This window comes from Pseudopipra pipra, unplaced genomic scaffold (assembly GCF_036250125.1).
Source record: "Pseudopipra pipra isolate bDixPip1 unplaced genomic scaffold, bDixPip1.hap1 HAP1_SCAFFOLD_99, whole genome shotgun sequence".
Lineage (NCBI taxonomy): Eukaryota > Metazoa > Chordata > Aves > Passeriformes > Pipridae > Pseudopipra > Pseudopipra pipra.
The window spans coordinates 7,569-75,270 of record NW_026991240.1 but is presented as its reverse complement, the minus strand read 5'-3'; the positions used below and the strand labels follow the sequence as shown (position 1 = coordinate 75,270).

The following is a 67,702-nucleotide window of genomic DNA, read 5'->3' as shown; positions in this document are numbered from 1 at the left end:
GGGGACAGCAGCCCTGTTTCCCGGGACAGAAAGCTTGTGAGGTTTGGCTTTCAGGTGCAGTGTGTGGCACAGCCTGGGCACTCTGTGGGCAGGCAGGGCTTTCTGTGCTGGCACCTTTTCCCTGCGAGGAATCCTCCTTTGGATCGGGTTTGGATCGGGTGACCGGCGATGGCGGGGCGGGGGTGATCAAAGGGGGGACAGCAGCCCTGTTTCCCGGTACAGAAAGCTTGTGAGGTTTGGCTTTCAGGTGCAGTGTGTGGCGCAGCCTGGGGTGTCCGTGGGCAGGCAGGGCTTTCTGTGCTGGCACCTTTTCCCTGCGAGGAATCCTCATTTGGATCGGGTTTTGGGGGGGCTGCTAAAATGGCGGGGCGGGTCTGAGCAAAGGGGGGACAGCAGCCCTGTTTCCCGGGACAGAAAGCTTGTGAGGTTTGGCTTTCAGGTGCAGTGTGTGGCGCAGCCTGGGGTGTCCGTGAACAGGCAGGGCTTTCTGTGCTGGCACCTTTTCCCTGCGAGGAATCCTCATTTGGATCGGGTTTGGATCGGATGGCCGGCAGTGGTGGGCGGGGGTGACCAAAGGGGGGACAGCAGCCCTGTTTCCCGGGACAGAAAGCTTGTGAGGTTTGGCTTTCAGGTGCAGTGTATGGCTCAGCCTGGGCACTCTGTGGGCAGGCAGGGCTTTCTGTGTTGGCACCTTTTCCCTGCGAGGAATCCTCATTTGGATCCGGTTTGGATCGGGTGGCCGGCAATGGTGGAGCGGGGCTGAGCAAAGGGGGGACAGCAGCCCTGTTTCCCGGGACAGAAAGCTTGTGAGGTTTGGCTTTCAGGTGCAGTGTGTGGCACAGCCTGGGCACTCTGTGGGCAGGCAGGGCTTTCTGTGCTGGCACCTTTTCCCTGCGAGGAATCCTCATTTGGATCGAGTTTTGGGGGGGCTGCTAAAATGGCGGGGCGGGGGTGACCGAAGGGGGGACAGCAGCCCTGTTTCCCGGGACAGAAAGCTTGTGAGGTTTGGCTTTCAGGTGCAGTGTGTGGCGCAGCCTGGGCACACTGTGGGGAGGCAGGGCTTTCTGTGCTGGCACCTTTTCCCTGCGAGGAATCCTCATTTGGATCGGGTTTGGATCGGATGGCCGGCAGTGGTGGGCGGGGGTGACCAAAGGGGGGACAGCAGCCCTGTTTCCCAGGACAGAAAGCCTGTGAGGTTTGGCTTTCAGGTGCAGTGTGTGGCGCAGCCTGGGGTGTCCGTGGGCAGGCAGGGCTTTCTGTGCTGGCACCTTTTCCCTGCGAGGAATCCTCATTTGGATCGGGTTTGGATCGGGTGGCCGGCAATGGCGGGGCGGGGCTGACCAAGGGGGGGGACAGCAGCCCTGTTTCCCGGGACAGAAAGCTTGTGAGGTTTGGCTTTCAGGTGCAGTGTGTGGCGCAGCCTGGGCACACTGTGGGCAGGCAGGGCTTCCTGTGCTGGCACCTTTTCCCTGCGAGGAATCCTCATTTGGATCGGGTTTGGATCGGGTGGCCGGCAGTCATGGGCGGGGCTGACCAAAGCGGGGACAGCAGCCCTGTTTCCCGGGACAGAAAGCTTGTGAGGTTTGGCTTTCAGGTGCAGTGTGTGGCACAGCCTGGGCACTCTGTGGGCAGGCAGGGCTTTCTGTGCTGGCACCTTTTCCCTGCGAGGAATCCTCCTTTGGATCGGGTTTGGATCGTGTGGCCGGCAGTGGTGGGCGGGGCTGACCAAGGGGGGGTAGCAGCCCTGTTTCCCGGGACAGAAAGCTTGTGAGGTTTGGCTTTCAGGTGCAGTGTGTGGCGCAGCCTGGGCACACTGTGGGCAGGCAGGGCTTTCTGTGCTGGCACCTTTTCCCTGCGAGGAATCCTCATTTGGATCGGGTTTTGGGGGGCTGCTAAAATGGCGGGGCGGGGGTGACCAAAGTGGGGGACAGCAGCCCTGTTTCCCGGGACAGAAAGCTTATGAGTTTTGGCTTTCAGGTGCAGTGTGTGGCACAGCCTGGGCACTCTGTGGGCAGGCAGGGCTTTCTGTGCTGGCACCTTTTCCCTGCGAGGAATCCTCATTTGGATCGAGTTTTGGGGGGGCTGCTAAAATGGCGGGGCGGGGGTGACCGAAGGGGGGACAGCAGCCCTGTTTCCCGGGACAGAAAGCTTGTGAGGTTTGGCTTTCAGGTGCAGTGTGTGGCGCAGCCTGGGCTCACTGTGGGCAGGCAGGGCTTTCTGTGCTGGCACCTTTTCCCTGCGAGGAATCCTAATTTGGATCGGGTTTTGGGGGGGCTGCTAAAATGGCGGGGCGGGGCTGAGCAAAGGGGGGGACAGCAGCCCTGTTTCCCGGGACAGAAAGCTTGTGAGGTTTGGCTTTCAGGTGCAGTGTGTGGCGCAGCCTGGGGTGTCCGTGGGCAGGCAGGGCTTTCTGTGCTGGCACCTTTTCCCTGCGAGGAATCCTCATTTGGATCGAGTTTTGGGGGGGCTGCTAAAATGGCGGGGCGGGGCTGACCAAAGGGGGGACAGCAGCCCTGTTTCCCGGGACAGAAAGCTTGTGAGGTTTGGCTTTCAGGTGCAGTGTGTGGCGTAGCCTAGTGTGTCCGTGAGCAGGCAGGGCTTTCTGTGCTGGCACCTTTTCCCTGCGAGGAATCCTCATTTGGATCCGGTTTGGATCGGGTGGCCGGCAATGGTGGAGCGGGGCTGACCAAAGGGGGGACAGCAGCCCTGTTTCCCGGGACAGAAAGCCTGTGAGGTTTGGCTTTCAGGTGCAGTGTGTGGAGCAGCCTGGGGTGTCCGTGGGCAGGCAGGGCTTTCTGTGCTGGCACCTTTTCCCTGCGAGGAATCCTCATTTGGATCGAGTTTTGGGGGGGCTGCTAAAATGGCGGGGCGGGGCTGACCAAAGGGGGGACAGCAGCCCTGTTTCCCGGGACAGAAAGCTTATGAGGTTTGGCTTTCAGGTGCAGTGTGTGGCACAGCCTGGGCACTCTGTGGGCAGGCAGGGCTTTCTGTGCTGGCACCTTTTCCCTGCGAGGAATCCTCATTTGGATCCGGTTTGGATCGGGTGGCCGGCAATGGTGGAGCGGGGGTGACCAAAGGGGGGACAGCAGCCCTGTTTCCCGGGACAGAAAGCTTGTGAGGTTTGGCTTTCAGGTGCAGTGTGTGGCGCAGCCTGGGCACTCTGTGGGCAGGCAGGGCTTTCTGTGCTGGCACCTTTTCCCTGCGAGGAATCCTCCTTTGGATCGGGTTTGGATCGGGTGACCGGCGATGGCGGGGCGGGGGTGATCAAAGGGGGGACAGCAGCCCTGTTTCCCGGTACAGAAAGCTTGTGAGGTTTGGCTTTCAGGTGCAGTGTGTGGCGCAGCCTGGGGTGTCCGTGGGCAGGCAGGGCTTTCTGTGCTGGCACCTTTTCCCTGCGAGGAATCCTCATTTGGATCGGGTTTTGGGGGGGCTGCTAAAATGGCGGGGCGGGTCTGAGCAAAGGGGGGACAGCAGCCCTGTTTCCCGGGACAGAAAGCTTGTGAGGTTTGGCTTTCAGGTGCAGTGTGTGGCGCAGCCTGGGGTGTCCGTGAACAGGCAGGGCTTTCTGTGCTGGCACCTTTTCCCTGCGAGGAATCCTCATTTGGATCGGGTTTGGATCGGATGGCCGGCAGTGGTGGGCGGGGGTGACCAAAGGGGGGACAGCAGCCCTGTTTCCCGGGACAGAAAGCTTGTGAGGTTTGGCTTTCAGGTGCAGTGTATGGCTCAGCCTGGGCACTCTGTGGGCAGGCAGGGCTTTCTGTGTTGGCACCTTTTCCCTGCGAGGAATCCTCATTTGGATCCGGTTTGGATCGGGTGGCCGGCAATGGTGGAGCGGGGCTGAGCAAAGGGGGGACAGCAGCCCTGTTTCCCGGGACAGAAAGCTTGTGAGGTTTGGCTTTCAGGTGCAGTGTGTGGCACAGCCTGGGCACTCTGTGGGCAGGCAGGGCTTTCTGTGCTGGCACCTTTTCCCTGCGAGGAATCCTCATTTGGATCGAGTTTTGGGGGGGGCTGCTAAAATGGCGGGGCGGGGGTGACCGAAGGGGGGACAGCAGCCCTGTTTCCCGGGACAGAAAGCTTGTGAGGTTTGGCTTTCAGGTGCAGTGTGTGGCGCAGCCTGGGCACACTGTGGGGAGGCAGGGCTTTCTGTTCTGGCACCTTTTCCCTGCGAGGAATCCTCATTTGGATCGGGTTTTGGGGGGGCTGCTAAAATGGCGGGGCGGGGCTGAGCAAAGGGGGGACAGCAGCCCTGTTTCCCGGGACAGAAAGCTTGTGAGGTTTGGCTTTCAGGTGCAGTGTGTGGCGCAGCCTGGGGTGTCCGTGAACAGGCAGGGCTTTCTGTGCTGGCACCTTTTCCCTGCGAGGAATCCTCATTTGGATCGGGTTTGGATCGGATGGCCGGCAGTGGTGGAGCGGGGGTGACCAAAGGGGGGACAGCAGCCCTGTTTCCCGGGACAGAAAGCTTGTGAGGTTTGGCTTTCAGGTGCAGTGTGTGGCACAGCCTGGGCACTCTGTGGGCAGGCAGGGCTTTCTGTGCTGGCACCTTTTCCCTGCGAGGAATCCTCATTTGGATCCGGTTTGGATCGGGTGGCCGGCAATGGTGGAGCGGGGCTGACCAAAGGGGGGACAGCAGCCCTGTTTCCCGGGACAGAAAGCTTGTGAGGTTTGGCTTTCAGGTGCAGTGTGTGGCGTAGCCTGGGCACACTGTGGGCAGGCAGGGCTTTCTGTGCTGGCACCTTTTCCCTGCGAGGAATCCTCATTTGGATCCGGTTTGGATCGGGTGGCCGGCAATGGTGGAGCGGGGGTGACCAAAGGGGGGACAGCAGCCCTGTTTCCCGGGACAGAAAGCTTGTGAGGTTTGGCTTTCAGGTGCAGTGTGTGGCACAGCCTGGGCACTCTGTGGGCAGGCAGGGCTTTCTGTGCTGGCACCTTTTCCCTGCGAGGAATCCTCATTTGGATCCGGTTTGGATCGGGTGGCCGGCAATGGTGGAGCGGGGGTGACCAAAGGGGGGACAGCAGCCCTGTTTCCCGGGACAGAAAGCTTGTGAGGTTTGGCTTTCAGGTGCAGTGTGTGGCACAGCCTGGGCACTCTGTGGGCAGGCAGGGCTTTCTGTGCTGGCACCTTTTCCCTGCGAGGAATCCTCCTTTGGATCGGGTTTGGATCGGGTGACCGGCGATGGCGGGGCGGGGGTGATCAAAGGGGGGACAGCAGCCCTGTTTCCCGGTACAGAAAGCTTGTGAGGTTTGGCTTTCAGGTGCAGTGTGTGGCGCAGCCTGGGGTGTCCGTGGGCAGGCAGGGCTTTCTGTGCTGGCACCTTTTCCCTGCGAGGAATCCTCATTTGGATCGGGTTTTGGGGGGGCTGCTAAAATGGCGGGGCGGGTCTGAGCAAAGGGGGGACAGCAGCCCTGTTTCCCGGGACAGAAAGCTTGTGAGGTTTGGCTTTCAGGTGCAGTGTGTGGCGCAGCCTGGGGTGTCCGTGAACAGGCAGGGCTTTCTGTGCTGGCACCTTTTCCCTGCGAGGAATCCTCATTTGGATCGGGTTTGGATCGGATGGCCGGCAGTGGTGGGCGGGGGTGACCAAAGGGGGGACAGCAGCCCTGTTTCCCGGGACAGAAAGCTTGTGAGGTTTGGCTTTCAGGTGCAGTGTATGGCTCAGCCTGGGCACTCTGTGGGCAGGCAGGGCTTTCTGTGTTGGCACCTTTTCCCTGCGAGGAATCCTCATTTGGATCCGGTTTGGATCGGGTGGCCGGCAATGGTGGAGCGGGGCTGAGCAAAGGGGGGACAGCAGCCCTGTTTCCCGGGACAGAAAGCTTGTGAGGTTTGGCTTTCAGGTGCAGTGTGTGGCACAGCCTGGGCACTCTGTGGGCAGGCAGGGCTTTCTGTGCTGGCACCTTTTCCCTGCGAGGAATCCTCATTTGGATCGAGTTTTGGGGGGGCTGCTAAAATGGCGGGGCGGGGGTGACCGAAGGGGGGACAGCAGCCCTGTTTCCCGGGACAGAAAGCTTGTGAGGTTTGGCTTTCAGGTGCAGTGTGTGGCGCAGCCTGGGCACACTGTGGGGAGGCAGGGCTTTCTGTTCTGGCACCTTTTCCCTGCGAGGAATCCTCATTTGGATCGGGTTTTGGGGGGGCTGCTAAAATGGCGGGGCGGGGCTGAGCAAAGGGGGGACAGCAGCCCTGTTTCCCGGGACAGAAAGCTTGTGAGGTTTGGCTTTCAGGTGCAGTGTGTGGCGCAGCCTGGGGTGTCCGTGAACAGGCAGGGCTTTCTGTGCTGGCACCTTTTCCCTGCGAGGAATCCTCATTTGGATCGGGTTTGGATCGGATGGCCGGCAGTGGTGGGCGGGGGTGACCAAAGGGGGGACAGCAGCCCTGTTTCCCAGGACAGAAAGCCTGTGAGGTTTGGCTTTCAGGTGCAGTGTGTGGCACAGCCTGGGCACTCTGTGGGCAGGCAGGGCTTTCTGTGCTGGCACCTTTTCCCTGCGAGGAATCCTCATTTGGATCCGGTTTGGATCGGGTGGCCGGCAATGGTGGAGCGGGGCTGACCAAAGGGGGGACAGCAGCCCTGTTTCCCGGGACAGAAAGCTTGTGAGGTTTGGCTTTCAGGTGCAGTGTGTGGCGTAGCCTGGGCACACTGTGGGCAGGCAGGGCTTTCTGTGCTGGCACCTTTTCCCTGCGAGGAATCCTCATTTGGATCCGGTTTGGATCGGGTGGCCGGCAATGGTGGAGCGGGGGTGACCAAAGGGGGGACAGCAGCCCTGTTTCCCGGGACAGAAAGCTTGTGAGGTTTGGCTTTCAGGTGCAGTGTGTGGCACAGCCTGGGCACTCTGTGGGCAGGCAGGGCTTTCTGTGCTGGCACCTTTTCCCTGCGAGGAATCCTCATTTGGATCCGGTTTGGATCGGGTGGCCGGCAATGGTGGAGCGGGGGTGACCAAAGGGGGGACAGCAGCCCTGTTTCCCGGGACAGAAAGCTTGTGAGGTTTGGCTTTCAGGTGCAGTGTGTGGCACAGCCTGGGCACTCTGTGGGCAGGCAGGGCTTTCTGTGCTGGCACCTTTTCCCTGCGAGGAATCCTCCTTTGGATCGGGTTTGGATCGGGTGACCGGCGATGGCGGGGCGGGGGTGATCAAAGGGGGGACAGCAGCCCTGTTTCCCGGTACAGAAAGCTTGTGAGGTTTGGCTTTCAGGTGCAGTGTGTGGCGCAGCCTGGGGTGTCCGTGGGCAGGCAGGGCTTTCTGTGCTGGCACCTTTTCCCTGCGAGGAATCCTCATTTGGATCGGGTTTTGGGGGGGCTGCTAAAATGGCGGGGCGGGTCTGAGCAAAGGGGGGACAGCAGCCCTGTTTCCCGGGACAGAAAGCTTGTGAGGTTTGGCTTTCAGGTGCAGTGTGTGGCGCAGCCTGGGGTGTCCGTGAACAGGCAGGGCTTTCTGTGCTGGCACCTTTTCCCTGCGAGGAATCCTCATTTGGATCGGGTTTGGATCGGATGGCCGGCAGTGGTGGGCGGGGGTGACCAAAGGGGGGACAGCAGCCCTGTTTCCCGGGACAGAAAGCTTGTGAGGTTTGGCTTTCAGGTGCAGTGTATGGCTCAGCCTGGGCACTCTGTGGGCAGGCAGGGCTTTCTGTGTTGGCACCTTTTCCCTGCGAGGAATCCTCATTTGGATCCGGTTTGGATCGGGTGGCCGGCAATGGTGGAGCGGGGCTGAGCAAAGGGGGGACAGCAGCCCTGTTTCCCGGGACAGAAAGCTTGTGAGGTTTGGCTTTCAGGTGCAGTGTGTGGCACAGCCTGGGCACTCTGTGGGCAGGCAGGGCTTTCTGTGCTGGCACCTTTTCCCTGCGAGGAATCCTCATTTGGATCGAGTTTTGGGGGGGCTGCTAAAATGGCGGGGCGGGGGTGACCGAAGGGGGGACAGCAGCCCTGTTTCCCGGGACAGAAAGCTTGTGAGGTTTGGCTTTCAGGTGCAGTGTGTGGCGCAGCCTGGGCACACTGTGGGGAGGCAGGGCTTTCTGTGCTGGCACCTTTTCCCTGCGAGGAATCCTCATTTGGATCGGGTTTGGATCGGATGGCCGGCAGTGGTGGGCGGGGGTGACCAAAGGGGGGACAGCAGCCCTGTTTCCCAGGACAGAAAGCCTGTGAGGTTTGGCTTTCAGGTGCAGTGTGTGGCGCAGCCTGGGGTGTCCGTGGGCAGGCAGGGCTTTCTGTGCTGGCACCTTTTCCCTGCGAGGAATCCTCATTTGGATCGGGTTTGGATCGGGTGGCCGGCAATGGCGGGGCGGGGGCTGACCAAGGGGGGGACAGCAGCCCTGTTTCCCGGGACAGAAAGCTTGTGAGGTTTGGCTTTCAGGTGCAGTGTGTGGCGCAGCCTGGGCACACTGTGGGCAGGCAGGGCTTCCTGTGCTGGCACCTTTTCCCTGCGAGGAATCCTCATTTGGATCGGGTTTGGATCGGGTGGCCGGCAGTCATGGGCGGGGCTGACCAAAGCGGGGACAGCAGCCCTGTTTCCCGGGACAGAAAGCTTGTGAGGTTTGGCTTTCAGGTGCAGTGTGTGGTGCAGCCTGGGGTGTCCGTGGGCAGGCAGGGCTTTCTGTGCTGGCACCTTTTCCCTGCGAGGAATCCTCATTTGTATCGGGTTTGGGGGGGCTGCTAAAATGGCGGGGCGGGGCTGACCAAAGGGGGACAGCAGCCCTGTTTCCCGGACAGAAAGCTTGTGAGGTTTGGCTTTCAGGTACATTGTGTGGCACAGCCTGGGCACTCTGTGGGCAGGCAGGGCTTTCTGTGCTGGCACCTTTTCCTTGCGAGGAATCCTCATTTGGATCGGGTTGGGTTCGGGTGGCCGGCAGTGGTGGGCGGGGGTGACCAAAGGGGGGACAGCAGCCCTGTTTCCCGGGACAGAAAGCTTGTGAGGTTTGGCTTTCAGGTGCAGTGTGTGGGACAGCCTGGGCACTCTGTGGGCAGGCAGGGCTTTCTGTGCTGGCACCTTTTCCCTGCGAGGAATCCTCCTTTGCATCGGGTTTGGATCGGGTGGCCGGCAGTGGTGGGCGGGGCTGACCAAGGTGGGGGACAGCAGCCCTGTTTCCCGGACAGAAAGCCTGTGAGGTTTGGCTTTCAGGTGCAGTGTGTGGCACAGCCTGGGGACTCTGTGGGCAGGCAGGGCTTTCTGTGCTGGCACCTTTTCCCTGCGAGGAATCCTCATTTGGATCGGGTTTGGATCGGGTGGCCGGCAATGGCGGGGCGAGGGTGATCAAAGGGGGGACAGCAGCCCTGTTTCCCGGGACAGAAAGCTTGTGAGGTTTGGCTTTCAGGTGCAGTGTGTGGCGCAGCCTGGGGTGTCCGTGGGCAGGCAGGGCTTTCTGTGCTGGCACCTTTTCCCTGCGAGAAATCCTCATTTGGATCGGGTTTGGATCGGCTGGTCGGCAATGGTGGGCGGGGCTGACCAAAGGGGGGACAGCAGCCCTGTTTCCCGGGACAGAAAGCTTGTGAGGTTTGGCTTTCAGGTGCAGTGTGTGGCGCAGCCTGGGGTGTCCGTGGGCAGGCAGGGCTTTCTGTGCTGGCACCTTTTCCCTGCGAGGAATCCTCATTTGGATCGGGTTTTGGGGGGGCTGCTAAAATGGCGGGGCGGGGCTGACCAAAGGGGGGACAGCAGCCCTGTTTCCCGGGACAGAAAGCTTGTGAGGTTTGGCTTTCAGGTGCAGTGTGTGGCGCAACCTGGGGTGTCCGTGGGCAGGCGGGGCTTTCTCTGCTGGCACCTTTTCCCTGCGAGAAATCCTCATTTGCATCGGGTTTGGATCGGGTGGCCGGCAATGGTGGGCGGGGCTGACCAAAGGGTGGACAGCAGCCCTGTTTCCCGGGACAGAAAGCTTGTGAGGTTTGGCTTTCAGGTGCAGTGTGTGGCGCAGCCTGGGGTGTCCGTGGGCAGGCAGGGCTTTCGGTGCTGGCACCTTTTCCCTGCGAGGAATCCTCATTTGGATCGGTTTTGGGGGGGCTGCTAAAATGGCTGGGCGGGGCTGACCAAAGGGGGGACAGCAGCCCTGTTTCCCGGGACAGAAAGCTTGTGAGGTTTGGCTTTCAGGTGCCGTGAGTGGCACAGCCTGGGCACTCCGTGGGCAGGCAGGGCTTCCTGTGCTGGCACCTTTTCCCTGCGAGGAATTCTCATTTGGATCGGGTTTGGATCGGGTGGCCCACAATGGCAGGGCGGGGGTGACCAAAGGGGGGACAGCAGCCCTGTTTCCCGGGACAGAAAGCTTGTGAGGTTTGGCTTTCAGGTGCAGTGTGTGGCACAGCCTGGGCACTCTGTGGGCAGGCAGGGCTTTCTGTGCTGGCACCTTTTCCCTGCGAGGAATCCTCATTTGGATCGGGTTTGGATCGGGTGGCCGGCAATGCCGGGGCGGGGGTGAGCAAAGGGGGGACAGCAGCCCTGTTTCCCGGGACAGAAAGCTTGTGAGGTTTGGCTTTCAGGTGCAGTGTGTGGCGCAGCCTGGGGTGTCCGTGGGCAGGCAGGGCTTTTTGTGCTGGCACCTTTTCCCTGCGAGGAATCCTCATTTGGGTCGGGTTTTGGGGGGGCTGCTCAAATGGCGGGGCGGGGCTGACCAAAGGGGGGACAGCAGCCCTGTTTCCCGGGACAGAAAGCTTGTGAGGTTTGGCTTTCAGGTGCAGTGTGTGGCGCAGCCTGGGCACATTGTGGGCAGGCAGGGCTTCCTGTGCAGGCACCTTTTCCCTGCGAGGAATCCTCATTTGGATCGGGTTTGGATCGGGTGGCCGGCAGTGGCGGGGCGGGGCTGACCAAAGGGGGGACAGCAGCCCTGTTTCCCGGGACAGAAAGCTTGTGAGGTTTGGCTTTCAGGTGCAGTGTGTGGCGCAGCCTGGGGTGTCCGTGGGCAGGCAGGGCTTTCTGTGCTGGCACCTTTTCCCTGCGAGGAATCCTCATTTGGATCGGATTTTGGGGGGGCTGCTAAAATGGCGGGGCGGGGCTGACCGAAGGGGGGACAGCAGCCCTGTTTCCCGGGACAGAAAGCTTGTGAGGTTTGGCTTTCAGGTGCAGTGTGTGGCGCAGACTGGGCACTCTGTGGGCAGGCAGGGCTTTCTGTGCTGGCACCTTTTCCCTGCGAGGAATCCTCATTTGGATCGGGTGGCCGGCAGTGGTGGGCGGGGCTGGCCAAGGGGGGGGCAGCAGCCCTGTTTCCCGGGACAGAAAGCTTGTGAGGTTTGGCTTTCAGGTGCAGTGTGTGGCACAGCCTAGGGACTCTGTGGGCAGGCAGGGCTTTCTGTGCTGGCACCTTTTCCCTGCGAGGAATCCTCATTTGGATCGGGTTTGGATCGGGTGGCCGGCAATGGCAGGGCGGGGCTGACCAAAGGGGGGACAGCAGCCCTGTTTCCCGGGACAGAAAGCTTGTGAGGTTTGGCTTTCAGGTGCAGTGTGTGGCGCAGCCTGGGGTGTCCGTGGGCAGGCAGGGCTTTCTGTGCTGGCACCTTTTCCCTGCGAGAAATCCTCATTTGGATCGGGTTTGGATCGGCTGGTCGGCAATCGTGGGCGGGGGTGACCAAAGGGGGGACAGCAGCCCTGTTTCCCGGGACAGAAAGCTTGTGAGGTTTGGCTTTCAGGTGCAGTGTGTGGCGCAGACTTGGCACTCCGTGAACAGGCAGGGCTTTCTGTGCTGGCACCTTTTCCCTGCGAGGAATCCTCATTTGGATCGGGTTTTGGGGGGGCTGCTAAAATGGCGGGGCGGGGCTGACCAAAGGGGGGACAGCAGCCCTGTTTCCCGGGACAGAAAGCTTGTGAGGTTTGGCTTTCAGGTGCAGTGTGTGGCGCAGCCTGGGGTGTCCGTGGGCAGGCAGGGCTTTCTGTGCTGGCACCTTTTCCCTGCGAGGAATCCTCCTTTGGATCGGGTTTGGATCGGGTGGCCGGCGATGGCGGGGCGGGGCTGACCAAAGGGGGGACAGCAGCCCTGTTTCCCGGGACAGAAAGCTTGTGAGGTTTGGCTTTCAGGTGCAGTGTGTGGCGCAGCCTGGGGTGTCCGTGAACAGGCAGGGCTTTCTGTGCTGGCACCTTTTCCCTGCGAGGAATCCTCATTTGGATCGGGTTTGGATCGGATGGCCGGCAGTGGTGGGCGGGGGTGACCAAAGGGGGGACAGCAGCCCTGTTTCCCGGGACAGAAAGCTTGTGAGGTTTGGCTTTCAGGTGCAGTGTGTGGCACAGCCTGGGCACTCTGTGGGCAGGCAGGGCTTTCTGTGCTGGCACCTTTTCCCTGCGAGGAATCCTCATTTGGATCCGGTTTGGATCGGGTGGCCGGCAATGGTGGAGCGGGGCTGACCAAAGGGGGGACAGCAGCCCTGTTTCCCGGGACAGAAAGCTTGTGAGGTTTGGCTTTCAGGTGCAGTGTGTGGCGCAGCCTGGGGTGTCCGTGAGCAGGCAGGGCTTTCTGTGCTGGCACCTTTTCCCTGCGAGGAATCCTCATTTGGATCGGGTTTGGATCGTGTGGCCGGCAGTGGTGGGCGGGGCTGACCAAGGGGGGGGCAGCAGCCCTGTTTCCCGGGACAGAAAGCTTGTGAGGTTTGGCTTTCAGGTGCAATGTGTGGCACAGCCTGGGCACTCTGTGGGCAGGCAGGGCTTTCTGTGCTGGCACCTTTTCCCTGCGAGGAATCCTCATTTGGATCGGGTTTGGATCGGATGGCCGGCAGTGGTGGGCGGGGGTGACCAAAGGGGGGACAGCAGCCCTGTTTCCCGGGACAGAAAGCTTGTGAGGTTTGGCTTTCAGGTGCAGTGTGTGGCACAGCCTGGGCACTCTGTGGGCAGGCAGGGCTTTCTGTGCTGGCACCTTTTCCCTGCGAGGAATCCTCATTTGGATCGAGTTTTGGGGGGGCTGCTAAAATGGCGGGGCGGGGCTGACCAAAGGGGGGGACAGCAGCCCTGTTTCCCGGGACAGAAAGCTTGTGAGGTTTGGCTTTCAGGTGCAGTGTGTGGCGCAGCCTGGGCACTCTGTGGGCAGGCAGGGCTTTCTGTGCTGGCACCTTTTCCCTGCGAGGAATCCTCATTTGGATCCGGTTTGGATCGGGTGGCCGGCAATGGTGGAGCGGGGCTGACCAAAGGGGGGGATAGCAGCCCTGTTTCCCGGGACAGAAAGCTTGTGAGGTTTGGCTTTCAGGTGCAGTGTGTGGCGCAGCCTGGGGTGTCCGTGGGCAGGCAGGGCTTTCTGTGCTGGCACCTTTTCCCTGCGAGGAATCCTCATTTGGATCGGGTTTTGGGGGGGCTGCTAAAATGGCGGGGCGGGGCTGACCAAAGGGGGGACAGCAGCCCTGTTTCCCGGGACAGAAAGCTTGTGAGGTATGGCTTTCAGGTGCAGTGTGTGGCGTAGCCTGGGGTGTCTGTGAGTAAGCAGGGCTTTCTGTGCTGGCACCTTTTCCCTGCGAGGAATCCTCTTTTGGATCGGGTTTGGATCGTGTGGCCGGCAGTGGTGGGCGGGGCTGACCAAGGGGGGGGCAGCAGCCCTGTTTCCCGGGACAGAAAGCTTGTGAGGTTTGGCTTTCAGGTGCAGTGTGTGACGCAGCCTGGGGTGTCCGTGGGCAGGCAGGGCTTTCTGTGCTGGCACCTTTTCCCTGCGAGGAATCCTCATTTGGATCGGGTTTTGGGGGGGGTGCTAAAATGGCAGGGCGGGGCTGACCAAAGGGGGGACAGCAGCCCTGTTTCCCGGGACAGAAAGCTTATGAGGTTTGGCTTATAGGTGCAGTGTGTGGCACAGCCTGGGCACTCTGTGGGCAGGCAGGGCTTTCTGTGCTGGCACCTTTTCCCTGCGAGGAATCCTCATTTGGATCGGGTTTTGGGGGGGCTGCTCAAATGGCGGGGCGGGGCTGACCAAAGGGGGGACAGCAGCCCTGTTTCCCGGGACAGAAACCTTGTGAGGTTTGGCTTTCAGGTGCAGTGTGTGGCGCAGCCTGGGGTGTCCGTGAGCAGGCAGGGCTGTCTGTGCTGGCACCTTTTCCCTGCGAGGAATTCTCATTTGGATCGGGTTTGGATCGGGTGGCCCACAATGGCGGGGCGGGGCTGACCAAAGGGGGGACAGCAGCCCTGTTTCCCGGGACAGAAAGCTTGTGAGGTTTGGCTTTCAGGTGCAGTGTGTGGCACAGCCTGGGCACTCTGTGGGCAGGCAGGGCTTTCTGTGCAGGCACCTTTTCCCTGCGAGGAATCCTCATTTGGATCCGGTTTGGATCGGGTGGCCGGCAATGGCAGGGCGGGGGTGACCAAAGGGGGGACAGCAGCCCTGTTTCCCGGGACAAAAAGCTTGTGAGGTTTGGCTTTCAGGTGCAGTGTGTGGCACAGCCTGGGCACTCTGTGGGCAGGCAGGGCTTTCTGTGCTGGCACCTTTTCCCTGCGAGGAATCCTCCTTTGGATCGGGTTTGGATCGGGTGGCCGGCAGTGGTGGGCGGGGCTGACCAAGGTGGGGGACAGCAGCCCTGTTTCTCGGGACAGAAAGCCTGTGAGGTTTGGCTTTAAGGTGCAGTGTGTGGCACAGCCTGGGCACTCTGTGGGCAGGCAGGGCTTTCTGTGCTGGCACCTTTTCCCTGCGAGGAATCCTCATTTGGATCGGGTTTTGGGAGGGCTGCTCAAATGGCGGGGCGGGGCTGACCAAAGGGGGGACAGCAGCCCTGTTTCCCGGGACAGAAAGCTTGTGAGGTTTGGCTTTCAGGTGCAGTGTGTGGCGCAGCCTGGGGTGTCCGTGGGCAGGCAGGGCTTTCTGTGCTGGCACCTTTTCCCTGCGAGGAATCCTCATTTGGATCGGGTTTTGGGGGGGCTGCTCAAATGGCGGGGCGGGGCTGACCAAAGGGGGGACAGCAGCCCTGTTTCCCGGGACAGAAAGCTTGTGAGGTATGGCTTTCAGGTGCAGTGTGTGGCGTAGCCTGGGGTGTCTGTGAGCAGGCAGGGCTTTCTGTGCTGGCACCTTTTCCCTGCGAGGAATCCTCATTTGGATCGGGTTTGGATCGGGTGGCCGGCAATGACGGGGCGGGGGTGACCAAAGGGGGGACAGCAGCCCTGTTTCCCGGGACAGAAAGCTTGTGAGGTTTGGCTTTCAGGTGCAGTGTGTGGCACAGCCTGGGCACTCTGTGGGCAGGCAGGGCTTTCTGTGCTGGCACCTTTTCCCTGCGAGGAATCCTCATTTGGATCCGGTTTGGATCGGGTGGCCGGCAATGGTGGAGCGGGGCTGACCAAAGGGGGGACAGCAGCCCTGTTTCCCGGGACAGAAAGCTTGTGAGGTTTGGCTTTCAGGTGCAGTGTGTGGCACAGCCTGGGCACTCTGTGGGCAGGCAGGGCTTTCTGTGCTGGCACCTTTTCCCTGCGAGGAATCCTCATTTGGATCGGGTTTTGGGGGGGCTGCTCAAATGGCGGGGCGGGGCTGACCAAAGGGGGGACAGCAGCCCTGTTTCCCGGGACAGAAAGCTTGTGAGGTTTGGCTTTCAGGTGCAGTGTGTGGCGCAGCCTGGGGTGTCCGTGAGCAGGCAGGGCTTTCTGTGCTGGCACCTTTTCCCTGCAAGGAATCATCATTTGGATCGAGTTTTGGGGGGGCTGCTAAAATGGCGGGGCGGGGCTGACCAAAGGGGGGACAGCAGCCCTGTTTCCCGGGACAGAAAGCTTGTGAGGTTTGGCTTTCAGGTGCAGTGTGTGGCGCAGCCTGGGCACTCTGTGGGCAGGCAGGGCTTTCTGTGCTGGCACCTTTTCCCTGCGAGGAATCCTCATTTGGATCCGGTTTGGATCGGGTGGCCGGCAATGGTGGAGCGGGGCTGACCAAAGGGGGGGATAGCAGCCCTGTTTCCCGGGACAGAAAGCTTGTGAGGTTTGGCTTTCAGGTGCAGTGTGTGGCACAGCCTGGGCACTCTGTGGGCAGGCAGGGCTTTCTGTGCTGGCACCTTTTCCCTGCGAGGAATCCTCATTTGGATCGGGTTTTGGGGGGGCTGCTCAAATGGCGGGGCGGGGCTGACCAAAGGGGGGACAGCAGCCCTGTTTCCCGGGACAGAAAGCTTGTGAGGTTTGGCTTTCAGGTGCAGTGTGTGGCGCAGCTTGGGGTGTCCGTGGGCAGGCAGGGCTGTCTGTGCTGGCACCTTTTCCCTGCGAGGAATTCTCATTTGGATCGGGTTTGGATCGGGTGGCCCACAATGGCGGGGCGGGGCTGACCAAAGGGGGGACAGCAGCCCTGTTTCCCGGGACAGAAAGCTTGTGAGGTATGGCTTTCAGGTGCAGTGTGTGGCGTAGCCTGGGGTGTCTGTGAGCAGGCAGGGCTTTCTGTGCTGGCACCTTTTCCCTGCGAGGAATCCTCATTTGGATCGGGTTTGGATCGGGTGGCCGGCAATGACGGGGCGGGGGTGACCAAAGGGGGGACAGCAGCCCTGTTTCCCGGGACAGAAAGCTTATGAGGTTTGGCTTTCAGGTGCAGTGTGTGGCACAGCCTGGGCACTCTGTGGGCAGGCAGGGCTTTCTGTGCTGGCACCTTTTCCCTGCGAGGAATCCTCCTTTGGATCGGGTTTGGATCGGGTGGCCGGCGATGGCGGGGCGGGGCTGACCAAATGGGGGACAGCAGCCCTGTTTCCCGGGACAGAAAGCTTGTGAGGTTTGGCTTTCAGGTGCAGTGTGTGGCGCAGCCTGGGGTGTCCGTGAACAGGCAGGGCTTTCTGTGCTGGCACCTTTTCCCTGCGAGGAATCCTCATTTGGATCGGGTTTGGATCGGATGGCCGGCAGTGGTGGGCGGGGGTGACCAAAGGGGGGACAGCAGCCCTGTTTCCCGGGACAGAAAGCTTGTGAGGTTTGGCTTTCAGGTGCAGTGTGTGGCACAGCCTGGGCACTCTGTGGGCAGGCAGGGCTTTCTGTGCTGGCACCTTTTCCCTGCGAGGAATCCTCATTTGGATCCGGTTTGGATCGGGTGGCCGGCAATGGTGGAGCGGGGCTGACCAAAGGGGGGACAGCAGCCCTGTTTCCCGGGACAGAAAGCTTGTGAGGTTTGGCTTTCAGGTGCAGTGTGTGGCACAGCCTGGGCACTCTGTGGGCAGGCAGGGCTTTCTGTGCTGGCACCTTTTCCCTGCGAGGAATCCTCATTTGGATCGGGTTTGGATCGTGTGGCCGGCAGTGGTGGGCGGGGCTGACCAAGGTGGGGGACAGCAGCCCTGTTTCCCGGGACAGAAAGCCTGTGAGGTTTGGCTTTCAGGTGCAGTGTGTGGCACAGCCTGGGGACTCTGTGGGCAGGCAGGGCTTTCTGTGCTGGCACCTTTTCCCTGCGAGGAATCCTCATTTGGATCGGGTTTTGGGGGGGCTGCTCAAATGGCGGGGCGGGGCTGACCAAAGGGGGGACAGCAGCCCTGTTTCCCGGGACAGAAAGCTTGTGAGGTTTGGCTTTCAGGTGCAGTGTGTGGCGCAGCCTGGGGTGTCCGTGAGCAGGCAGGGCTTTCTGTGCTGGCACCTTTTCCCTGCGAGGAATCCTCATTTGGATCGGGTTTGGATCGGGTGGCCGGCAATGGCGGGGCGGGGCTGACCAAAGGGGGGACAGCAGCCCTGTTTCCCGGGACAGAAAGCTTGTGAGGTTTGGCTTTCAGGTGCAGTGTGTGGCACAGCCTGGGGACTCTGTGGGCAGGCAGGGCTTTCTGTGCTGGCACCTTTTCCCTGCGAGGAATCCTCATTTGGATCGGGTTTTGGGAGGGCTGCTAAAATGGCGGGGCGGGGCTGACCAAAGGGGGGACAGCAGCCCTGTTTCCCGGGACAGAATGCTTGTGAGGTATGGCTTTCAGGTGCAGTGTGTGGCACAGCCTGGGGTGTCTGTGAGCAGGCAGGGCTTTCTGTGCTGGCACCTTTTCCCTGCGAGGAATCCTCCTTTGGATCGGGTTTGGATCGTGTCGCCGGCAGTGGTGGGCGGGGCTGACCAAGGGGGGGACAGCAGCCCTGTTTCCCGGGACAGAAAGCTTGTGAGGTTTGGCTTTCAGGTGCAGTGTGTGGTGCAGCCTGGGGTGTCCGTGGGCAGGTAGGGCTTTCTGTGCTGGCACCTTTTCCCTGCGAGGAATCCTCATTTGGATCGGGTTTTGGGGGGGCTGCTAAAATGGCGGGGCGGGGCTGACCAAAGGGGGGACAGCAGCCCTGTTTCCCGGGACAGAAGGCTTATGAGGTTTGGCTTTCAGGTGCAGTGTGTGGCACAGCCTGGGCACTCTGTGGGCAGGCAGGGCTTTCTGTGCTGGCACCTTTTCCCTGCGAGGAATCCTCATTTGGATCGGGTTTGGATCGGATGGCCGGCAGTGGTGGGCGGGGGTGACCAAAGGGGGGACAGCAGCCCTGTTTCCCGGGACAGAAAGCTTGTGAGGTTTGGCTTTCAGGTGCAGTGTGTGGCACAGCCTGGGCACTCTGTGGGCAGGCAGGGCTTTCTGTGCTGGCACCTTTTCCCTGCGAGGAATCCTCATTTGGATCCGGTTTGGATCGGGTGGCCGGCAATGGTGGAGCGGGGGTGACCAAAGGGGGGACAGCAGCCCTGTTTCCCGGGACAGAAAGCTTGTGAGGTTTGGCTTTCAGGTGCAGTGTGTGGCACAGCCTGGGCACTCTGTGGGTAGGCAGGGCTTTCTGTGCTGGCACCTTTTCCCTGCGAGGAATCCTCCTTTGGATCGGGTTTGGATCGGGTGACCGGCGATGGCGGGGCGGGGGTGATCAAAGGGGGGACAGCAGCCCTGTTTCCCGGTACAGAAAGCTTGTGAGGTTTGGCTTTCAGGTGCAGTGTGTGGCGCAGCCTGGGGTGTCCGTGGGCAGGCAGGGCTTTCTGTGCTGGCACCTTTTCCCTGCGAGGAATCCTCATTTGGATCGGGTTTTGGGGGGGCTGCTAAAATGGCGGGGCGGGTCTGAGCAAAGGGGGGACAGCAGCCCTGTTTCCCGGGACAGAAAGCTTGTGAGGTTTGGCTTTCAGGTGCAGTGTGTGGCGCAGCCTGGGGTGTCCGTGAACAGGCAGGGCTTTCTGTGCTGGCACCTTTTCCCTGCGAGGAATCCTCATTTGGATCGGGTTTGGATCGGATGGCCGGCAGTGGTGGGCGGGGGTGACCAAAGGGGGGACAGCAGCCCTGTTTCCCGGGACAGAAAGCTTGTGAGGTTTGGCTTTCAGGTGCAGTGTATGGCTCAGCCTGGGCACTCTGTGGGCAGGCAGGGCTTTCTGTGTTGGCACCTTTTCCCTGCGAGGAATCCTCATTTGGATCCGGTTTGGATCGGGTGGCCGGCAATGGTGGAGCGGGGCTGAGCAAAGGGGGGACAGCAGCCCTGTTTCCCGGGACAGAAAGCTTGTGAGGTTTGGCTTTCAGGTGCAGTGTGTGGCGCAGCCTGGGCACACTGTGGGGAGGCAGGGCTTTCTGTTCTGGCACCTTTTCCCTGCGAGGAATCCTCATTTGGATCGGGTTTTGGGGGGGCTGCTAAAATGGCGGGGCGGGGCTGAGCAAAGGGGGGACAGCAGCCCTGTTTCCCGGGACAGAAAGCTTGTGAGGTTTGGCTTTCAGGTGCAGTGTGTGGCGCAGCCTGGGGTGTCCGTGAACAGGCAGGGCTTTCTGTGCTGGCACCTTTTCCCTGCGAGGAATCCTCATTTGGATCGGGTTTGGATCGGATAGCCGCAGTGGTGGGCGGGGGTGACCAAAGGGGGGACAGCAGCCCTGTTTCCCGGGACAGAAAGCTTGTGAGGTTTGGCTTTCAGGTGCAGTGTGTGGCGTAGCCTGGGCACACTGTGGGCAGGCAGGGCTTTCTGTGCTGGCACCTTTTCCCTGCGAGGAATCCTCATTTGGATCGGGTTTTGGGGGGGCTGCTAAAATGGCGGGGCGGGGCTGACCAAGGGGGGGGCAGCAGCCCTGTTTCCCGGGACAGAAAGCTTGTGAGGTTTGGCTTTCAGGTGCAGTGTGTGGCACAGCCTGGGCACTCTGTGGGCAGGCAGGGCTTTCTGTGCTGGCACCTTTTCCCTGCGAGGAATCCTCCTTTGGATCGGGTTTGGATCGGGTGGCCGGCAGTGGTGGGCGGGGCTGACCAAGGTGGGGGACAGCAGCCCTGTTTCCCGGGACAGAAAGCCTGTGAGGTTAGGCTTTCAGGTGCAGTGTGTGGCGCAGCCTGGGGTGTCCGTGGGCAGGCAGGGCTTTCTGTGCTGGCACCTTTTCCCTGCGAGGAATCCTCATTTGGATCGAGTTTTGGGGGGGCTGCTAAAATGGCGGGGCGGGGCTGACCAAAGGGGGGACAGCAGCCCTGTTTCCCGGGACAGAAAGCTTGTGAGGTTTGGCTTTCAGGTGCAGTGTGTGGCGCAGCCTGGGGTGTCCGTGGGCAGGCAGGGCTTTCTGTGCTGGCACCTTTTCCCTGCGAGAAATCCTCATTTGGATCGGGTTTGGATCGGGTGGCCGGCAATGGCAGGGCGGGGCTGACCAAAGGGGGGACAGCAGCCCTGTTTCCCGGGACAGAAAGCTTGTGAGGTTTGGCTTTCAGGTGCAGTGTGTGGCGTAGCCTGGGCACACTGTGGGCAGGCAGGGCTTTCTGTGCTGGCACCTTTTCCCTGCGAGGAATCCTCATTTGGATCGGGTTTGGGGGGGGCTGCTAAAATGGCGGGGCGGGGCTGACCAAAGGGGGGACAGCAGCCCTGTTTCCCGGGACAGAAAGCTTGTGAGGTTTGGCTTTCAGGTACATTGTGTGGCACAGCCTGGGCACTCTGTGGGCAGGCAGGGCTTTCTGTGCTGGCACCTTTTCCTTGCGAGGAATCCTCATTGATTCGGGTTGGGTTCGGGTGGCCGGCAGTGGTGGGCGGGGGTGACCAAAGGGGGGACAGCAGCCCTGTTTCCCGGGACAGAAAGCTTGTGAGGTTTGGCTTTCAGGTGCAGTGTGTGGGACAGCCTGGGCACTCTGTGGGCAGGCAGGGCTTTCTGTGCTGGCACCTTTTCCCTGCGAGGAATCCTCCTTTGCATCGGGTTTGGATCGGGTGGCCGGCAGTGGTGGGCGGGGCTGACCAAGGTGGGGGACAGCAGCCCTGTTTCCCGGGACAGAAAGCCTGTGAGGTTTGGCTTTCAGGTGCAGTGTGTGGCACAGCCTGGGGACTCTGTGGGCAGGCAGGGCTTTCTGTGCTGGCACCTTTTCCCTGCGTGGAATCCTCATTTGGATCGGGTTTGGATCGGGTGGCCGGCAATGGCGGGGCGAGGGTGATCAAAGGGGGGACAGCAGCCCTGTTTCCCGGGACAGAAAGCTTGTGAGGTTTGGCTTTCAGGTGCAGTGTGTGGCGCAGCCTGGGGTGTCCGTGGGCAGGCAGGGCTTTCTGTGCTGGCACCTTTTCCCTGCGAGAAATCCTCATTTGGATCGGGTTTGGATCGGCTGGTCGGCAATGGTGGGCGGGGCTGACCAAAGGGGGGACAGCAGCCCTGTTTCCCGGGACAGAAAGCTTGTGAGGTTTGGCTTTCAGGTGCAGTGTGTGGCGCAACCTGGGGTGTCCGTGGGCAGGCGGGGCTTTCTCTGCTGGCACCTTTTCCCTGCGAGAAATCCTCATTTGCATCGGGTTTGGATCGGGTGGCCGGCAATGGTGGGCGGGGCTGACCAAAGGGTGGACAGCAGCCCTGTTTCCCGGGACAGAAAGCTTGTGAGGTTTGGCTTTCAGGTGCAGTGTGTGGCGCAGCCTGGGGTGTCCGTGGGCAGGCAGGGCTTTCGGTGCTGGCACCTTTTCCCTGCGAGGAATCCTCATTTGGATCGGTTTTGGGGGGGCTGCTAAAATGGCTGGGCGGGGCTGACCAAAGGGGGGACAGCAGCCCTGTTTCCGGGACAGAAAGCTTGTGAGGTTTGGCTTTCAGGTGCCGTGAGTGGCACAGCCTGGGCACTCCGTGGGCAGGCAGGGCTTCCTGTGCTGGCACCTTTTCCCTGCGAGGAATTCTCATTTGGATCGGGTTTGGATCGGGTGGCCCACAATGGCAGGGCGGGGGTGACCAAAGGGGGGACAGCAGCCCTGTTTCCCGGGACAGAAAGCTTGTGAGGTTTGGCTTTCAGGTGCAGTGTGTGGCACAGCCTGGGCACTCTGTGGGCAGGCAGGGCTTTCTGTGCTGGCACCTTTTCCCTGCGAGGAATCCTCCTTTGCATCGGGTTTGGATCGGGTGGCCGGCAGTGGTGGGCGGGCTGACCAAGGTAGGGAACAGCAGCCCTGTTTCCCGGGACAGAAAGCCTGTGAGGTTTGGCTTTCAGGTGCAGTGTGTGGCACAGCCTGGGCACTCTGTGGGCAGGCAGGGCTTTCTGTGCTGGCACCTTTTCCCTGCGAGGAATCCTCATTTGGATCGGGTTTGGATCGGGTTGCCGGCAATGCCGGGGCGGGGGTGACCAAAGGGGGGACAGCAGCCCTGTTTCCCGGGACAGAAAGCTTGTGAGGTTTGGCTTTCAGGTGCAGTGTGTGGCGCAGCCTGGGGTGTCCGTGGGCAGGCAGGGCTTTCTGTGCTGGCACCTTTTCCCTGCGAGGAATCCTCATTTGGATCGGGTTTTGGGGGGGCTGCTAAAATGGCGGGGCGGGGCTGACCGAAGGGGGGACAGCAGCCCTGTTTCCCGGGACAGAAAGCTTGTGAGGTTTGGCTTTCAGGTGCAGTGTGTGGCGCAGACTGGGCACTGTCTGGGCAGGCAGGGCTTTCTGTGCTGGCACCTTTTCCCTGCGAGGAATCCTCATTTGGATCGGGTGGCCGGCAGTGGTGGGCGGGGCTGGCCAAGGGGGGGGCAGCAGCCCTGTTTCCCGGGACAGAAAGCTTGTGAGGTTTGGCTTTCAGGTGCAGTGTGTGGCACAGCCTAGGGACTCTGTGGGCAGGCAGGGCTTTCTGTGCTGGCACCTTTTCCCTGCGAGGAATCCTCATTTGGATCGGGTTTGGATCGGGTGGCCGGCAATGGCGGGGCGAGGGTGATCAAAGGGGGGACAGCAGCCCTGTTTCCCGGGACAGAAAGCTTGTGAGGTTTGGCTTTCAGGTGCAGTGTGTGGCGCAGCCTGGGGTGTCCGTGGGCAGGCAGGGCTTTCTGTCCTGGCACCTTTTCCCTGCGAGAAATCCTCATTTGGATCGGGTTTGGATCGGCTGGTCGGCAATCGTGGGCGGGGTGACCAAAGGGGGACAGCAGCCCTGTTTCCCGGGACAGAAAGCTTGTGAGGTTTGGCTTTCAGGTGCAGTGTGTGGCGCAGCCTGGGGTGTCCGTGGGCAGGCAGGGCTTTCTGTGCTGGCACCTTTTCCCTGCGAGGAATCCTCATTTGGATCGAGTTTTGGGGGGGCTGCTAAAATGGCGGGGCGGGGCTGACCAAAGGGGGGACAGCAGCCCTGTTTCCCGGACAGAAAGCTTGTGAGGTTTGGCTTTCAGGTGCAGTGTGTGGCGCAGCCTGGGGTGTCCGTGGGCAGGCAGGGCTTTCTGTGCTGGCACCTTTTCCCTGCGAGGAATCCTCATTTGGGTCGGGTTTTGGGGGGGCTGCTCAAATGGCGGGGCGGGGCTGACCAAAGGGGGGACAGCAGCCCTGTTTCCCGGGACAGAAAGCTTGTGAGGTTTGGCTTTCAGGTGCAGTGTGTGGCGCAGCCTGGGCACATTGTGGGCAGGCAGGGCTTCCTGTGCTGGCACCTTTTCCCTGCGAGGAATCCTCATTTGGATCGGGTTTGGATCGGGTGGCCGGCAGTGGCGGGGCGGGGCTGACCAAAGGGGGGACAGCAGCCCTGTTTCCCGGGACAGAAAGCCTGTGAGGTATGGCTTTCAGGTGCAGTGTGTGGCGTAGCCTGGGGTGTCTGTGAGCAGGCAGGGCTTTCTGTGCTGGCACCTTTTCCCTGCGAGGAATCCTCATTTGGATCGGGTTTGGATCGTGTCGCCGGCAGTGGTGGGCGGGGCTGACCAAGGGGGGGGCAACAGCCCTGTTTCCCGGGACAGAAAGCTTGTGAGGTTTGGCTTTCAGGTGCAGTGTGTGGCGCAGCCTGGGGTGTCCGTGAACAGGCAGGGCTTTCTGTGCTGGCACCTTTTCCCTGCGAGGAATCCTCATTTGGATCGGGTTTTGGGGGGGCTGCTAAAATGGCGGGGCGGGGCTGACCAAAGGGGGGACAGCAGCCCTGTTTCCCGGGACAGAAAGCTTATGAGGTTTGGCTTTCAGGTGCAGTGTGTGGCACAGCCTGGGCACTCTGTGGGCAGGCAGGGCTTTCTGTGCTGGCACCTTTTCCCTGCGAGGAATCCTCCTTTGGATCGGGTTTGGATCGGGTGGCCGGCGATGGCGGGGCGGGGCTGACCAAAGGGGGGACAGCAGCCCTGTTTCCCGGGACAGAAAGCTTGTGAGGTTTGGCTTTCAGGTGCAGTGTGTGGCGCAGCCTGGGGTGTCCGTGAACAGGCAGGGCTTTCTGTGCTGGCACCTTTTCCCTGCGAGGAATCCTCATTTGGATCGGGTTTGGATCGGATGGCCGGCAGTGGTGGGCGGGGGTGACCAAAGGGGGGACAGCAGCCCTGTTTCCCGGACAGAAAGCTTGTGAGGTTTGGCTTTCAGGTGCAGTGTGTGGCGCAGCCTGGGGTGTCCGTGGGCAGGCAGGGCTTTCTGTGCTGGCACCTTTTCCCTGCGAGGAATCCTCATTTGGATCGAGTTTTGGGGGGGCTGCTAAAATGGCGGGGCGGGGCTGACCAAAGGGGGGGACAGCAGCCCTGTTTCCCGGGACAGAAAGCTTGTGAGGTTTGGCTTTCAGGTGCAGTGTGTGGCGTAGCCTGGGGTGTCCGTGAGCAGGCAGGGCTTTCTGTGCAGGCACCTTTTCCCTGCAAGGAATCATCATTTGGATCGAGTTTTGGGGGGGCTGCTAAAATGGCGGGGCGGGGCTGACCAAAGGGGGGACAGCAGCCCTGTTTCCCGGGACAGAAAGCTTGTGAGGTTTGGCTTTCAGGTGCAGTGTGTGGCGCAGCCTGGGCACTCTGTGGGCAGGCAGGGCTTTCTGTGCTGGCACCTTTTCCCTGCGAGGAATCCTCATTTGGATCCGGTTTGGATCGGGTGGCCGGCAATGGTGGAGCGGGGCTGACCAAAGGGGGGGATAGCAGCCCTGTTTCCCGGGACAGAAAGCTTGTGAGGTTTGGCTTTCAGGTGCAGTGTGTGGCGCAGCCTGGGGTGTCCGTGGGCAGGCAGGGCTTTCTGTGCTGGCACCTTTTCCCTGCGAGGAATCCTCATTTGGATCGGGTTTTGGGGGGGCTGCTAAAATGGCGGGGCGGGGCTGACCAAAGGGGGGACAGCAGCCCTGTTTCCCGGGACAGAAAGCTTGTGAGGTATGGCTTTCAGGTGCAGTGTGTGGCGTAGCCTGGGGTGTCTGTGAGTAAGCAGGGCTTTCTGTGCTGGCACCTTTTCCCTGCGAGGAATCCTCTTTTGGATCGGGTTTTGATCGTGTGGCCGGCAGTGGTGGGCGGGGCTGACCAAGGGGGGGGCAGCAGCCCTGTTTCCGGGACAGAAAGCTTGTGAGGTTTGGCTTTCAGGTGCAGTGTGTGACGCAGCCTGGGGTGTCCGTGGGCAGGCAGGGCTTTCTGTGCTGGCACCTTTTCCCTGCGAGGAATCCTCATTTGGATCGGGTTTTGGGGGGGCTGCTCAAATGGCGGGGCGGGGCTGACCAAAGGGGGGACAGCAGCCCTGTTTCCCGGGACAGAAAGCTTGTGAGGTTTGGCTTTCAGGTGCAGTGTGTGGCACAGCCTGGGCACTCTGTGGGCAGGCAGGGCTTTCTGTGCAGGCACCTTTTCCCTGCGAGGAATCCTCATTTGGGATCCGGTTTGGATCGGGTGGCCGGCAGTGGCAGGGCGGGGGTGACCAAAGGGGGGACAGCAGCCCTGTTTCCCGGGACAAAAAGCTTGTGAGGTTTGGCTTTCAGGTGCAGTGTGTGGCACAGCCTGGGCACTCTGTGGGCAGGCAGGGCTTTCTGTGCTGGCACCTTTTCCCTGCGAGGAATCCTCCTTTGGATCGGGTTTGGATCGGGTGGCCGGCAGTGGTGGGCGGGGCTGACCAAGGTGGGGGACAGCAGCCCTGTTTCCCGGGACAGAAAGCCTGTGAGGTTTGGCTTTAAGGTGCAGTGTGTGGCACAGCCTGGGCACTCTGTGGGCAGGCAGGGCTTTCTGTGCTGGCACCTTTTCCCTGCGAGGAATCCTCATTTGGATCGGGTTTTGGGAGGGCTGCTCAAATGGCGGGGCGGGGCTGACCAAAGGGGGGACAGCAGCCCTGTTTCCCGGGACAGAAAGCTTGTGAGGTTTGGCTTTCAGGTGCAGTGTGTGGCGCAGCCTGGGGTGTCCGTGGGCAGGCCGGGCTTTCTGTGCTGGCACCTTTTCCCTGCGAGGAATCCTCATTTGGATCGGGTTTTGGGGGGGCTGCTCAAATGGCGGGGCGGGGCTGACCAAAGGGGGGACAGCAGCCCTGTTTCCCGGGACAGAAAGCTTGTGAGGTATGGCTTTCAGGTGCAGTGTGTGGCGTAGCCTGGGGTGTCTGTGAGCAGGCAGGGCTTTCTGTGCTGGCACCTTTTCCCTGCGAGGAATCCTCATTTGGATCGGGTTTGGATCGGGTGGCCGGCAATGACGGGGCGGGGGGTGACCAAAGGGGGGACAGCAGCCCTGTTTCCCGGGACAGAAAGCTTATGAGGTTTGGCTTTCAGGTGCAGTGTGTGGCACAGCCTGGGCACTCTGTGGGCAGGCAGGGCTTTCTGTGCTGGCACCTTTTCCCTGCGAGGAATCCTCCTTTGGATCGGGTTTGGATCGGGTGGCCGGCGATGGCGGGGCGGGGCTGACCAAATGGGGGACAGCAGCCCTGTTTCCCGGGACAGAAAGCTTGTGAGGTTTGGCTTTCAGGTGCAGTGTGTGGCGCAGCCTGGGGTGTCCGTGAACAGGCAGGGCTTTCTGTGCTGGCACCTTTTCCCTGCGAGGAATCCTCATTTGGATCGGGTTTGGATCGGATGGCCGGCAGTGGTGGGCGGGGGTGACCAAAGGGGGGACAGCAGCCCTGTTTCCCGGGACAGAAAGCTTGTGAGGTTTGGCTTTCAGGTGCAGTGTGTGGCACAGCCTGGGCACTCTGTGGGCAGGCAGGGCTTTCTGTGCTGGCACCTTTTCCCTGCGAGGAATCCTCATTTGGATCCGGTTTGGATCGGGTGGCCGGCAGTGGTGGGCGGGGCTGACCAAGGTGGGGGACAGCAGCCCTGTTTCCCGGACAGAAAGCCTGTGAGGTTTGGCTTTCAGGTGCAGTGTGTGGCACAGCCTGGGGACTCTGTGGGCAGGCAGGGCTTTCTGTGCTGGCACCCTTTTCCCTGCGAGGAATCCTCATTTGGATCGGGTTTTGGGGGGGCTGCTCAAATGGCGGGGCGGGGCTGACCAAAGGGGGGACAGCAGCCCTGTTTCCCGGGACAGAAAGCTTGTGAGGTTTGGCTTTCAGGTGCAGTGTGTGGCGCAGCCTGGGGTGTCCGTGAGCAGGCAGGGCTTTCTGTGCTGGCACCTTTTCCCTGCGAGGAATCCTCATTTGGATCGGGTTTGTGGATCGGGTGGCCGGCAATGGCGGGGCGGGGTTGACCAAAGGGGGGACAGCCACAGCAGCCCTGTTTCCCGGGACAGAAAGCTTGTGAGGTTTGGCTTTCAGGTGCAGTGTGTGGCGCAGCCTGGGGTGTCCGTGGGCAGGCAGGGCTTTCTGTGCTGGCACCTTTTCCCTGCGAGGAATCCTCATTTGGATCGGGTTTTGGAGGGGCTGCTAAAATGGCGGGGCGGGGCTGACCAAAGGGGGGACAGCAGCCCTGTTTCCCGGGACAGAATGCTTGTGAGGTATGGCTTTCAGGTGCAGTGTGTGGCACAGCCTGGGGTGTCTGTGAGCAGGCAGGGCTTTCTGTGCTGGCACCTTTTCCCTGCGAGGAATCCTCCTTTGGATCGGGTTTGGATCGTGTCGCCGGCAGTGGTGGGCGGGGGTGACCAAAGGGGGGACAGCAGCCCTGTTTCCCGGGACAGAAAGCTTGTGAGGTTTGGCTTTCAGGTGCAGTGTGTGGTGCAGCCTGGGGTGTCCGTGGGCAGGTAGGGCTTTCTGTGCTGGCACCTTTTCCCTGCGAGGAATCCTCATTTGGATCGGGTTTTGGGGGGGCTGCTAAAATGGCGGGGCGGGGCTGACCAAAGGGGGGACAGCAGCCCTGTTTCCCGGGACAGAAGGCTTATGAGGTTTGGCTTTCAGGTGCAGTGTGTGGCACAGCCTGGGCACTCTGTGGGCAGGCAGGGCTTTCTGTGCTGGCACCTTTTCCCTGCGAGGAATCCTCATTTGGATCGGGTTTGGATCGGATGGCCGGCAGTGGTGGGCGGGGGTGACCAAAGGGGGGACAGCAGCCCTGTTTCCCGGGACAGAAAGCTTGTGAGGTTTGGCTTTCAGGTGCAGTGTGTGGCACAGCCTGGGCACTCTGTGGGCAGGCAGGGCTTTCTGTGCTGGCACCTTTTCCCTGCGAGGAATCCTCATTTGGATCGGGTTTTGGGGGGGCTGCTAAAATGGCGGGGCGGTGCTGACCAAAGGGGGGACAGCAGCCCTGTTTCCCGGGACAGAAAGCTTGTGAGGTTTGGCTTTCAGGTGCAGTGTGTGGCGTAGCCTGGGGTGTCTGTGAGCAGGCAGGGCTTTCTGTGCTGGCACCTTTTCCCTGCGAGGAATCCTCATTTGGATCGGGTTTGGATCGGGTGGCCGGCAATGACGGGGCGGGGGTGACCAAAGGGGGGACAGCAGCCCTGTTTCCCGGGACAGAAAGCTTGTGAGGTTTGGCTTTCAGGTGCAGTGTGTGGCGCAGCCTGGGGTGTCCCTGAGCAGCCAGGACTTTCTGTGCTGGCACCTTTTCCCTGCGAGGAATCCTCATTTGGATCGGGTTTTGGGGGGGCTGGTAAAATGGCGAGGCGGGGCTGACCAAAGGGGGGACAGCAGCCCTGTTTCCCGGGACAGAAAGCTTGTGAGGTTTGGCTTTCAGGTGCAGTGTGTGGCGTAGCCTGGGGTGTCCGTCAGCAGGCAGGGCTTTCTGTGCTGGCACCTTTTCCCTGCGAGGAATCCTCATTTGGATCGGGTTTGGATCGGGTGGCCCACAATGGCGGGGCGGGGCTGACCAAAGGGGGGACAGCAGCCCTGTTTCCCGGGACAGAAAGCTTATGAGGTTTGGCTTTCAGGTGCAGTGTGTGGCACAGCCTGGGGACTCTGTGGGCAGGCAGGGCTTTCTGTGCTGGCACCTTTTCCCTGCGAGGAATTCTCATTTGGATCGGGTTTGGATCGGGTGGCCGGCAATGACGGGGCGGGGGTGACCAAAGGGGGGACAGCAGCCCTGTTTCCCGGGACAGAAAGCTTGTGATGTTTGGCTTTCAGGTGCAGTGTGTGGCGCAGCCTGGGCACTCTGTGGGCAGGCAGTGCTTTCTGTGCTGGCACCTTTTCCCTGCAAGGAATCCTCATTTGGATCGGGTTTGGATCGGGTGGCCGGCAGGAGTGGGCGGGGCTGACCAAAGGGGGGACAGCAACCCTGTTTCCCGGGTCAGAAAGCTTGTTAGGTTTGGCTAACAGGTGCAGTGTGTGGCGCAGCCTGGGGTGTCCCTGAGCAGCCAGGACTTTCTGTGCTGGCACCTTTTACCTGCGAGGAATCCTCATTTGGATCGGGTTTGGATTGGGTGGCCGGCAATGGCGGGGCGGGGCTGACCAAAGGCGGGACAGCAGCCCTGTTTCCCGGGACAGAAAGCTTGTGAGTTTTCGCTTTCATGTGCAGTGTGTGGGACAGCCTGGGCACTCTGTGGCCAGCCAGGACATTCTGTGCTGGCACCTTTTCCCTGCGAGGAATCGTCATTTGGATCGGATTTTGGTCGGGTGGCCGGCAGTGGCGGGTCGGGGCTGAGCAAAGGGGGGACAGCAGCCCTGTTTCCCGGGACAGAAAGCTTGTGAGCTTTGGCTCTCAGGTGCAGTGTGTGGCGGAGCCTGGGGTGTCCGTGAGCAGGCAGTGCTTTCTGTGCTGGCACCTTTTCCCTGCGAGGAATCCTCATTTGGATCGGGTTTTGGGGGGGCTGGTAAAATGGCGAGGCGGGGCTGACCAAAGGGGGGACAGCAGCCCTGTTTCCCGGGACAGAAAGCTTGTGAGGTTTGGCTTTCAGGCGCAGTGTGTGGCGCAGCCTGGGGTGTCCTTGCGCAGGCACGGCTTTCTGTGCTGGCACCTTTTCCCTGCGAGGAATCCTCATTTGGATCGGGTTTGGATTGGGTGGCCGGCAATGTCGGGGCGGGGCTGAGCAAAGGGGGGACAGCAGCCCTGTTTCCCGGGACAGAAAGCTTGTGAGGTTTGGCTTTCAGGTGCAGTGTGTGGCGTAGCCTGGGGTGTCCGTGAGCAGGCAGGGCTTTCTGTGCTGGCACCTTTTCCCTGCGAGGAATCCTCATTTGGATCGGGTTTTGGGGGTCTGCTAAAATGGCGGGGCGGGGCTGACCAAAGGGGGGACAGCAGCCCTGTTTCCCGGGACAGAAAGCTTGTGAGGTTTGGCTTTCAGGTGCAGTGTGTGGCGCAGCCTGGGCACTCTGTGGGCAGGCAGTGCTTTCTGTGCTGGCACCTTTTCCCTGCGAGGAATCCTCATTTGGATCGGGTTTGGATCGGGTGGCCGGCAATGTCGGGGCGGCGCTGACCAAAGGGGGGACAGCAGCCCTGTTTCCCGGGACAGAAAGCTTGTGAGGTTTGGCTTTCAGGTGCAGTGTGTGGCGCAGCCTGGGCACTCTGTGGGCAGGCAGGGCTTTCTGTGCTGGCACCTTTTCCCTGCGAGGAATCCTCATTTGGATCGGGTTTTGGGGGGGCTGCTAAAATGGCGGGGCTGGGCTGAGCAAAGGGGGGACAGCAGCCCTGTTTCCCGGGACAGAAAGCTTGTGAGCTTTGGCTTTCAGGTGCAGTGTGTGGCGTAGCCTGGGGTGTCCGTGAGCCGGCAGGGCTTTCTGTGCTGGCACCTTTTCCCTGCGAGGAATCCTCATTTGGATCCGGTTTGGATCGGGTGGCCCGCAATGGCGGGGCGGGGCGGGGCTGACCAAAGGGGGGACAGCAGCCCTGTTTCCCGGGACAGAAAGCTTGTGAGTTTTGGCTTTCAGGTGCAGTGTGTGGGACAGCCTGGGCACTCTGTGGCCAGCCAGGACTTTCTGTGCTGGCACCTTTTCCCTGCAAGGAATCCTCATTTGGATCGGGTTTGGATCGGGTGTCCGGCAATGGCGGGGCGGGGCTGAGCAAAGGGGGGACAGCAGCCCTGTTTCCCGGGACAGAAAGCTTGTGAGGTTTGGCTTTCAGGTGCAGTGTGTGGCGCAGTCATGGGTGTCCGTGAGCAGGCAGGGCTTTCTGTGCTGGCACCTTTTCCCTGCGAGGAATCCTCATTTGGATCGGGTTTTGGGGGGGCTGGTAAAATGGCGGGGCTGACCAAAGGGGGGACAGCAGCCCTGTTTCCCGGGACAGAAAGCTTGTGAGGTTTGGCTTTCAGGTGCAGTGTGTGGCGGAGCCTCGGGTGTCCGTGAGCAGGCAGGGCTTTCAGTGCTGGCACCTTTTCCCTGCGAGGAATCCTCATTTGGATCGGGTTTGGATCGGGTGGCCAGCAATGGCGGGGCGGGGCTGACCAAAGGGGGGACAGCAGCCCTGTTTCCCGGGACAGAAAGCTTGTGAGGTTTGGCTTTCAGGTGCAGTGTGTGGCGCAGCCTGGGCACTCTGTGGGCAGGCAGGGCTTTCTGTGCTGGCACCTTTTCCCTGCGAGGAATCCTCATTTGCATCGGGTTTTGGGGGGCCTGCTAAAATGGCGGGGCGGGGCTGAGCAAAGGGGGGACAGCAGCCCTGTTTCCCGGGACAGAAAGCTTGTGAGGTTTGGCTTTCAGGTGCAGTGTGTTTTTGACAGCCTGGCCACTCTGTGGCCAGCCAGGACTTTCTGTGCTGGCACCTTTTCCCTGCAAGGAATCCTCATTTGGATCGGGTTTGAATCGGGTGGCCGGCAGGAGTGGGCGGGGCTGACCAAAGGGGGGACAGCAGCCCTGTTTCCCGGGACAGAAAGCTTGTGAGGTTTGGCTTTCAGGTGCAGTGTGTGGCGCAGCCTGGGCACTCTGAGGGCAGGCAGGGCTTTCTGTGCTGGCACCTTTTGCCTGCGAGGAATCCTCATTTGTATCGGGTTTTGGGGGGGCTGCTAAAATGTCGGGGCGGGGCTGAGCAAAGGGGGGACAGCAGCCCTGTTTCCCGGGACAGAAAGCTTGTGAGGTTTGGCTTTCAGGTGCAGTGTGTGGCGCAGCCTGGGCACTCTGTGGGCAGGCAGGGCTTTCTGTGCTTGCACCTTTTCCCTGCAAGGAATCCTCATTTGCATCGGGTTTTGGGGGGGCTGCTAAAATGGCGGGGCGGGGCTGACCAAATGGGGGACAGCAGCCCTGTTTCCCGGGACAGGAAGCTTGTGAGGTTTGGCTTTCAGGTGCAGTGTGTGGGACAGCCTGGGGTGTCCGTGAGCAGGCAGGGCTTTCTGTGCTGGCACCTTTTCCCTGCAAGGAATCCTCATTTGGATCGGGTTTTGGGGGTCTGCTAAAATGGCGGGGCGGGGCTGACCAAAGGGGGGACAGCAGCCCTGTTTCCCGGGACAGAAAGCTTGTGAGGTTTGGTTTTCAGGTGCAGTGTGTGGGACAGCCTGGGCACTCTGTGGGCAGGCAGGACTTTCTGTGCTGGCACCTTTTCCCTGCGAGGAATCCTCATTTGGATCGGGTTTTGGGGGGGCTGCTAAAATGGCGGGGCGGGGCTGACCAAAGGGGGGACAGCAGCCCTGTTTCCCGGGACAGAAAGCTTGTGAGTTTTGGCTTTCAGGTGCAGTGTGTGGCGCAGCCTGGGGTGTCCGTGAGCAGGCAGGGCTTTCTGTGCTGGCACCTTTTCCCTGCGAGGAATCCTCATTTGGATCGGGTTTGGATCGGGTGGCCGGCAGGAGTAGGTGGGGCTGACCAAAGGGGGGACAGCAGCCCTGTTTCCCGGGACAGAAAGCTTGTGAGGTTTGGCTTTCAGGTGCAGTGTGTGGCGCAGCCTGGGCACTCTGTGGCCAGCCAGGACTTTCTGTGCTGGCACCTTTTCCCTGCGAGGAATCCTCGTTTGGATCGGGTGGCCGGCAGGGGTGGGCGGGCCTCACCAAAGGGGGGACAGCAGCCCTGTTTCCCGGGACAGAAAGCTTGTGAGGTTTGGCTTTCAGGTGCAGTGTGTGGCGCAGCCTGGGGTGTCCATGAGCGGGCAGGGCTTTCTGTGCTGGCACCTTTTCCCTGCGAGGAATCCTCATTTGGATCGGGTTTTGGGGGGCCTGCTAAAAGGGCGGGGCGGGGCTGACCAAAGGGGGGACAGCAGCCCTGTTTCCCGGGACAGAAAGCTTGTGAGGTTTGGCTTTCAGGTGCAGTGTGTGGCGTAGCCTGGGGTGTCCGTGAGCAGGCAGGGCTTTCTGTGCTGGCACCTTTTCCCTGCGAGGAATCCTCATTTGGATCGGGTTTGGGGGGGGCTGTTAAAATGGCGGGGCGGGGCTGACCAAAGGGGGGACAGCAGCAGTCTTCTTTTCCCGGGACAGAAAGCTTGTGAGGTTTGGCTTTCAGGTGCAGTGTGTGGCGCAGCTTGGGGTGTCCGTGAGCGGGCAGGGCTTTCTGTGCTGGCACCTTTTCTCCGAGAGGAATCCTCATTTGGATCGGGTTTTGGGGGGGCTGCTAAAATGGGTGGCGGGGCTGACCAAAGGGGGGACAGCAGCCCTGCTTCCCCGGACAAAATGCTTCTGAGGTTTGGCTTTCAGGTGCAGTGTGTGGCGCAGCCTGGGCACTCTGTAGGCAGGCAGAGCTTTCTGTGCTGGCACCTTTTCCCTGCGAGGAATCCTCGTTTGGATCGGGTTTGGATCGGGTGGCCGGCAATGGCGCGGCGGGGCTGACCAAAGGGAGGGACAGCAGCAGTCTTCTTTTCCCGGGACAGAAAGCTTGTGAGGTTTGGCTTTCAGGTGCAGTGTGTGGCGCAGCCTGGGGTGTCCGTGAACAGGCAGGGCTTTCTGTGCTGGCACCTTTTCTCTGTGCGGAATCCTCATTTGGATCGGGTTTGGATCGGGTGGCCGGCAGTGGTGGGCGGGGCTGACCAAAGGAGGGGACAGCAGCCCTGTTTCCCGGGACAGAAAGCTTGTGAGGTTTGCTTTCAGGTGCAGTGTGTGACGCAGCCTGGGCACTCCGTGGGCCGGCAGGGCTTTCAGTGCTGGCGCCTTTTCCTTGCGAGGAATCCTTATTTGTGTCGGGTTTGGACCAGGACGCTGGGTACATGAGGGTACGCACTAAAAGCTTCGTTCAAAAATTGAAATAAGAAGAAAGAATCCCCGAGCTGTCCAGGTGAGTTCCCTGATGGAGACAAGCCCTCTGCAGACGAAGGGCACGTGCTGCCGCTTGGTTCTTTTGAAACCAAAGTTCTTGTTGGTTAAGTCGAGAGGATTTTCTGATGGTCCTGAGACCTTAAATGCCAAATTTTAGCATCTGTTCCCACGAAGGAACTGTCACCTCCGTACATCCCCCGCTCACTCTAAAGGGGTCTTCGCTTCCGTTTCCATGAAAGCTGTGTTGTGTGTCACAGGAACGCAGCTGAAACCTGCTCTGAAAAGGCTGGAGAGACATGGGAAAAGGCCCGAAGAGGAGCAGCTCAATCCAAATTGGGTTATTTCGTAGGAAAAGCCTGGGTGGGCGCTTCAGGGAATAGGTGTGGAGGCTGACCCAAAGCCCTCTGAGATCAGAGTCGGCCGTCAACAACGACCTTCCCCTCACAAATCCAAGGTCCCAGCTCCCGGTGGGACCCCTGACGGCCACCAGCCACAGCCAGCTTTGTCCCAGCTCCGGGAACACAGTGGCCACCAGCCTCTGGCCTGCTGATACACCTTTGTATTTGTATTTTTATTTTGAATCAACAGCACTTTCAGCTACTTTTATTATTGTTTTTAATTCTCCTAAGTCTGTATTTGCTTTGGAGGAGAGAATGAAAACTTGGGACGAAATGAAGTGGATCAGGATGGTGGAACAAAAAGGAAAAAAGCAGAAAACGTTTCAAATATTATTCAAGTGATTTTTTTTCCCAGTAATATAAACCATGAAATTCCTTATAACATTATAGTATTTTACAGTTTTATGAAGCTTTCTATTGTGACTTTTATGGAATCAAAAGATGAAATGATGAGATACTTTAGCATTTATATTTTTCAAAATGAAATGTATACTGAAAATAAAGTAGCTTTATGCATTTATGGGAGAGTTCATGTCCGTTTTCGCTCCTTATGTGTCGAGTCTTGTCTGACCGAATTGAGATCTGAGGATCACTGTGGTGGTATGGGGGAGTGGCTGGCAATTTGGAAGCAGGCGTCCTTGGTTCGCCTGGATTGCCAAGGAGCAGCACGGACAGGGCCGAGGACTGCGGGAGGGACAAGTGGTTATGGCCACCCACGACACACTCTCTCATCCCAGCCGTGCTTTGGGGTCCATCCCCCGCTTTTGGGTCGCGCCCCGGGGCTGCAGTCCCGGCCGTGCCCACCGGGGTCACCGCTCTCCCGTGCCAAGGCACAGCCCCGGCTCCCCCGGCCCGAGCGGGACCGTGTCCCGTTCCCTGGGGGGGTTCCAGCCCCAATCCCACCTCGGTCCTCCCGCCGCGGGGCCCCCACTCCGCCTGCCGGGCGAGAGGCGGCACCGGCCAGGACCCGCAGCGGGCACGGGCGGGACCCGGCAACGAGCCCCGGGAACAAACCCCCGAGCACGGACCCCAGGGAACGAGCCCCTGGACTTAAGAGTAAGGGGTTTGAAATCCTCAAAAGCTCAGTGATGACAGAACAGTGTCACTGCCTTTATCAGCTCATCTCTAAATTCAACATGGCACAAGAAGCTGTGCAGAAATACCCATCTCAACAAAGATCTCCCAGAGCAGTTCGAATCCAAGTGTGCTTCACTTCAGCTGTGCACAAGCACCACTCCTGCTCACCTCCGTGCTGTGTTTGACAGAGTCTGACAGAACATTCCTTTGGGGAACCTGCTGGTTCCTGCTCACGAGGAGGCTGATACACCAGACTTACTGCCTGAGGTACAAAACACTCTCCAGAGTAATCACCCCAACAACTGTATCAGATAGAAACACATCCTTAGAAATAACAATTGCGATGCCAAGGTTTCATGTTTTAAACTCTCTGTCTCTCCCTCCAGAGTTCTCCTGGGAATGTAGGGATGGTGTTTAAGAGCATCCTAAGGAGAACTGACAGTCACTGTTCCACACTTTCCAGGATAGCAACACTGCCAAACTGAGCTTGTAACATAGACCCTCTCAGGATAATTTGTAGATCTCATTAAATGCTAATTCTTCATGAGAAGAATCAGGACAGGGAGGCTGATTTAACACCTAGAGGGATTCGTGGGCTACAATGAGGACACTGACCACAAGCCTGGTGCTCCTGAAAAGAGCAGGTATTGACCTGACAAGTGCCTCAGATCGATCTGTGACAAGAAGTGGAAGGTGGAGTTGGTACCAGAGTCGCTGTCCCTTCACACACAGTTAGTCAGTGGCCTGCAGAAAAGAAGGGGGTTCCTGCCTGCTGCTCTGCCCTGTCACTGCCCCGTTCCCTGGGAAAGTGCAGCTCTTGTCACTGCAGTGTAAAGGTGGGGAAAAGGCAGCGAGAGAAAGGCAGCCCAGCTTGGGGGGTGACCCTCCCTTCCTTCAGCTGCTGGGAAACGTGGCCGGGAGTCCCTCAGAGGCACTCCAGCTGAGGAGCTGCACCACTGCCAGAGGGACTTGGCAGTGACGGGGCAAGGGCAGCTCCTAAAATGCCCAGCTGGAGGAACGAGCTGCCCAGGCCTCCGCACCAAGCCCTGTGCAGGGCACTTGGGCTGCTGGGGAATGGCCCAGCAGGGAGGTTCTGCTCCTGCCAGCCCAGCTGTTGCTGCCAACCGCATAGGAGGGGAGGTATTTTGTCAGGACAGTCGCTCATGGAACGGGTTGCCTGGGGAGGTTGTTGTATCCCCATCCGTGGAATGTTTCAAAACATGACTGGATCCCTCCCTGAGCAGCCCGGTGCGATCCCATTGGTGACTGTGGCCTGAGCAGGAGGTCAGACTTAGAGACCTTGAACTGTCTCTTGTGACCCAGATTCCTCTACAGTCCTGCAGCAGTTCTGGCTTCTTACAGTCCATGAGACCTGTTGGTTCCACAGTCTGCAGAGAAGCTCCTTTGCCCAGCAGGCAGTCCTGGAATGCCCAGCCATCCATGGCAGAGATTCCCAGAGCTGCCACGTGCCCCAGCTGTCCCTGAGCCCCAGCTTTGGCCTCAGCACTGAAACGCTGCCAGGACCTGTCCCTGCTGTGCAGGTCCGTGGGGCTGCAGGACACGGTGTCACACAGCACACACGGCCACTGGGTCCTGCCAGCTCCTCCAGCCTGTGCTTCCTGATTGCCAGGGATTTTAGGGGCCACCTGTCTCCAGGGATGGGCAGGGAAACAGAGATTTCCTGTGACTGGGAGCAAGATTTCCTGTGACAGGGCCTTGCCAAGGCAAGCAAATCGCCTGGGCTTCAGGTGCCCGTGTGCAATTCCATCTCCAGGCTGTCTCCCCCAGCAGCAGGTTCCTGTCCCCAGTTCCCGATCTCCCTCAGCTGAGCGGGCGGGGCGGGGCCGCAGGGCCAGGCGGGCTGGGATTGGGCGGCGGCGCTCGAGCGCTGATTGGGCAGCGCTGGCGGCCCGCGGTATAAAGGGCCGGCGGGGCGGGTGCGGTCGGTTGTGTGTGAGGGCTGAGGGCGGTGCCCCGCTGCTGCCCGGGCTGCGGAGGGGAGAGCGCCTTGGCCGCTGGGTTATGGAGCGGGGGAGCCGGGGGGCGTTTAGGGGCGCCTTGTGCTGGGCAGCGGGGGCCGGGTAAGCCCCTTCCCTGCCGGGTGACCCCGGGGGAGCCGTGGCAGGGCTGCGGGGCTGTTGCTCTCTGGGTGTCTCAGGGATTGCCTCGGAATCCCAAAGTCTTTCCCCGTGCAGGGTTACGAGGCAAAGACTGCTTTAACTTGGTTTCTTGGTGCTGCATTAATGCTTTTTGGTTGTTCTGTGTCAGTTTGCAGCCTGGCTCGTGGTTTCCCCTGGTGCTGGGGAGTGGAGGCGAGTTGTGCTTCCTGCTGGGAGAGAGAAGGGCCTTGGGAAGCAGCTCCATGAGCCACAGCTGTGCCGAGCCCGGGAGTCTGTCCAGGTGAGAGCAGGGCTTATACTGCCAGGGAGGAGCTGGGTTTGCTGTTGAAACATGCCCATGCCTTTAAATGCAAGGGCAGGCAGAAGCTGGGAGGGACCCTGAGCACATTTTAAAAAACCTTGACTGTGGGAGGAGTGTCCAGGAGAAATTATTCCTTTTTTTGCAGGGAGGCAGTTTGTGAGGACAGGGGGGTTGCTGTGCTCTCTAGCAAAACTACTCCCCTTGGGATGTGCAGGGTGAGGAAATGTTGGCCCCGTGTGGGCTGGAGCAAAGGTGTGTGGGTGCCTGTGTGTGACACCCGTGGGTGTGCGGGAAGGGGGTTCTGGTGCCATTGGAGCTGCCAGGGAGCCAAAAAGGGCACAGTTGTCTGAAAAAGGTGAAAGCTCTGTTGGCCTCTGTTGACACCTGCACCAAAGGAGATGCAAATTTTCCCCCTCTTGGTTGCAGGCTTCACAAAGCTCCCAGGAAAGGAAGTTTTAGATTCCAACTCCCCTTTATGCTAAAGGTTTCCTTGTTCTCTCAGCAGGATGTCGAGTGCCACCGTGTCCCTGAGGTTCCCCTTTCTGCTGTTGGGAGAGCACGAGGTGGATGGAGAGGATCCCCAGCCATCTGCAGGCAAAAGGGACTCGCACAACTACGATTTTTCTCCAGGTCTCTTAAGGGGGACTTTGAGGGTACCATGGGTAATGTGCCAGCTCTCCTGCTGGAGTTTTTGTCTTCTGCTATATTTGAGCATACAGAGTAAAACTAAAGTCAGGTGTGTTCTGGAGTATGTTACACTCATGCAAAGCTCCTTCCCTCTGTTTATTTTCTGTTCTGGAAAGCACAGTCTGGGGTTCCTGGGCACTTCCTATTAAATGATTCCATGAAAATAATTTTGTACTGAAAGGGAAAAGGAGCTGTCTGTGGGAGGTCAGATGTCACTGATAAAAGCTGTATGTTTTTTCACTCAGTAAGCTTTTAAAATATCTCACAGTGTGTAGGAATGCCTGGCTTCTAAAACTCACCGAGTCTTAGAAGTTTCTTTGAAGAGCTGTTTTCAGGCAGCAAAATTGGCCCTGCAGGAGGGACTCTGTGCCTGCTCTCCCGTGGCTCCAAGGGATCTCTGGCCCTTCACGCCGGCACCGAGATTTTCTCGGGAAGGGCCTCAGATCCCCGGACCAGTCTGGGACACAGGCAAGATCCCCCTGCCTTTAGAAATGAGGCCTTCTTGTGGCTTCCTCCCCATACCCATTGGGGGGTTCCAAAGAAGGCCTCTTGAAATGCCTTTTGGGCTGTCCATTGAAGCCTTGAGACCAAATTGGGCCCCCTGGAGGGACAGTGCTGTTGGTGCCCCCCGGGTTGGGGCACCCCGAGGACTCCAGCGCGCACCGAAAGGATTATTCGGGGAGATCCTCGGGGTGCCCGGCCCTGGGGAGCTCAAAGCAAGGTCCCTGCAATGGATTCAGGCATTGCTGAGAGTATCCCAGGGGTAGCTGTCCCTGCTAGACATGGAGCTCTCTAATGGAGTGTAATTGGGTGATAAAAGTGGTGCTCCAAGTGCCAAAGCAGTGTGGGATTGGGATTAATAAATGAGCAGTGATGGTGCAATTGGCTGTTTTCTCGGGACTGTAATGGTAAGAGCTGCAGGAGTGCCAGGTGTGTGTTCCAGTCCCCAGCATTTGGTTTGCACATGTCCTGGTCAGACACAGGTCCAACTTCCTCAGTCCTTAACCCAGTAGAGGGAGAATGAAGGACTGGCACTGTTAAGGTGATTGGTGTGACAGGGGTGAAACTGGGAAAACATTGGGGAATTCCTGAGTTTCTCTCTTTGCCAAACTCACCCAAACCTCTGCTAGGAAGAGATGGACTGGAAAAGTTGAGGCAGAAATGAAATGGAAAACTGGGGTTGTTGAAACTGTAATTGCTGGAACTAAATGTGTCCAAGCAGCAGCTCTTGTTGTGCAGGGAATAACTCCTGTCAGCAGCAAGGTCCTGACTGAAGTGGCAGCTGCAGTTGTTCCTGTGGTGTGGGCCAGTGGAATTGCAGGAGAGTGGAAGAGGGCAGAACCTGTAGGTATTACCCCTACTGTGGGATCTCTCCTGGTAAGGCAAACCCAGTATCCTTTAAAATCAGAATGCGAGACTGGATTGGTTGCAGTAACAGCTGAATTTGCTCATCCTGGTTTGCTTGTAGGACGTGAATGCAAGAACCTGCCAAGAAACCAATGACCAAGATGATTGATGAGTGCAGGATCTGAGAGAAGCACCTTGAATGACAACCTCGAGCAGTTTCCACTATTGGATTGCAAAGATGGCCTTTGCTGCATCTACTTGAGCAAGGAAAGCCAAGAAACCTTTGCTTTTGAAGGAGAAAACCTGGAAAGCAGGAAGGAAGAAAAGAAACCCCCTGACTCCTCCCTCAGCCCCAGACAGCCCATGAACTGCCTTCCTGGGAATGGTAGGACGGGGTGGACTCTGGATTGCTCCCTCTGGATGTGTGGTAAGACTTTTATACCAACTTTTAAGAACAGCCTGTAAGCATTTGCTGCCTTGGCTAGATGGTGCAAGGGCAGCCTTTAAGCAGCTGAAGCATTCCCTGAGGAGAGCTCTGGGTCTGCCAGATGTCTCAGAAGTGTTGGAAGCATCTTTGGTGGGGAGGGCAAACAAAGGCCAAGGTGTGCAGTGACCCCCCTGAGAAGGGACTTTGAGTTAATGGCATCCCTGCAAGTGAACTGTGTGGGCTGTTCCCCCTGTAGGGCAGGTGACAGTCCCAGCTACAGTGATGGGAGAAATGGTTAAAAGAGAGCCCAAAAAGCTGGAAATCCTCCTGGAGGCTCTTGGCAAACAGAGTTTCCTGCATTCCTCCTGCAAGAAGGACAGTGATAGCTTTTGAGTGCTGGTAGATGCTTTTAATAGATAGCCTTGAGTGTGTCCTTGTTGCACCAGTAGGCCTTGCCAAAGTCCCAGTATTCCAGGAGATATGCCTATTGAAGTTTAAAATGATCTCCATAATCCTTTGTTGTCTTGAGGCTCTCCCCTGCAGGAACTCCAGGAACTCCTGGTGCCGCCTGGGCCGATGGATTGGACGCCCCAGCCCCTCCGTTCCTGCCCAGCCACTGGGTCCGTGTCCAGTGGTGGCACTGCCAGCCCTGCAGGTGAAGTGGGAAGGGCCTTTCCAGGTCTTGTGGATCACATTTATAGCAGTTGACATTGCAGAAAAAGGATGTTGGGTCTCTTCTTGAGTTCAGAAAGCTCCTTTTGGTTGGTGAGCAGGACAAAGTGGATCCTTCAGAGTTCCCATCCGTGTTTGTGTCTCAGCCTGTGTTAGGATTCAGGGCTGTAGCTGTTGTTGTCACTGAGGAGTCAAACTCTGCTTTAAATAATGAGACATTGGCCTGATGGCCAAGTGTCAAGAATAAAGGGGGAATGATATCTGAGTGTTGAGATGTAACAAGGGCTGATCCTTTTTGCAGTGGGATGTAGCCTGGAAAGTGCACAGAGCTGAGCCAAGGGATTGAAAGGGACCAAGCAAGGGAGGTGAAGAAAGAAGGAAGAAGGAAGTGAGGCAGCAGGCAAGCAGCAGCAAGTTGCTGTGTAAGCAGGTGAGTTGTGTTGAGGTTCCTAAGGCAGGCACTGAGGACTTTGAGGGCTCCAGACAGAGCAGACCTGGGAAGGCCCTCGGTGAAGCCCTTTGGAAACCTTGTAAGGGTAGGTGTGTATGGTAATGAGTGTTGGAAAATGTCCTGAGTAGGGATTAGGAATGCAGGGAAGGAAAATGAATCCTCCTGTAATGCTGCCATGTCAGCTGCAGTGGAGATACCTGTGTGTGCCCTTTGGGAGCTTATTGCCAAAGGGACTCCTGGCAGGCTGGAATGATTCAAGAGCATGGGAATAAAAGATTGCCTGGCTTCTAAAACTCATCCATTGAGTCTCAGAGGTTCTTGTATGAAATTTTAGGTAACACCTGAACTTTTGTGTGTACTTCTGAGTTCAGCTGGAAAGAGATTGTCCAGGGAAGAGGAATCTTGCTCAGTGCAAGAAGTTGCCCTTGATGAACTTCCCCTCTGAGCTGATGCCCTTGGCAGGAGAAGTGCTCAGCAAGGAGGCTCTTTGCTCCTAGGCAGGAAGAAAGGTCAGTGCCCTTCCTCCCCAAGGCCCAGCCCAGCAGGGCTGGCAGGAGCTGCTGGTGTGGCTGCTCTTTGGGTTCTCAGCTGTGGCTGTGGGGTGGTGACATCGTGTTCCTGCCTGTGCTCCAGGGCAGCCAAAAGCCCCAGCCCAGCCCCTGGGCCTTTCTGGGAGCCTGAGCTATTGCAGTACTGGGGATGGGGGTTTGGGTTTTTGTTTCCCTAAAAGTAGAACCATTGGGGGGGATCTCTTATCTCACAGTTGTTGTTGTTTTGATATCTTAATTAATTACAACTTGAGAAGAAAACCTTGTGTAACTTAGGAACTGACTTGCACTGGTTACACTGAAAGTGCCAAGGAGTTGTAGTGTCCACTAGATTGTTTGTATTGAAGCAGTTTGGTGTTTACAAAGGGATAATAACTCCTGTCAGCAGCAAGGTCCTGACTGAAGTGGCAGCTGCAGTTGTTCCTGTGGTGTGGGCCAGTGGAATTCCAAGAAAATGGACAAGGACAGAAGCTGTAAGAATTACCCCTAAGCCAGAGTCTCTCCTGGTAAGGCAAACCCAGTATCCTTTAAAATTAGGAAGCCAAGCTGGATTGGTTTTACTAACAGCTAAATTTGCTGATCATGGTTTGATAGTAGAATGTGAATGGAAGGACCTGTAAAGAAAGGAAATGGGAAAGATGATGGATTGCTGGGAGCAGGGGCTGGCAGACAGTGGGATGGATGTTTGGTTGTGTTTGGGAATGAGCAGCTTGACCTGCCCAGGGTTGTCTGTGCTGGGGGTGGGTTTGGGTCCTGTGTGGCCACAGGTCTGTGCAGCAGCTGGAGCCTGGGCAGGTCTGGGGGCTGTGGTGTGCCAGGCTGCTGAGTTTGTTTTGCCTGTTTCCTTGGAGTGTCCCAGTGTCCCTGCTTGGCTGTTTGTTGCCCTGCAGGCAGAAGAGCCCAGGCCTGAGCTGGCTGAGTGTTGGTGTGAGCCAGAGTGGGTGTCCCTGCCCTGGGGCCAGTCCCCAGAGCTGCCTTTGGCATCCCCTGCTGAAGGGTGGGAGCTGCCCAGAGCCAGCAGCATCCAGCTGGAGGATCCAGGAGGATGCAGCTCTGCTTTGCTGGGAGGTAAGAGGTGGGGTGCAGGAGCTGGCAGGGGTGTTTTGCAGGCAGAGGGAGGGCAGGAGCAGGAGAATTGCAGGTGCAGCAGCTGGGTCAGTGCTGGATGGAGTCGGGGCTGGGAAAGGGCCCTGAGTGTCAGGGCAGGGGAGAGCCCAGGGTGGCCCTGGGAGCCCTGGGGCTGTGAACAAGTGCAGTGGGCAAAGGAATGGGCACTGGAGAGCTGGGCAAACAGCTGGAGGAGTTGCAAGGGGAACCAGGAGACTGGAATGCAGGAGCAGCAGCTCCCTGTGTGTGTGTAGAACCAACTGTACTGCAGCCCCAAGGGAGGTGGGAAATGAACCTCAGGAGGCTGGGAACGAGTCCCACACACTGGTTAAAGTGGGATGGAGTCTTGCCAAGTGTCTGAAAAGCTTTTCTTCAGTGTTGCTTTATCAATTGAAAACTGGAGTGATTGTCGAGGTGTTGGCAGTTGTTTTCCTGTGTTTTTGGTGAGGTGTTGACTCAGTACCTTTCTTGGAGCTGCTGTTGGATGAAGAGGTGCCCCCAGTTGACCTGTAAGGTCCTGGTTGTCTTCCCGGCTTCTCCCAGCTTGTCCAGGAGATGGAATTCCAGTGCTACAGTCCAGATGGGTCGTGGTGCTCCCAAAAGGACCCTTTGTGCCTTCAGGGCAGGTTCTGGTGCCACTGGAGCTGCTGGGAGAAGCATAGGGTTGGCAGTGAGAGGCCTGGAATGATGTTGCTGTGGCACAGAAGAAATGAGCAGTGGTGGTACAATTGGCTATTTTGTCTTGAATGTAATGGTAAGAGCTCCAGGAGTGCAAGGTGTGTGTTCCAGTCCCCAGCATTTGGTTTGCACCTGTCCTGGTCAGACACAGGTCCAACTTCCTCAGTCCTTAACCCAGTAGAGGGCGAATTAAGGACTGGCAGTGTTAAGGTGATTGGTGTGACAGGGGTTAAACTGGGAAAACATTGGGGAATTCCTCGGTTGGTCCATTTGCCAAACTCACCCAAACCTCTGCTAGGAAGAGATGGACTGGAAAAGTTGAGGCAGAAATGAAATGGAAAACTGGGGTTGTTGAAACTGTAATTGCTGGAACTAAATGTGTCCAAGCAGCAGCTCTTGTTGTGCAGGGAATAACTCCTGTCAGCAGCAAGGTCCTGACTGAAGTGGCAGCTGCAGTTGTTCCTGTGGTGTGGGCCAGTGGAATTGCAGGAGAGTGGAAGAGGGCAGAACCTGTAGGTATTACCCCTGATGTGGGATCTCTGCTGGTAAGGCAAAGCCAGTACCCTTTAAAATCACAATGCCAGACTGGATGGTTGCAGTAACAGCTAAATTGGCTCATCCTGGTTTGCTTGTAGGATGTGAATGCAAGAACCTGCCAAGAAAACCAATGTCCAAGATGATTGATGAGTGCAGGACCTGAGAGAACCACCTTGAATGACAACCTTAGGTTTAAAAGATGGGTGTTGCTTTTGAAGGAGAAAATCTGGAAAGCAGGAAGGAAGAAAAGAAGCCCCATGACTCCTCCCTGAGCCCCAGACAGCCCATGAACTACCTTCCTGGGAATGGTAGGACGGGGTGGACTCTGGATTGCTCCCTCTGGATGTGTGGTAAGACTTTTATACCAGCTTTTAAGAACAGCCTGTAAGCATTTGCTGCCTTGGCTAGATGGTGCAAGGGCAGCCTTTAAGCAGCTGAAGCATTCCCTGAGGAGAGCTCTGGGTCTGCCAGATGTCTCAGAAGTGTTGGAAGCATCTTTGGTGGGGAGGGCAAACAAAGGCCAAGGTGTGCAGTGACCCCCCTGAGAAGGGACTTTGAGTTAATGGCATCCCTGCAAGTGAACTTTGTGGGATGTTCCCCCTGTAGGGCAGGTGATAGTCCGTGCTATAGTGATGGGAAAAATGGTTAAAAGAGAACCCAAAAACCTGTAAATCGTCCAGGAGGCTCTTGGCAAAGAGATTTTCCTGAGTTCCCCCTGCAAGACGGATAGTGATAGTTTTGAGTGCTGGTAGATCCTTTGAATAGATAGCCTTGAGTGTGTCCTTGTTGCACCAGTAGGCCTTGTCAAAGTCCCCATATTCCAGGAGATATACCTATTAAAGTTAAAAATGATCCTTTTCCTAATCCTTTGTTGTCTTGAGGCTCTCCCCTGCTGGAACTCCAGGAACTCCTGGTGCCGCCTGGGCCGATGGATTGGACGCCCCAGCCCCTCCGTTCCTGCCCAGCCACTGGGTCCGTGTCCAGTGGTGGCACTGCCAGCCCTGCAGGTGAAGTGGGAAGGGCCTTTCCAGGTCTTGTGGATCCATTTATAGTAGCCAAAGTTGCAGAAAAAGGATGTTGGGTCTCTTCTTGAGTTCAGAAAGCTCCTTTGGATTGGTGAGCAGAACAAAGTGGATCCTTCAGAGTTCCCATCCGTGTTTGTGTCTCAGCCTGTGTTAGGATTCAGGGCTGTAGCTGTTGTTGTCACTGAGGAGTCGAACTGTGCTTTAAATAAGGAGACACTGGCCTGATGGCCCAGTGTCAAGAATAAAGGGGGAATGCTGTCTGAGTGTTGAGATGTAACAAGGGCTGATCCTTTTTGCAGTGGGATGTAGCCTGGAAACTGCAGAGAGCTGAGCCAAGGGATTGAAAGGGGCCAAGCAAGGGAGGTGAAGAAAGAAGGGAAGTGAGGCAGCAGGCAAGCAGCAGCAAGTTGCAGTGTAAGCAGGTGAGTTGTGTTGAGGTTCCTAAGGCAGGCACTGAGGACTTTGAGGGCTCCAGACAGAGCAGACCTGGGAAGACCCTCGGTGAAGCCCCTTGGAAACCTTCTAAGAGTAGGTGTGTATGGTAATGAGTGTTGGAAAATGTCCTGTATGTGGAACAGGAATGCAGGGAAGGAAAATGAATCCTCCTGTATTGCTGCCATGTCAGCTGCAGTGGAGATACCTGTGTGTGCAATTTGGGAGCTGATTGACAGGGCACCCGTGGGGCTGGGATGATGGCAGGGTGTTGTAAGCAAGGAATGCCTGGCTTCTAAAACTCACCAGCTGAGTCTTAGAGGCTTTTTTGAAGAGTTGATTTCAGGCAGGAAAATTGGCCGCCAGGAGGGACTCTGTGCCTGCTCTCCCGTGGCTCCAAGGGATCTCTGGCCCTTCACGCCGGCACCGAGATTTTCTCGGGAAGGGCCTCAGATCCCCGGACCAGTCTGGGACACAGGCAAGATCCCCCTGCCTTTAGAAATGAGGCCTTCTTGTGGCTTCCTGCCCATACCCGTTGGTGGGTTCCAAAGAAGGCCTCTTGAAATGCCTTTTGGGCTGTCCATTGAAGCCTTGGGACCAAATTGGCCCCCTGGAGGGACAGTGCTGTTGGTGCCCCCGGGTTGGGGCACCCCGAGGACTCCAGCGCGCACCGAAAGGATTATTCGGGGAGATCCTCGGGGTGCCCGGCCCTGGGGAGCTCAAAGCAAGGTCCCTGCCATGGATTCAGGCATTCCTGAGAGTATCCCAGGGGTACCTGTCCCTGCTGGACTTGGAGCTCTCTAATGGACTGTAATTGTGTTCTAAAAGTGGTGCTCCAAGTGCCAAAGCAGTGTGGGATTGGGATTAAGAAATGAGCAGTGAGGGTCCAATTGGCTGTTTTCTCTGGAATGTAATGGTAAGAGCTGCAGGAGTGCCAGGTGTGTGTTCCAGTCCCCAGCATTTGGTTTGCACATGTCCTGGTCAGACACAGGTCCAACTTCCTCAGTCCTTAACCCAATAGAGGGAGAATTAAGGACTGGCAGTGTTAAGGTGATTGGTGTGACAGGGGTGAAACTGGGAAAACATTGGGGAATTCCTCAGTTTGTCTATTGCCCAAACTCACCCAAACTTGTGCTAGGAAGAGATGGACTGGAAAAGTTGAGGCAGAAATGAAATGGAAAACTGGGGATGTTAAAACTGTAATTGCATCCAAGCAGCAGCTCTTGTTGTGCAGGGAATAACTCCTGTCAGCAGCAAGGTCCTGACTGAAGTGGCAGCTGCAGTTGTTCCTGTGGTGTGGGCCAGTGGAACTGCAGGAGAGTGGAAGAGGGCAGAACCTGTAGGTATTACCCCTGATGTGGGATCTCTCCTGGTAAGGCAAACCCAGTACCCTTTAAAATCAGAATGCCAGCTTGGATTGGTTGCAGTAACAGCTAAATTTGCTCATCCTGGTTTGCTTGTAGGATGTGAATGCAAGAACCTGCCAAGAAAACCAATGTCCAAGATGATTGATGAGTGCAGGACCTGAGAGAACCCCCTTCAATGACAACCTGAAGCAGTTTCCAGTGTTGGATTTAAAAGATGGCCTTTGCTGCATCTACTTGAGCAAGGAAAGCCAAGAAACCTTTGCTTTGGCAGGAGAAAATCTGGAAAGCAGGAAGGAAGAAAAGAAGCCCCCTGACTCCTCCTGAGCCCCAGACAGCCCATGAACTGCCTTGCTGGGAATGGTAGGACAGGATGGACTCTGGATTGCTCCCTCTGGATGTGTGGTAAGACTGTTCTGCCAACTTTTCCAACAGCCTGTAAGCATTTGCTGCCTTGGCTAGATGGTGCAAGGGCAGCCTTTAAGCAGCTGAAGCATTCCCTGAGGAGAGCTCTGGGTCTGCCAGATGTCTCAGAACTGTTGGAAGCATCTTTGGTGGGGAGGGCAAACAAAGGCCAAGGTGTGCAGTGACCCCCCTGAGAAGGGACTTTGAGTTAATGGCATCCCTGCAAGTGAACTGTGTGGGCTGTTCCCCCTGTAGGGCAGGTGACAGTCCCAGCTACAGTGATGGGAGAAATGGTTAAAAGAGAGCCCAAAAAGCTGGAAATCCTCCTGGAGTCTTGGCAAACAGAGTTTCCTGCATTCCTCCTGCAAGAAGGACAGTGATAGCTTTTGAGTGCTGGTAGATGCTTTTAATAGATAGCCTTGAGTGTGTCCTTGTTGCACCAGTAGGCCTTGCCAAAGTCCCAGTATTCCAGGAGATATGCCTATTGAAGTTTAAAATGATCTCCATAATCCTTTGTTGTCTTGAGGCTCTCCCCTGCAGGAACTCCAGGAACTCCTGGTGCCACCTGGGCCGATGGATTGGACGCCCCAGCCCCTCCGTTCCTGCCCAGCCACTGGGTCCGTGTCCAGTGGTGGCACTGCCAGCCCTGCAGGTGAAGTGGGAAGGGCCTTTCCAGGTCTTGTGGGTCACATTTATAGCAGCTGAAGTTGCAGAAAAAGGACCTGGGGTCTCTTCTTCTTGAGTTCAGAAAGCTCCTTTTGATTGGTGAGCAGGACAAAGTGGATCCTTCAGAGTTCCCATCCGTGTTTGTGTCTCAGCCTGTGTTAGGATTCAGGGCTGTAGCTGTTGTTGTCACTGAGGAGTCAAACTCTGCTTTAAATCATGAGACACTGGCCTAATGGCCAAGTGTCAGGAAAAAAGGGGGAATGCTCTCTGAGTGTTGAGATGTAACAAGAGCTGATCCTTTTTGCAGTGGGATGTAGCCTGGAAAGTGCACAGAGCTGAGCTAAGGGATTGAAAGGGACCAAGCAAGGGAGGTGAAGAAGGAAGGAAGAAGGGAAGTGAGGCAGCAGGCAAGCAGCAGCAAGTTGCAGTGTAAGCAGGTGAGTTGTGTTGAGGTTCCTAAGGCAGGCACTGAGGACTTTGAGGGCTCCAGACAGAGCAGACCTGGGAAGGCCCTCGTTGAAGCCCCTTGGAAACCTTCTAAGGGTAGGTGTGTATGGTAATAAGTGTTGGAGAATGTCCTGAATGTGGAACAGGAATGCAGGGAAGGAAAATGAACCCTCCTGTAATGCTGCCATATCAGCTTCAGTGGAGATACCTCTGTGTGCCCTTTTGGAGCTGATTGCCAGGGCACCTGGTGGGCTGGAATGATTCAAGAGCATGGGAATACAAGATTGCCTGGCTTCTGAAACTCACCAGTTGTGTCTCAGAGGTTCTTGTATGAAATTTTAGGTAACACCTGAACTTCTAGTGTGTACTTCTGAGTTCCGTTGGAAAGAGATTGTCCAGGGAACAAGTATCTTTCTCATTCCAGGAAGTTGCACTTGATGAACTTCCCCTCTGAGCTGATGCCCTTGGCAGGAGAAGTGCTCAGCAAGGAGGCTCTTTGCTCCTAGGCAGGAAGAAAGGCCAGTGCCCTTCCTCCCCAAGGCCCAGCCCAGCAGGGCTGGCAGGAGCTGCTGGTGTGGCTGCTCTTTGGGTTCTCAGCTGTGGCTGTGGGGTGGTGACATCGTGTTCCTGCCTGTGCTCCAGGGCAGCCAAAAGCCCCAGCCCAGCCCCTGGGCCTTTTGGGAGCCTGAGCTATTGCAGCACTGGGGATGGCTTTGGTTTCCTTCTTTCCTCAGAGTAAAAGTGTCTGGGGGAGTCTGTGATCTCCCTCGTTTTTGTATCATAACTGGAACTTGTAAAGAAGTTCACCTTGTGTAATTTACCAACTGACTTGGCAGTGCCAGGCTGTTGTAGCATGCAGGTTATTGTTTGTGTCTGAGTAGTTTGGTGTTTATTTGCCAAGGGAGGCTGTGGAATGTTATGGTATTTTTGTCCCAATATTTGGAGGCAGTTCCCTGGATTAGATGATTTCTGCGTTGCTCCCTGGTGTCTAAGTTGTGAGGTGTACTAAGAACTGGTAGTTTTTGCAGTGGGATGTACCCTAGAAACTCCATGGAGCTGAGCCAAGGGATTTAGAGGGACTAAGCAAGCGAAGTAAAGAAAGAATGAAGAAGGGAACTGAGAGAGCAGCCAAGCAGCACCAAGTTCCTCTACAACCAGGTGAGTTGTCTTGAAGTTGATAAGGTGGTCACTTAGAACATGGGGGGCTCCAGGCACAGGTGACCACCAGACACCTCTGATGGAGCCCCTCAGAGAGCTTATAAGGGTTTGTGTGTATGGAAACAGGTGTTGGGGATGTCCTGAATATGGAACAGGAATGCAGGGAAGGAAAAAGAACCCTCCTGTAATGCTGATCCCTCCCATCAGCTGCAGTGGAGATACCTGTGTGTGCCCTTTGGGAGCTGATGGCCAGGACACCCGGTGGGCTGGGATCATGGCAGGGTGTTGTAAGCAAGCAATGCCTGGCTTCTAAAACTCACCAGTTGACTCCTAGAGGCTTCTTTGAAGAGCTGAGTTGAGGCAGCAGAATTGGCCCCCCAGGAGGGACTCTGCCTGCTCTCCCGTGGCTCCAAGGGATCTCTGGCCCTTCACGCCGGCACCGAGATTTTCTCGGGAAGGGCCTCGGATCCCCGGACCAGTCTGGGATACAGGCAAGATCCCCCTGCATTTTAGGACCAAATTGGCCCCCTGGAGGGACAGTGCTGTTGGTGCCCCCCGGGTTGGGGCACCTCGAGGACTCCAGCGCGCACCGAAAGGATTATTCGGGGAGATCCTCGGGGTGCCCGGCCCTGGGGAGCTCAAAGCAAGGTCCCTGCAATGGATTCAGGCATTGCTGAGAGTATCCCAGGGGTAGCTGTCCCTGCTAGACAGGGAGCTCTCTAATGGACTGTAATTGGGTGATAAAAGTGATACTCCAAGTGCAAAAGAATTGTGGGATTGGGATTAAGAAATGAGCAGTGATGGTCCAATTGGCTGTTTTCTCTGGAATGTAATGGTAAGAGCTGCAGGAGTGCCAGGTGTGTGTTCCAGTCCCCAGCATTTGGTTTGCACATGTCCTGATCAGACACAGGTCCAACTTCCTCAATCCTTAACACAATAGAGGGAGAATGAAGGACTGGCAGTGTTAAGGTGATTGGTGTGACAGGGGTGAAACTGGGAAAACATTGGGGAATTCCTCAGTTGGTCTATTTGCCAAATTCGTCCAAACCTCTGCTAGGAAGAGATTGAGTGGAAAAGTTGAGGCAGAAATGAAATGGAAAAGTGAGGATACTGAAACTGTAATTGCTGAAACTAAATGTGTCAAAGCAGCAGCTCTTGTTGTGCAGGGAATAACTCCTGTCAGCAGCAAGGTCCTGACTGAAGTGGCAGCTGCAGTTGTTCCTGTTGTGTGGGCCAGTGGACTTCCAGGAGGGTGGAAGAGGGCAGAACCTGTAGGTATTAACCCTAATATGCGATCTATATGGGTAAGGCCAAGCCAGTGTCCTTTAAAATCAGAATGCCAGCTTGGATTGGTTGCAGTAACAGCTAAATTGGCTCATCCTGGTTTGCTTGTAGGATGTGAATGCAAGAACCTGCCAAGAAAACCAATAGCAAAGGGGATTGATGAGTGCAGGACCTGAGAGAAGCACCTTGAATGACAACCTCGAGCTGTTTCCAGTATTGGATTGAAAAGATGGCCTTTGCTACATCTCCTTGAGCAAGGAAAGCCAGGATACCTTTGCTTTGGAAGGAGAAAATGGGGAAAGCAGAAAGGAAGAAAAGCAGCCCCCTGACTCCTCCCTGAGCCCCAGACAGCCCATGAACTGCCTTGCTGGGAATGGTAGGACGGGGTGGACTCTGGATTGCTCCCTCTGGATGTGTGGTAAGACTGTTCTGCCAACTTTTCCAACAGCCTGTAAGCATTTGCTGCCTTGGCTAGATGGTGCAAGGGCAGCCTTTAAGCAGCTGAAGCATTCCCTGAGGAGAGCTCTGGGTCTGCCATATGTCTCAGAACTGTTGGAAGCATCTTTGGTGGGGAGGGCAAACAAAGGCCAAGGTGTGCAGTGACCCCCCTGAGAAGGGACTTTGAGTTAATGGCATCCCTGCAAGTGAACTTTGTGGGCTGTTCCCTCTGTAGGGCAGGTGACAGTCCCAGCTACAGTGATGGGGAAAAATGGTTAAAAGGGAGCCCCAAAAGCTGGAAATTGCCCTGGAGGCTCTTGGCCAACAGAGTTTCCTGAGTTCGCCCTGCAAGAAGGACAGTGATAGCTTTTGAGTGCTGGTAGATCCTTTGAATAGATAGCCTTGAGTGTGTCCTTGTTGCCCCAGTAGGCCTTGTCAAAGTCCCCATATTGCAGGGGATATACATGTTAAAGTTTAAAATGATCTTCCTAATCCTTTGTTGTCTTGAGGCTCTCCCCTGCAGGAACTCCAGGAACTCCTGGTGCCGCCTGGGCCGATGGATTGGACGCCCCAGCCCCTCCGTTCCTGCCCAGCCACTGGGTCCGTGTCCAGTGGTGGCACTGCCAGCCCTGCAGGTGAAGTGGGAAGGGCCTTTCCAGGTCTTGTGGATCACATTTATAGCAGTTGACATTGCAGAAAAAGGATGTTGGGTCTCTTCTTCTTGAGTTCAGAAAGCTCCTTTTGATTGGTGAGCAGGACAAAGTGGATCCTTCAGAGTTCCCATCCGTGTTTGTGTCTTAACCTGTGTTAGGATTCAGGGCTGTAGCTGTTGTTGTCACTGAGGAGTCAAACTCTGCTTTAAATCATGAGACACTGGCCTAATGGCCAAGTGTCAGGAAAGAAGGGGGAATGCTCTCTGAGTGTTGAGATGTAACAAGAGCTGATCCTTTTTGCAGTGGGATGTAGCCTGGAAAGTGCACAGAGCTGAGCTAAGGGATTGAAAGGGACCAAGCAAGGGAGGTGAAGAAGGAAGGAAGAAGGGAAGTGAGGCAGCAGGCAAGCAGCAGCAAGTTGCAGTGTAAGCAGGTGAGTTGTGTTGAGGTTCCTAAGGCAGGCACTGAGGACTTTGAGGGCTCCAGACAGAGCAGACCTGGGAAGGCCCTTGGTGAAGCCCCTTGGAAACCTTCTAAGGGTAGGTGTGTATGGTAATGAGTGTTGGAAAATGTCCTGAGTATGGAATAGGAATGCAGGGAAGGAAAATGAATCCTCCTGTAATGCTGCCATATCAGCTGCAATGGAGATAGGTCTGTGTGCCCTTTGGGATCTGATTACCAGGGCACCTGGTGAGCCGGGATGATTCAAGAGCATAGGAATAAAAGATTTCATGGCTTCTAAAACTCACCATCTGAGTCTTAGAGGCTTCTTTGAAGAGCTGATTTCAGACAGGAAAATTGGCCCCCCAGGAGGGACTCTGTGCCTGCTCTCCCGTGGCTCCAAGGGATCTCTGGCCCTTCACGCCGGCACCGAGATTTTCTCGGGAAGGGCCTCAGATCCCCGGACCAGTCTGGGACACAGGCAAGATCCCCCTGCATTTTAGGACCAAATTGGCCCCCTGGAGGGACAGTGCTGTTGGTGCCCCCCGGGTTGGGGCACCCCGAGGACTCCAGCGCGCACCGAAAGGATTATTCGGGGAGATCCTCGGGGTGCCTGGCCCTGGGGAGCTCAAAGCAAGGTCCCTGCCATGGATTCAGGCATTGCTGAGAGTATCCCAGGGGTCCCTGTCCCTGCTAGACATGGAGCTCTCTAATGGACTGTAATTGGGTGATAAAAGTGGTGCTCCAAGTGCAAAAGAAGTGTGGGATTGGGATTAAGAAAGTGAGGATATTGAAACTGTAATTGCTGAAACTAAATGTGTCCAAGCAGCAGCTCTTGTTGTGCAGGGAATAACTCCTGTCAGCAGCAAGGTCCTGACTGAAGTGGCAGCTGCAGTTGTTCCTGTTGTGTGGGCCAGTGGACTTCCAGGAGGGTGGAAGAGGGTAGAACTTGTAGGTATTACCCCTAATGTGGGATCTATATGGGTAGGGCCAAGCCAGTGTCCTTTAAAATCAGAATGCCAGCTTGGATTGGTTGCAGTAACAGCTGAATTTGCTCATCCTGGTTTGCTTGTAGGACGTGAATGCAAGAACCTGCCAAGGAACCAATGACCAAGATGATTGATGAGTGCAGGACCTGAGAGAAGCACCTTGAATGACAACCTCGAGCAGTTTCCAGTATTGGATTGCAAAGATGGCCTTTGCTGCATCTCCTTGAGCAAGGAAAGCCAGGATACCTTTGCTTTGGAAGGAGAAAATGGGGAAAGCAGGAAGGAAGAAAAGAAACCCCCTGACTCCTCCCTCAGCCCCAGACAGCCCATGAACTGCCTTGCTGGGAATGGTAGGACAGGATGGACTCTGGATTGCTCCCTCTGGATGTGTGGTAAGACTGTTTTGCCAACTTTTAAGAATAGCATGTAAAGCATTTTCTGCCTTGGCTAGATGGTGCAAGGGCAGCCTTTAAGCAGATGAAGCATTCCCTGAGGAGAGCTCTGGGTCTGCCATATGTCTCAGAACTGTTGGAAGCATCTTTGGTGGGGAGGGCAAACAAAGGCCAAGGTGTGCAGTGACCCCCCTGAGAAGGGACTTTGAGTTAATGGCATCCCTGCAAAGTGAACTTTGTGGGCTGTTCCCTCTGTAGGGCAGGTGATAGTCCCAGCTACAGTGATGGGAAAAATGGTTAAAAGGGAGCCCCAAAAGCTGGAAATCCTCCAGGAGGCTCTTGGCCAACAGAGTTTCCTGAGTTCGCCCTGCAAGAAGGACAGTGATAGCTTTTGAGTGCTGGTAGATCCTTTGAATAGATAGCCTTGAGTGTGTCCTTGTTGCACCAGTAGGCCGTGTCAAACTCCCTATATTCCAGGAGATATACATATTGAATTTTAAACTGATCTTCATAATCCTTCATAATCCTGAGGCTCTCCCCTGCAGGAACTCCAGGAACTCCTGGTGCCGCCTGGGCCGATGGATTGGACGCCCCAGCCCCTCCGTTCCTGCCCAGCCACTGGGTCCGTGTCCAGTGGTGGCACTGCCAGCCCTGCAGGTGAAGTGGGAAGGGCCTTTCCAGGTCTTGTGGGTCACATTGATAGAAGCTAAATTTGCAGAAAAAGGACCTGGGGTCTGTTATTCTTGAGTTCAGAAAGCTCCTTTTGGTTGGTGAGCAGGACAAAGTGGATCCTTCAGAGTTCCCATCCGTGTTTGTGTCTTAACCTGTGTTAGGATTCAGGGCTGTAGCTGTTGTTGTCACTGAGGAGTCAAACTCTGCTTTAAATCATGAGACACTGGCCTAATGGCCAAGTGTCAGGAAAGAAGGGGGAATGCTCTCTGAGTGTTGAGATGTAACAAGAGCTGATCCTTTTTGCAGTGGGATGTAGCCTGGAAAGTGCACAGAGCTGAGCTAAGGGATTGAAAGGGACCAAGCAAGGGAGGTGAAGAAGGAAGGAAGAAGGGAAGTGAGGCAGCAGGCAAGCAGCAGCAAGTTGCAGTGTAAGCAGGTGAGTTGTGTTGAGGTTCCTAAGGCAGGCACTGAGGACTTTGAGGGCTCCAGACAGAGCAGACCTGGGAAGGCCCTTGGTGAAGCCCCTTGGAAACCTTCTAAGGGTAGGTGTGTATGGTAATGAGTGTTGGAAAATGTCCTGAGTATGGAATAGGAATGCAGGGAAGGAAAATGAATCCTCCTGTAATGCTGCCATATCAGCTGCAATGGAGATAGGTCTGTGTGCCCTTTGGGATCTGATTACCAGGGCACCTGGTGAGCCGGGATGATTCAAGAGCATAGGAATAAAAGATTTCATGGCTTCTAAAACTCACCATCTGAGTCTTAGAGGCTTCTTTGAAGAGCTGATTTCAGACAGGAAAATTGGCCCCCCAGGAGGGACTCTGCCTGCTCTCCCGTGGCTCCAAGGGATCTCTGGCCCTTCACGCCGGCACCGAGATTTTCTCGGGAAGGGCCTCAGATCCCCGGACCAGTCTGGGACACAGGCAAGATCCCCCTGCATTTTAGGACCAAATTGGCCCCCTGGAGGGACAGTGCTGTTGGTGCCCCCCGGGTTGGGGCACCCCGAGGACTCCAGCGCGCACCGAAAGGATTATTCGGGGAGATCCTCGGGGTGCCTGGCCCTGGGGAGCTCAAAGCAAGGTCCCTGCCATGGATTCAGGCATTGCTGAGAGTATCCCAGGGGTCCCTGTCCCTGCTAGACATGGAGCTCTCTAATGGACTGTAATTGGGTGATAAAAGTGGTGCTCCAAGTGCAAAAGAAGTGTGGGATTGGGATTAAGAAAGTGAGGATATTGAAACTGTAATTGCTGAAACTAAATGTGTCCAAGCAGCAGCTCTTGTTGTGCAGGGAATAACTCCTGTCAGCAGCAAGGTCCTGACTGAAGTGGCAGCTGCAGTTGTTCCTGTTGTGTGGGCCAGTGGACTTCCAGGAGGGTGGAAGAGGGTAGAACTTGTAGGTATTACCCCTAATGTGGGATCTATATGGGTAGGGCCAAGCCAGTGTCCTTTAAAATCAGAATGCCAGCTTGGATTGGTTGCAGTAACAGCTGAATTTGCTCATCCTGGTTTGCTTGTAGGACGTGAATGCAAGAACCTGCCAAGGAACCAATGACCAAGATGATTGATGAGTGCAGGACCTGAGAGAAGCACCTTGAATGACAACCTCGAGCAGTTTCCAGTATTGGATTGCAAAGATGGCCTTTGCTGCATCTCCTTGAGCAAGGAAAGCCAGGATACCTTTGCTTTGGAAGGAGAAAATGGGGAAAGCAGGAAGGAAGAAAAGAAACCCCCTGACTCCTCCCTCAGCCCCAGACAGCCCATGAACTGCCTTGCTGGGAATGGTAGGACAGGATGGACTCTGGATTGCTCCCTCTGGATGTGTGGTAAGACTGTTATGCCAACTTTTAAGAATAGCATGTAAAGCATTTTCTGCCTTGGCTAGATGGTGCAAGGGCAGCCTTTAAGCAGATGAAGCATTCCCTGAGGAGAGCTCTGGGTCTGCCATATGTCTCAGAACTGTTGGAAGCATCTTTGGTGGGGAGGGCAAACAAAGGCCAAGGTGTGCAGTGACCCCCCTGAGAAGGGACTTTGAGTTAATGGCATCCCTGCAAAGTGAACTTTGTGGGCTGTTCCCTCTGTAGGGCAGGTGATAGTCCCAGCTACAGTGATGGGAAAAATGGTTAAAAGGGAGCCCCAAAAGCTGGAAATCCTCCAGGAGGCTCTTGGCCAACAGAGTTTCCTGAGTTCGCCCTGCAAGAAGGACAGTGATAGCTTTTGAGTGCTGGTAGATCCTTTGAATAGATAGCCTTGAGTGTGTCCTTGTTGCACCAGTAGGCCGTGTCAAACTCCCTATATTCCAGGAGATATACATATTGAATTTTAAACTGATCTTCATAATCCTTCATAATCCTGAGGCTCTCCCCTGCAGGAACTCCAGGAACTCCTGGTGCCGCCTGGGCCGATGGATTGGACGCCCCAGCCCCTCCGTTCCTGCCCAGCCACTGGGTCCGTGTCCAGTGGTGGCACTGCCAGCCCTGCAGGTGAAGTGGGAAGGGCCTTTCCAGGTCTTGTGGATCACATTTATAGCAGTTGACATTGCAGAAAAAGGATGTTGGGTCTCTTCTTCTTGAGTTCAGAAAGCTCCTTTTGGTTGGTGAGCAGGACAAAGTGGATCCTTCAGAGTTCCATCCATGTTTGTGTCTCAGCCTGTGTTAGGATTCAGGGCTGTAGCTGTTGTTGTCACTGAGGAGTCAAACTCTGCTTTAAATAATGAGACATTGGCCTGATGGCCAAGTGTCAGGAAAAATGGGGGAATGCTGTCTGAGTGTTAAGATGTAACAAGAGCTGATCCTTTTTGCAGTGGGATGTAGCCTGGAAAGTGCACAGAACTGAGCCAAGGGAGTGAAAGGGAGCAACCAAGGGAGGTGAACAAAGAAGGAAGAAGGGAAGTGAGGCAGCAGGCAAGCAGCAGCAAGTTGCTGTGTAAGCAGGTGAGTTGTGTTGAGGTTCCTCAGGCAGGCACTGAGGACTTTGAGGGCTCCAGACAGAGCAGACCTGTGAGGGCCCTGGGTGAAGCCCCTTGGAAACCTTCTAAGGGTAGGTGTGTATGGTAATGAGTGTAGGAGAATGTCCTGAATATTGAACAGGAATGCAGGTAAGGAAAATGAATCCTCCTGTGATGCTGCCATATCAGCTGCAATGGAGATAGGTCTGTGTGCCCTTTGGGATCTGATTACCAGGGCACCTGGTGGGCTGGAATGATTCAAGAGCATAGGAATAAAAGATTTCATGGCTTCTAAAAGTCACGATCTGAATCTTAGAGGCTTCTTTGAAGAGCTGAGTTGAGGCAGCAGAATTGGCCCCCCAGGAGGGACTCTGTGCCTGCTCTCCCGTGGCTCCAAGGGATCTCTGGCCCTTCACGCCGGCACCGAGATTTTCTCGGGAAGGGCCTCAGATCCCCGGACCAGTCTGGGACACAGGCAAGATCCCCCTACATTTTAGGACCAAATTGTGCCCCCTGGAGGGACAGTGCTGTTGGTGCCCCCCGGGTTGGGGCACCCCGAGGACTCCAGCGCGCACCGAAAGGATTATTCGGGGAGATCCTCGGGGTGCCCGGCCCTGGGGAGCTCAAAGCAAGGTCCCTGCAATGGATTCAGGCATTCCTGAGAGTATCCCAGGGGTACCTGTCCCTGCTAGACGTGGAGCTCTCTAATGGACTGTAATTGGGTGATAAAAGTGGTGCTCCAAGTGCAAAAGAAGGGTGGGATTGGGATTAAGAAATGAGCAGTGATGGTCCAATTGGCTGGTTTCTCTGGAATGTAATGGTAAGAGCTGCAGGAGTGCAAGGTGTGTGTTCCAGTCCCCACCATTTTGTTTGCACTTGTCCTGGTCAGACACAGGTCCAACTTCCTCAGTCCTTAACCCAATAGAAGGAGTGTGGCTTTAAAAGGCACAGACTCTGTTTCGGTGATGTAAGAAAGACGAAGACCTTTATTATGACAATGCATCAGCTTTTATATCCCAGGCAGAACAATAGGTAGTTCAAGCAGAACAATTGGTGATCTTCTACTTATGCTTACTTTTTCAAGTCTACATAATACAGCCTGTGTTTTAAGAGATACAAATAACTACATATCTTAGCCACCAAGGTCCTTCTTGCAGTCTTGTAGCTTCTTCTTCTGTGTCCTCTTTGTCCTGCTTTCCGTTCCCATGGCTTTCTGCCAGCTAGTTGAACAATGTCCACTGTCCTGGGCCTGAGGGAGGTGACACTGTTCACCTCCATAATTCCCCCTTCTTTTTTTACAAATAAAACAGCCTTTAATGCTTTGTTTATAGTTGGTTGATTGCATTGCATCAAGCATGGCAAGCATATTGCAATAGACAGAAACATCCTCACACCGGCCCATCCCATCTTTACTATGGATTTAACCCATGCTGATATTCCCCAACTATTCAGCAGGTTTTCCAGGTAATCCCAGCTCTCCTTAACATGCAGCTTTGCAACTCCCTTTTGCAACTGTTGGATGCACTGTGAATAGACTCCCAATGATCAGACAAATTCATACCACACCTTCCTTGAAATTCTTTACATTCATGTCCCTGAGCCAATAGTAAAAAGTCAATTGTAGCTCTATTCTGTAACACAGCAGGTCTGACTGAATTAACATCCAAAGGCAGTTCACTTAGTACCTTGCATGTTGCATTTGTTTGCTTTGCAAGACAGCATCCTAATTTGTTTCTTGTAGCTTTTGCTGTTCCTACAAGGGCAAATAGTGAAGCAAAAATTCAGGGTGCTTTATCCCAATAGGTTCCCCTCTCGTCACAGGCTGCAGCAAAAGCAGGAGTAGAGCATCCCTTTGGTCTCGCCCCAGCAGTGTGTGCAGGAGAACATCAGGAACATTGGGGACCATACAGGTCAGTCTTGCCCCAGCAGTGTGTGCAGGAGAACATCAGGAACACTGAGGACCATACAGGTCAGGTGTCCAATTGTGCAAGGCTCTCTGACTGCACGTGTTGGAATTCCTGGCCATGCCCTGTCTCCACAAAGAAGAAATTCCTTTCGGAAGACTGTGGGGTTTGGTCAGACTGACTGAATGGTTTCCACTCCTGTGTCGTTGCACCACAGTGACTCATTTCTATACGTGTCACCGTAGGCGTTGTTCCCTGCTTCTCATGGCTTGTCCAGGAGATGGAATTCCAGTGCTACACAATAGATGGCTCGTGGTGCTCCCAAAAGGAGCCTTTCTGTCTTCAGGGCAAGTTCTGGTGCCCCTGGAGCTGTTGGGAGAAGCAAAGGGGTGGCAGTGAGAGGCCTGGAATGATGTTGCTGTAGCACAGACATTGTTCCCTGGCAGGTTCCTGGCTTGGATTCCTTGGCTGCCACTTGGCAAGGCCTGGCAGGGCCTCAGTTGTGTAGGGAACCAAACATGGAATGGGAAAGCAAAGGGGGGGAGGTTCTGGTTTCAGAAGGGATCATTGCCTTCTCTTTCGGAAGGTACAGTGAGCTGGTCCAACTGTGGCAAGAAGAGCAAGTGGGCTGTGAAGGTTTGGAGCAGTCTGCAAGGTTCCTCATGCCCAAAGGAAGTGCAGCCCTGGAAGAGTCAGGAATACTGACAAGTGCCCCAGTTCTGGTGAAGCTCAACTGTGTAAAACACTTATGGAGCTAAAATTCCACAGCACTGAGCTGTTGGGTCCCAAATAATAGTGAAGAGAGAGGCAGAAACTCCCCCTGCTGCTGGGGCTGAACTGTCTGCAGTGACTGGGCAGGACTTGGCCCTGATGCCTGAGTGCTCTCCAACCCCCCCAGGCTCGATCCCAGCTGTCAGCCCCTGGCTCCATAACTTGAGAAGAGGGTGTTCCTGCCAGCCCAGCTGCTGTGTTGGTGGTCCTGGGGGCACCTCTTGCCCTGGCCTGCTGTGAATGTGTTTGTGTTGTAGCTCAATAAAGTCCCTTTCAGTGGTGATTGTGTCATTTTTGTGTTAGTTCCTCTCCCCTCTTGCCCTGCCCCGGTGGCTGCATCACTGGCTTGTGCCTAAATGAACTCTTCCCCTGCAGCAGTTCCCTGCTGCTCTCAGAGAGGGTGGAGTTGAGGTCTCTGAGCAAAGGGAAAAAGGATCCATCCAAGGCAGGCCAGTGCTCCCCCCCTGCCTTCCTCCAGCCTCCCGTGTTTCCAGTTCCCATCCCTGCTGGACACACAGCCTGTTCCCAAACAACCCCTGTTCCTGTTCTCTCTCTGTGTCTCCCCTCACACCTCCCCTCCTATAATCTCCAGCCGCCCAGGCCCCTGTTTTTGAGGGGCATTCCTGGGCTGCTGCCCCCCATTCTTTATAAATGAAGTGCCAAGAGCCCCAAGTGCAGAGAGGTCTGCAGGGAATCAGTGCCCAGAGCTGCCTGTGCCTGCCTGTGTTCCTGCAGTTCTCCTTCCTGTTCTCCCTGGGCTGGAGAGACCTGCCTGCCCTGGGTTTATTGGAGCAGAGGGATGGGATTACATTTGTCCAGAAGGTTTGTTCACAGACATGTTTTCTGACAGACAGTGCCATTTCCCTTTTGTCTTTCCCAAGTTTTTCCAAGTGCTGCCCAGCACGGGGATCCATGTGGTGGGACAGTGACTGGCAGGAGGAAGGGGAGCCTTGGCCTCACCTGCCCAGCTCAGGTGGGTGGCACAGAATGGGGGTGGGCTGGCAAGGCATGAACACATTTCTGAGTTCTGGAGTGCCTTGAATCCTTTCCCTGTCAGGTTTCTCTCCCTCATTTCCTGGGCTCCATTGTCCCAGGTGTCTCTTCCTTTACCCAAAGTCCAATGGCAGAGGATTGACTGACTCCCATGGGAGGTTTGGAATGAAAAGGGTTCTGTTCAAATGGGGCAAGGAATGCAGTAAGAAAGATGAGCCTCCTTTTAGTGCCTGAAGTAGAGAGGAATAAAAATGGTGGAAAAGGTCCCATTTTATTTGTTGTCCCCCCTGGATTTTTCATGGCTAAAACTCTCTAGTGAGCAATTGAAGAGAAGGGTGAAGGGCAGGAGCCTTTGACTTGCCCAGTGCCCTTAATTGCCTTGTTCTCCTCTCTTCCAGGCCAGGCCAAAGCCCTGCTCCAGCCCAGCTCTGCCAAGTGCCCTGGGCTGGGAGCAGCCAAAGGCAAGAGGCTGCAGCCCCGCTGGCCGGGCTGGGGGCTCCTGGTGCTGCCCGTGGGGTGGGGTAAGTCAGAGGGACACGTTTCTCTCCTCCTGCTGTTGGCATTTGCTCCCTGGGCACTGGATGTGTAAGGAAGGATGGAGTGGCAGGGAAGGGCAGTGTTTCCAAACTGTCTGAATGTTGCCCCCAGGTTTGGGATGGAGCAGGGATGGGGGTGGTTGGGTTTGGCTTGGGCCGGTCAGGATCAGCCATAAAGGACCCACCAGAGCCCTGAACCCTCACTGGACATGTCCAGCCCCTCAAGTCATTAATTTTCAATAGAGGACAAAGTATTGGTACTTGCTTCTGATCTGTGGAGGATTTCCTTTGGAATGATCAATGCAAAACATCTCTTTGGGTCTTTTGTTTGTTTGTTTGTTTGTTTGTAATTTCCTCTCTGGCTTCAATGAGTTTGGTGTGTTCCTATTAAGGAAGCAGCCTGTTTTTATCTTGAAATTTGGGGTGGTTTGGTTTGTTTAGGTTTTTTTCCCCCCACTGACTCGGGCCATCCGTGCATAGTCCGTGTTGTCCCACAGGACTGTTCTGGTTCTGGGTCAGAGAGAGAGAAGGGAAGTGGCTTTTCCTCATCTGGAATGTTTCCAAGCAGAAGTGGGACATTGTCCTGCCCCTCCCCAAAGCACTGCAGGCACCTGGGAGTAGCTCAGGGCTGGCCCAGTTCTCTGAGACAGAACTATGGGGGAGAGGTTTAAGTATTAATCACATCTCTGGTGTCCCTTGGTTGTAAGGATTGGGTCCTACACTCCCAGAGCGTTAAGGAGAACAAGGAACTTCTGTTCTTCCTGGCAAACCTTCTGCTATTGCTTGTGCAGTGTTTGGGTTCTGTTGTCTGAGTTCCTGTCCAGGATCTTTCTAAGAGAACCTGTTAGAAATGTAGAGGTAGGATTAGAATTTGGGTCTGTTGCCTCCCCAACTGCCTCCAAGTCCTGATGGACTGGAGTGATGAGTGCTTTCAGCCCAGGGTATTTCTTGATATTGTGTGGCTTTCCCTCAGCTGTGGGTGAGGAATTGTGCAGGCAAGGCCTGTGTGCCCGTGGGTGTCTCCCGTGTGTGTCCGTGTGGCAGGGCTGGGACAAGGACTCGTGCAGGGACCCAGCTGGCACTGGAGCTGCTGCCATTCTGAGCCACTGCCAAGGGCTGTGGAGAGACCCTCTGGGAGGCTGTTGCCAGGATTCCATTGGGAGCTGGATCTCCCTCCAGCTGCAGCAGCCAGGGGAGGGTTCTTCCTTGTGCAGCCCAGTGGCTTCTGCTCAGGCTGGCCCAGAGTGGGGCTGGGGCAGGTTCTCCAGGGAACTGGAGCCAGCCCTGAACAGGGCTCTGGAGAGCAGGAGCTGCAGGGACTGAGGTTTGCAAAGCTGGGCTGAAGTTTGTCAAAGCAGCAGAACATTCTCATTCTGGTGGGTTTGTGGAGTCCGTGTTGGTGCCCAGGAGAACTGGGTCAGACTGGGCTTTGTGGTCCGAGAGCTGCCCCCCTAAATTTGGCAGGCTGTGTGTGCTGGCAATGAAGTGCTATCCCAGAGGCTGATGGTTTCTGTCTCCAGGGATGCCCAGGACGCTGCTAATGCCCAGGGATCTGCTCTGGGTCCAGGCTGTCCGTGCTGGAGGGCCCTGGTGGCTGCAGTCCCTGAGCCCGCAGAGACAGAGAGAGCCCCGGCCCGAGTGGCCTTTGGCCCCTGGTCCTGAATTTGGGGTGAGCCTGGGAGCGTGTGGAAGGTGAGAATGAGGGCTGTGTTCCAGCCTGACACCGGGAAGGTCAGTGTTTCCCTGGAGGGGGAAGGTTTGGGCCCGCAGGCTGAGTTGGAACAGGACCAGGGCAACAGACGCTGCTGTCTTTTGTTGCCTCCTGAGGTCTTCTGTCCCCCTTGGAGATTTCCTCCCGGGCTGTGGCCCCACAGGGAGCAGAAGGGAAAGCTACCAATGCCATGGGCATTGCCAGCCTTTGTCTCTCTGCTTTGCCATCCAAGCTGGGAATTTGCTGCTGTTGCTGCCGAGGCTCCCCTACCTGGGAGTTGTGTCCTCCTTGCAGCCCTTCCCAGCCCCAGCCATGAGCTCCAGTTGTGCCTCTGTGTGTCTGGGAGTGTTTGCTGGGACTGTGCTTCCAATGTATCATCCCTGAGAAGATCCTGTTGTTCCAGAGCACTGGGGACAGTTTGGGTTTGGCAGCTTCAGACCTGGATTGGAGCAGTCCCTGAAAAGAATCAGGAGAGTGGAGGTTTGTCCCAGTGGTGCTTTCACACCCCACTGGACAGGCTGGGCTTTGTGTTTGGGGTTGTCCTGTATTTGCTCTGCAGATAATGGGCCCTTCCCAATTCAGCCCAGCAGATCCCAAGGGCTCTGACAGGAATATTTGTTCTTTCCTTCCCTTTGGGATAACTTCATCTCCAAACTGCCATGAGCAATTCCTTAATTTCTCCTGAAGAAAACCAAATGTCAGAGGCAGTTTGCCAAGGAGGCCAGAAGTGTCTTTGGAGCAGAGAGTGCTGCCAGCTGCGTGTGCCTGTCCCCAGCCTGGCACTGCCCACAGGGACACACTGGGCACTGACCATGAGAGGGAACAAAACCACTGCCTGCCAGAGGGTTTGTCCTGGGCCAGTCAGGCCTGGGGCAGGAATTGGACTGGGCAACTCCATCAGCTGCTCTTCCCTCCCCCACAAAGCCCCATCCCCTGGGCATTAATGACGTGCCCTGTGCCCAGCGCTCCCTGTTCACCCAACTGAAACCAGAGCAAGGCTTGCTTTGCTTGGAACAACTTAATGTAACTTTAAACCAAAATAAATCACTTTTTTCTTCTTTTTTTTCTTTTAGATGCTGGAATTGCCTCTCTGGGTGTGTGCTGAGCTCTGGCTGCAGGGGACTGTCAGGCCTTGGTGGCTGTGAGTTCCTGTTCTTCTCCCTGGGAAACTGGAAAGAGTTATTCATTAGATTGCAGAAATGTAATTTTGAGGGGACCCAGCAACTGTTTGTGTAGGAAAAGGTGAGGTGCTGCAGAGGGGAGGGAGGTGGCATTTTGGAGGGGTCCCACTGAGGGGGGAGTGGAGAGCCTGGGGCTGGAGTGTGAGTTATTAAACAGGGAAGAAGGGAAGGATGCTTGGGAGGGAAACACTCAGGGAATGTGTAGGGATGGAATGGAAATTTGGGGTGTCAGGAAGAGATAATTGATGATGTAGAGGAAGGGAAATGTTGGGGGTAAGACTTGATCTCATCTGTAGAGGACAGAAGGACCATTTAGAGATAAAGTGAGGCAGTGAGTGGTGGGCAGGTCGGGAAAATTTGTGTTTGTAAAATTTCAGGTCACCTGTAGCAGAGAGGATGTACCTCCTGATGGACACTGAGACAGTCAGGGGTGGGCAGGATGGGGGGAAACCTTTGGGGTTAAAACTTGAGGGAACGTCCAGGGCAGAGAGTGAATATTTTGAAGGATAAATGAGGTACTCAGTGGTGGACAGCTGGGGAGTGTTTTAGGGTAAACTTGGGGTAGCCCACAGGGTAGAGAATGAACATGTATTTGTACCGAGGAGCTGATTACATGTGGGTAGGTAAGGAGAATTTTGGGAGTAAAATCTGGGCAATCTGTAGCAGAGAGAATGAATATCTTGGTGTGAAGTGAGGCAGTCAGTGTTTGGCAGGTAGGGAAAAATTCTGTTTGTAAAATTTGAGGTCACGTGGAGCAGAGAGAATGTACATCCTGAGGTAAACTGGGGTAATCAGTTGTGGACTCATAGGGAAAATTGGGAGGGAAATATCTGAGGTAATCTGCATGGTAGAGAATGAATATTGAGAGATGAACATGAGGTACTCAGTGGTGGACTTGTAGGGAAAATTGTGGGGGTCAAATCTGTGGCAATGTGCAGCAGAGAGAAGGAACATTTTGGAATAAAGTGAGGCAGTCAGTAGGGGAGAGGCAGAGAAATTTCTGAGGGTGAAACTTGAGCAAAGCTGCAGGGCAGAGAATGAATATTTGGAGGTCCAAAAGAGGCAATCAGGAGTGTGCAGTAGGGAAGACTCTGGGGAGAGAATGACTCTTGTGTTCAAAAAGAGGTAATCAGGAGTGGGCTGGAAGGGGAAAGTTTGGGGGTTAAAAAGGAGGTTCATTCTCTGCAGGGCAGGGAATGAACACACTGAGGTAACCTGAGGTGATGAGTGGTGAGAGACACAGACAATTGTGGGTGTTAAAGTTCAGGTAATCTGCTGGGAAGAGAAGGAACCTGTTGAGGTAAAGATGAGGCACTGGGTGGCAGACAGGTGGGGAGAGGTTTGAGATAAGCCTGAGGTGTGTGTGGGGTGCAGAATGACCCTCTGTAGGTACAAAGGAGCTGGTCAGACGTGGACAGGTAAGGCAGATGTTGGGAGTAAAATGTGGGGCAATCTGTCCCAGAGAGAATGAATCTTTTGGGGTAAGGTGAGGCAGTCAGTAGTGGGCAGGGAGGGAAATCTTTGTTTGTCAAACCTGAGGTAATGTGGAGGAGAGAGAATGCACCTCCTGGGGTAAACTGGGGCAAACAGTAGTGGACAGGTGAGGAGGTTTTGGGGGAAACTTTGAGGTCATCTGTGTGGCAGAGGATGAATGTTTGGAGGTAAAAATGAGGTAATAAGTAGTTTGCAAGCAGGGAAAACTGTGAGGGTAAGTGTGGATGTCACCTAGGGGAGAAAATGAGGCTTTTGAGGTCCAGTGAGGCAGTCAGTGGTGGGCAGGGAGGGAAAATTTGTGTTTGTAAAATCAGAGGTGATGTGGAGAAGAGAGAATGCACCTCCTGGGGTAAACTGGGGTAAACCTTGCGGACCTGCAGGGAAAATGTGGGGGGTAAAACTTGTGGGAATCTGCAGGGCAGAGAGTGAATCTTCTGAGGTGAAAATGAGTTCCTGGGTGGTGGAGAGGTGGGGAAAGTGTTGAGAGTAAACTGGAGGTGGTGTGCTGGGTAGAGAATGAACATCTTGATGTAGAAGTGAGTTGCTGAGATGTGGAGAGGTCGGGAAAATGCAGTGGGTCCAGAGTGAGGTCACCTGTAGCAGAGAGGATGTACCTCCTGATGGACACTGAGGCAGTCAGGGGTGGGCAGGAGGGGAAACCTTTGGGGGTAAAACTTGAGGGAATGTCCAGGGCAGAGAATGAATATTTTGAAGGATAAATGAGGTACTCAGTGGTGGACAGTTGGGAAGTGTTTTAGGGTAAACTTGGGGTAGCCCACAGGGTAGAGAATGAACATGTATTTGTACCGAGGAGCTGATTACATGTGGGTAGGTAAGGAGAATTTTGGGAGTAAAATCTGTAGCAGAGAGAATGAATACCTTGGGGTAAAGTGAGGCAGTCAGTGATGGGCAAGGAGGGAAAATTTGTGTTTGTAAACGTTGAGGTCACGTGGAGCAGAGAATGTACATCCTGAGGTAAACTGGGGTAATCAGTTGTGGACATATGGGGAAAATTACAGGGGTAAAACTTGAGGTAATGTCCAGGGGACAGAAGGAATATTTTGAGTTAAAACTTGGGGGGTTTTTAAGGAGGTTATCTCCAGGGGAGAGAAAGGACATCAGGAGGTCAACTGAGGTAATCAGTGGTGGCCAGGTGGGGAGATTCAGGGCAGAAATCTCTGAGGTAATCTCCAGGGTCCA

General features: G+C 56.3%; 4 long non-coding RNA genes across 5 annotated transcripts; all 4 read left to right on the top strand.

Annotated features, from left to right (window-relative positions):
- Positions 1–37,702: 37,702 nt before the first annotated feature.
- Positions 37,703–38,732, top strand: LOC135408977 (uncharacterized). Its single transcript, XR_010427967.1, has 3 exons — positions 37,703–37,746; positions 38,003–38,127; positions 38,651–38,732. It is a non-coding gene; the product is annotated as an uncharacterized LOC135408977 (long non-coding RNA).
- A 997-nt stretch (positions 38,733–39,729) lies between these two features.
- On the top strand, positions 39,730–52,290 carry LOC135408974 (uncharacterized). The gene is made up of 5 exons (XR_010427963.1): positions 39,730–40,609; positions 41,153–41,264; positions 41,583–41,711; positions 49,970–50,099; positions 51,670–52,290. It is a non-coding gene; the product is annotated as an uncharacterized LOC135408974 (long non-coding RNA).
- LOC135408975 (uncharacterized) lies at positions 42,651–44,620 on the top strand. The gene is made up of 3 exons (XR_010427964.1): positions 42,651–42,786; positions 43,171–43,348; positions 43,931–44,620. It is a non-coding gene; the product is annotated as an uncharacterized LOC135408975 (long non-coding RNA).
- Positions 52,291–56,723: 4,433 nt separating the features above from the next.
- LOC135408976 (uncharacterized) lies at positions 56,724–60,384 on the top strand. Of its 2 annotated transcripts, none has more exons than XR_010427966.1 (4): positions 56,724–56,791; positions 57,337–57,448; positions 57,769–57,898; positions 59,734–60,384. It is a non-coding gene; the product is annotated as an uncharacterized LOC135408976 (long non-coding RNA). The 2 variants fall into 2 exon arrangements; XR_010427965.1 differs by having other exon boundaries at positions 59,716–60,384.
- The last annotated feature ends 7,318 nt before the right edge of the window (positions 60,385–67,702 follow it).